The 72,089-nt window shown below is 38.0% G+C and overlaps 2 protein-coding genes across 2 annotated transcripts; both read left to right on the forward strand.

Annotated features, from left to right (window-relative positions):
• Nucleotides 1–17,167: 17,167 nt before the first annotated feature.
• LOC5574259 lies at nt 17,168–21,989 on the forward strand. The gene is made up of 3 exons (XM_001655026.2): nt 17,168–17,543; nt 20,962–21,290; nt 21,351–21,989. Exons 1-3 carry the CDS (start codon nt 17,523–17,525, stop codon nt 21,808–21,810), a joined length of 810 nt encoding a protein of 269 aa, XP_001655076.1. The 5' UTR covers nt 17,168–17,522; the 3' UTR covers nt 21,811–21,989.
• Nucleotides 21,990–27,002: 5,013 nt separating this feature from the next.
• Nucleotides 27,003–44,747, forward strand: LOC5574261. The gene is made up of 3 exons (XM_001655027.2): nt 27,003–27,397; nt 43,661–43,989; nt 44,050–44,747. The coding sequence occupies exons 1-3, from the start codon at nt 27,377–27,379 to the stop codon at nt 44,552–44,554; spliced, it is 855 nt and encodes a 284-aa protein (XP_001655077.2). The 5' UTR covers nt 27,003–27,376; the 3' UTR covers nt 44,555–44,747.
• Nucleotides 44,748–72,089: the final 27,342 nt, after the last annotated feature.

Raw genomic sequence — 72,089 nt, forward strand, 5'->3', positions numbered from 1 at the left:
TCAGCTAGCACCAGCTGGGATTGCTGACGAAGGGGCCTCCACCTGCCCCGAACAACCAGAGGCTCGTACTAACCCAGTAGACCGGCGCTACGACAGCAGCGCTACCAGGATGTTCTCCCCGCGGCCACTTAATCGCTGTAAGGGTCGATTTCGACCGTAGGGCACCGGTATGACCTACGTAGCCGACTGCGAACCCTTGGACCACCTGTTGTTTAGCGTCTGCACTAGCCACTCCTCGAGTCCACTCGCCACCTCCTTTGCAGTTCCGAGACGATGTGGGTGATAGCCGATGAAACGGCATTCCAGCCAAACTCGTCTTCACACATCCTCTGGACCAAATTGTCCGGAGTCGTGTCCCGACCGCATGTGGCTAACATGCGGTCACGCATTGTGCGGAAACGCGGGCACACGAACAAAACGTGTTCCGCCGTTTCCTCTAAACCTGCACAAACTGGACATTCGGGAGAACCCGCATGACCGAAACGGTGTAGATACTGTCTAAAGCAACCATGGCCCGAAAGGACCTGTGTCAGGTGGAATGTTAGTTCCCCATGGCGCCTATTGACCCAGATATCTAACCTCGGAATCAACCTGTGAGTCCACACTCCCTTGGTGGAACTGTCCCACGCACGCTGCCATTTGACCATGGAGGCCAGTCTGGCAGTCCTGCGTATGCCTCTTGTGCCGCGCATTTCGAAGCACTCTATGTCTTCCATGATAAGGATACCAATAGGCACCATACGGGTGATGACGCAGAGTGCATCGTGTGACACGGTACGGTACGCGCTCGCAACCCTCAGGCACATTAGCCTATAAGTACTCTCTAGCTTGCTACGGTAGCTCTTGGTACTTAAGGCCGTGCCCCAAGCCGGGCCACCATACCTCAGTATGGACGAGGCGACACTGGCCAGAAGCTTTCGCTTGCTGGCGTACACCGCAGAGCTATTGGACATCATCCGGGACAGTGCCACAATAGCTGTGGAGGCTCTCTTGCAGGCATAATCGACGTGGCTACCGAAGGTAAGCTTATCGTCGATCATCACCCTCAAGTGTTTGACGGAGCGCTTCGAAGTGATCGTGCAGTCGCCTACACTGATCACCGCTTGCTGCACCGACTTTCGGTTGTTGACAACAACCGCCTCAGTTTTGTGGTGAGCCAATTCCAGTTTCCTGGAGCTCATCCACTCCTCCACAATTGCGATCGAGTGGGCTGCAGTCAATTCCACTTCTTCGATCGATTCACCGTAGACCTCCAGCGTAATATCGTCGGCAAAGCCAACTATGACCACACCCGCCGGGAATTTTAATCTCAACACCTCGTCGTACATGACATTCCATAACACCGGGCCCAGGATGGAACCTTGCGGGACTCCTGAGGTTATGTGAAAGCACTTCCGACCCACCTCTGTGTCATAGACTAATACCCGATTCTGGAAGTAACTTCCGAGAATCTTGTACAGGTACTCGGGTATCCCCAGACGCAGGAGCGCATCGGCAATAGCCGCCCAACTGGCACTATTAAATGCGTTCCTTACATCCAGAGTCACTACTGCGCAGTAGCGAATCCCCCTCCTCTTACGCTGGAGTGCTATCTCAGCGGTTTTCTTAACCGTCAGAATAGCGTCTACGGTGGACTTCCCTTTCCGGAAGCCGAACTGGTAGCTTGAGAGACCATTTACACTCTCAGTGTACCTCAACAGTCTGTTGAGGATGATCTTCTCGAGCACCTTCCCCGCCGTGTCAATCAAGCATATTGGTCTATACGCCGACGGGTCACCGGGTGGTTTTTCCGCCTTTGGCAATAGTACCAGGCTCTGCCTCTTCCACGCATCTGGAAATACCCCCTCGTCCAGGCATATCTGCATAGCAGATCTGAACATACCGGGAGCCTCCAAGATTGCGACTTTGAGGGCCAGGTTTGGAACTCCGTCCGGACCTGGTGCCTTCCCCATGCTTAGGGATTTTGCAATCCCTACAAGTTCCTCATCGGTTACTCTATCCTCATCGCCAGCCCCAATCCCCGGCTGTCCTACAAAAGGAGGCCATGGGCTAGGGTTGTGGCGCGGAAAGAGCCCCTCGATGATCCCCTCCAGCATCTGTGGAGATTGCTCCGTAAGAGCAATTGCACCTCTTGTCTTCGCCATAACGATCCTGTAGGCATCACCCCACGGGTTCGCGTTGGCACTCTGACAGAGTCTCTCAAAGCAGGCCTTTTTGCTTGCCCTTATCTCGGACTTCAGCGCGACTTTGGCAGCGGTGAACACCGCCCGTCGTTCTTCACGCTCCTGCTCCTGTATGTATGTATGTATGTAGATAGCCACCATCCTTGCTTGAGTCTTGCTCTGCTTGCGGCTCCACTCAACAGTAAGGTCAAATTTCATTATCGATCTGCATTCAACATACCATTGTATGAAGGGCCAACAAAAGGTTGGCGGGTTACGCGAAACCCGCGGGAAAAGGAGAATCTCCTTCCAACAGTATGATCCAACAGATTGAATATTGAAATTTGCAGTGCTTGTCGAGCTTTCCACGGGATGGTTTTTTAGAAGAAGGGCGCGTCAAATCTTTTACAACTGTTGGAGAGAAAAGTATTAGTCGCGAACAGTGAATCAATTGTCACCTAACACGCAGCAACAAAGACATTGTCACCTCCTATTCTTGTTGCAACAATTTTATCCCGCAACATGAGTTTATCGTCACTTGAACAGAATATGACAAAGATCGATCACCACGTGCGCAGCGATTTTCTGGGCTCCGCATTGCAATTTTCGAGAACTTTCTCTGTGTTGGTAAACATTGACACATTATCAAGCAGCATCCATAAAACAAATTTGGTTTTGTGTTAACTGATTATTCGCGAGTTGAAAAGGTTGGAACAATGTTGCGCTCTGTGATTGTCATGACAATTTTGCTTTTGATTATGTCCTTATCCGCAACAGTTGCGACAAACGGTTGTGAGCGAGCTTGCTTTGTTGTTTGTTTTTCACCTTTTTTGTGATAATTTGATTCACTGGTCGCGAACGATTAATATTTTTCTTCCTGACTCCGATTGGCACTCCACTTCATTGTCCAGTTGTAACTTCAATGATGCCCTGATGCTCCCTCCCTTCCCAATATATGGTTCATATAAAGCAATATGATGTAATTTGATACAACATAATATAATATAATGAAGAATATAAAGTAATAAATTATAATACACTATAATATACACAGCCAATTCAGATTACCGACCCCAGTAAAATTTTACTGGATTTTGGAACTACGGATTTTTCGGTATTTTTTACGATTACCGAAAAAACCCAGTAAACCAAGATATGTTTTGATTGATGGGAATTACTGACTTAGTCAGTAAAATTGCAGAGCGTTTTTACTGGCTTTCCAGTTTCCCATGCTTCATGCTTTGCTTCTCCGGATACTGTTTTTTTCAGAAATCAATACAAATTAAAACCCAATCGACATGGACATGGCCATCGGGTTGTGCTACTTTTCCCCGAATGTCGTTTTACCGAACGCCAGTTTCCCGAATGCCAGTTCCCCGAATATCCCGTTTCCCCGAATAACCCACTTCCCCGAAAAGTTTTTGGAACTTATAATTGTCATATATTTATACATTTCAGGGTTGTGAACGTACTGGTCATCTAATATGCACTCTTCTTTATTTTGTTGGCGGTTCTTACGAGTCTTACCGTCCTCAGCATTTTTGGCAACATGTGTATAGCCCCGAAAATGACCAAATACCTCCTTCTTTTGATTGCTTATCGTTCTTTCTATTCACCACATTGCCACTGAAAACTATTCCAGCACCTATTTGAACTGTTCCACTTTTCGGGGAAACGGGTCATTCGGGGAAATGGCATTCGGGGAAACGGGCCATTCGGGGAACTGGCATTCGGGGAAACGACATTCGGGAAAACGACATTCGGGGAAAAGTAGCACAATCGGCCATCGACATGCATTTTTTCGTGAGAATATACATCTACGGAATGCTCATATCTTAGTGGTAGTAATCGAAAAAAGTGTGACAAAATCATTATTTGGTTGGTTTGCAAACAAGAGGCAAATTCAATGATGCAGATGAATTCACCTTTTGTATGGAAACCAACCGAATTTACCAACTTAAGCAGTTAAATCGTGCTGAGCCTTTTTGGTTGCTTAAAATGGTTGAGTTTCTCATTAAATTCCGACTACTTACCACTAGAAATTGCAAAATAGGTGCAGGAAAAGTTTGGTTGCAATAGCCGTGTCTCCCGGCGCCGGACGATTCTACAGCAGGAGATTTTCCTTTGACACATTCCCGCATGCACATCAGTTTGTTTTGATTTGATTTTGACGACAAGTCAGTAAAAAACATCAACTACTGAATAGCCGGTAATTGTTTTTACTGATTTTTCAGCCTGTTCGGTAATGTTGCAAAATTGGGTCTGACAGCTACCGTAGTTCAGTAAAAAGTAAAAATTATTACTGTACGTCAGAAGTTTTCAATCAAAAAGCTGAAAGTTCGGTATTTTTTATGATAAAAAGATAACATGTAAAGAATTGTTATATCGTCAAAAAAGAATCTCCAATTGCAATAATATAAGCGAGACTCTTGAGCACATGCTTTTTGAATGTAGAAAAATACGAATATTATGGCAGTACACACTAGCAAACATTCGCAGAATAGATACAAGAAACTTTAAAAATATAAGCAATGTAAATTTGCAATTTCCTGAGTTAAGTTTTCTGAATAGTACTAAACGAGAAGAAACTATGTGTCTTTTGTCAAAATATCTACTATACATAATAGAAAAAAAAACTGAAGACAGAAGTTTAGATCATTATAAATTTAGTATAAGGTTGTAATGTAAACATGTTAATGCAATAAAACAAGTTTTTTTTTAACAAAAATAAGGATTGTAAGTGGATTTTTTTTTATTTGTATTGGCTCACCAGGGCAACTGTCGGTTCCTAGAGTATGTGTCAGTTTTGACTTAGAGACAGAGATTAATTCCTTATCTCTCTTTCGGTACAGGAAGTAAAAAAGGCGACCCTCATACAATTATCCAGGTTTGAACCACTTATGGATCAGTGCGACTTGTCCAATGCTAGTATTTCTCGCTACATATCTGGCCGGCACAAGAGCAGCTACTAAGCCGGATTAGAAGATTGTATGTGTAATTCCCAAAAGGTGCTTAAAATTCGCGTAGTGGCAGAAGTTTCCAGCAGTGTTCTTATCATGCAATAGTTCCTGCTGTGCTATATAGTGTCAACCATGGCCCGGACAACAATCCGATCACATTCAAATTGATCAACGGCGAACTGATGACCAATCGATGATAAACGCAGAACAAAGACTCCAGCCGGATGATGATGTCGTGCTGCCTGGTGCGAATTAGAAAGATATTATTTTCAGATAACCCAGACACAGCACTAAAATGTGAAATATCAAATCGTTACCGGGAAATTATCGTTCTCTAGCTGCTAGCACTCCTCTCCAAAATTCCAGACCAATGAGTGTGCTAATTCGTCCAAAACATCTTCGGAAAAAAACTTAACTTTGTTTACACTTTGTCGCCAATCCACTGTTTTGCGACTGCGTCATCGTCTTTCTTTCCCTCGGATCCGGTAAATTCCGGATTTCCCAGTTCCGTAAAAGGCGCGATTGTTATTGTTTTTTGGCAACAGGGAAAAAATAATAACACAAAAATCGGCGCCACGGTGACATTATTTTGTAACCCACGCCGTTTTCGTGGTCTTCACCGGATTCCAATCCAATTATATGCTTTTATCAGAAAATGTTTTCTTCAGTTTTGCCATTTCCCCGGCTGTTTGTTTACAGCTTTCCGAGCGCGATTTTTGCGCGGATTTTGAGATGCGATCGAGTTTTACCATGGTTGCCATACGAAGCATCTTATGTTGGGGTAGGAATTGGAGGAGACGGCGCATAATGGTCAGAAATATTAAGTTTGGCCAAAACTAGTTTTATCGCCCTAATTGAATAAATATCTAATATTAATATGCTATTAGGTGTTATTTCATTGTTTCAGTAGGGACCATTCACGTAATACGTAACTCGTTTTCAAACCGCACATTCAAAAAATGGAATCTTATAAAAATGCCATTTAAGTTGATTGAAAGCACAAATTTTGTTTGTATTTGATCGAATTTGATCAAAATTTGAATGAAGAGTGTACAAAAGCATTTTAAATGAATTTTGTATAAAAAACGGCACGGCAACATATATGTAAAATAATCAAGTTTTCAGATGGAGTTCAAATTTAAGGCGATATTTCTACTTTTTAACAGTTTTCAAACATTTCTGTTGTTTCCAAAAGCGTGCATATTTCAAGGATGTGTTATTCTACGCAACCATGCCTCTATATAATAGCTTCCTTTTCTTCTGATACACCATATTGATTGAAACATGGTTTCTAAACTTTTCTACGGTGTCCGGTATTGGGTGCTGTCCGGCACTGGGAGATCTCTCCCTATTGAAAAATCTTAAAATCATTTTCGGTAGTTATGACCTCTTCTTTGTATGAAGCTCGACCATTGTTCGGCGGTTGGAACTTTCGATGGTGATCACGTTCAGGCTTTGTGATGTGTTATTGCTCAGGTTCAGGTTCAGGTGTGCGAACGAGTGAAAGACAAAAAAACTGGAATTCTGAGGGGAGGAACCCCTTTTCGGTGGGCCATTTCCGTATGACGTCGTTACGATTGTCGTTATTGCATGCGATGGTAATCCGGTAGCAGAGCAGCATCCGTGCCAATATACAAGAAAATATGAAGTTTCATACGACATTGACATCAATATTTCAGCAGTCACATTCTAAAATCGTCCAATAGAGATTAGATAGATCAATAGAGTATGGTTATTAGCATCGAGTTTCAAATGGAATAGTTTATCTTTTCCTTGTTTGATTCTCAGTTAGGCTATGCGTGAGGGGGCGGTTTCAAAATGTGTCAATTTTCATAGAGCGGTGTTTGCTAAAATTTATTGTTTCATTTTGATAATTTACTTTCCGCGTTACGGAGCCCAAGTAGCTGTTTCAGTGAATGCATAGGTTACAGAAAGATCTTGCTTAGACGAAGAGTATCTCAATGCTTGCCACACAAAAAGAGATCTATTGGTAAAAAAATCCTCAAGTAAATACTGTACAAGCCCTCATAAAACACAAAGAGACTAAATCGCAGTTGGGATGTAACGCCGGTAGACAAAATTTGTTAATGGTATGTTATACTTGAAAGTCATGTAATAACTAATCAATAGCAAAATATACTACCATGGTAAAATTTGTTATTTCTGCAAAATTTAGCATTTTTATCTAAACATTAAATATGTTATTAAAGAATAACAAACATCGCCATCACAGTAAAATAAGTCATTATTTTGATATCTGACAACTTCTTTTTTAATAATTCATGAGAACAAACCAATATCAAATTTTGCCATAATAGCTCATTTTACTATTCGTATGATAGGGTCAGTGTTCCCTTAGTGGACAGTCCCCTATAGTCGAACTAGTGGCTTTTTACGGCCGTTTTGCTATGAGTCTTTTCAAAATATTTTTTGACATGAAGATCAGGAGCTATTTATCTAAGTACCATTGATACACAGCTTGATTTTGTTCAAAAAATGATCGAAATAATTAGTTTTGCTTAAAATTTGAGCTCCCTTGCGCCTATAGCTAAAGTATTGTTCCTATAGTAGCACTACTGAGAGAAACTTTTTTTTATTATACGAAATAATCAATGAATTAAGTACTTTTTTACATCAAACGAAAGCTTTTGATCTAAACTTTCAAGGAAAAATATATAAGCTTTGTAAAAATACGGTTTTGATTAGTATTTTGCCAACGCCGTGATGCTAGTGCTACTATAGGAACAGAAATTAGAAATAGTGCTACTATAGGCACATGTATTCCTATAGTGGCACAAGCGATAATAAATGCAAACATATGAGTTTTCGCAGTTTTCATATTTTTCCCACAAAACCAAGATAAAAAGCTTTCAGATGATGTAAAAATAATGACGCTATCGTTATTTTTCGATTTTATACGAATATTTGTTCTTAGTTATGCGGCTATTGGTACATCGACCCTATTCAATGAAGATTTAAAAAAGATTTTCAGGAAAGTAGAATGTTTATTTTTCAATCATGATAAATTTTGTTATTCTTTTGCAATTCTTCTCTACCCGGGTTTCTTCAGTTCTTAAAGATTGTTTTCACTACATTACAGAGTAAAACACAAATATCAGAAGAAAAATTATTATACAGTCGACTCTCCACATCTCGATGTTCTACATCTCGATATCTCTCCCTATGTCGATGATTTCATAATGCATACATGCATACATTTTCACTATCCATATCTCGATATCCTCCTTATCTCGATATCTCCATATCTCGATGTGTTTCTGTTCATTTTTCGTTCTCAATTTTCTCTCCGTATGTCGATATGACCAATATCGAAGGTTACTAGACCAACATTTTGGGATTCAAAACAAATAAGGAGCGCGAAATGACGTTTGTTTGTGTATTACTTTCTTGGCAACGGAGTGTTTTTCAATCTAGTATTCATCAAAAATTTCTTCTTTGTCTCGATCTCTCCCTATCTCGATGGTCCCTTCGATATCGAGATGTGGAGAGGCGACTGTAGATCGATCCTACAATACGTTTGACCCACAAAGCAAGTAGAGGCCACGATTAAAGCTTTTAATATAATTATTTTTACAGATTAACTTTCCTGGGGATATGACTGTGATGATTGTGTTCTAGGCTATGGCTTTTAGTCTGTTATGTTCAAAAGCGGATTAAATGTTCCCTTCCAACGCTGGATGAAAACAAAAAATACGTTTTTGAGCATAAAAAAATGAAAGCCATAACCTACACACTTGGAAAAAACTACCGACTTCGGTGATTCATTTACCGAAATCTCAACAGCTGAACGGTCGGTAATGAGTTCGGTAAACGAATAAATTACCGATCAATCAGTAATTTGGATCAGAAGAACCAACTGTCAAAATTGCTGATCAATCGGTAAACTTTACCGAAGCAAACAAGCCTGCAATGTAATTCAAATTACCGAAAATCTGTAATTTTCAAACCAATATTGAACCCTGGAATTACCGAAAAACTGTAATTTTCAAGCCACCATTAATTTTGTGATTTTTAAGACATATATTGGATATAAATAAAGACATGTTATACTCCTTATATAGTCGAATGTTTATTTGACATTTTAAGAAACGTTTTAATGAATTCAGTTCGCATTTAAAACAAGCGCCATGGTACTGATTGTACGCGTTCACTGCAAACCATTTTGCATCGGTCGTAGTCAATGTGTTGGTCAAACAAAAAGAAATTTTTGTCGTCAAATCGACACATAGAAAACGGGAAGCACTGAACGAATATGTCAAATGCAGTTTTTAAGTCGCCTCCGACAGGAATATCTACCGAACCCTAGGATCCATCGGTAACATCCGGAAAATGCACACGAGCTACTAGCAGTGGGATGCTTTCTTCGTTCTGATGATAGTTGTCTTCGGTCTAAAATATATTACTATTAATACAGAGCATATTGGAGTTCAGATCGGTTATACCTGTACCCATCTCACGAAGCGAGCCATTAGATTGTTCAGAGCAGCATCTTCTTCTAAACTGTTTGGAACCACACGAAGGATTTTTGAAACTAACAATGGCGATTTTCCCACGACAAGATTCACAGCCGCGAATTTGACAGTTCGTGCTGCTACATCACCGAGTTCGGTGATGCAGGGCTGTGTTTACCGAACAGTCAGCTTTATATTTACCGTATTCGTCAAATCTTGATAGAATCACTGACTGTCAGCAATTTTATTTACAGTTTTCGGTGAATATACTGTTATTCACCGATACATTTGTATTTTATTTTTTCACCGATTCAAATCGGTGAAAAAAGTTACCGAACTCAGAAGGTCTGTTTTAGTGTGCATGCTGCACCTACCGATGTTGCTGTGGCTGATAGACGTCAGTCACTCACGTTGGCAGGTGGCCGACGGCAGCGGATCATGCGGACGAGGGAGATGAATATGTATGTGATACGCTGCTACCATGTCTGCACAAGGATGGAAACGGACATGTCTGGCAGATCAGGGATGCTGGAGATGTTCAACGAGCGATTCCCTCGCTTTGCGCATCAGCTTGACTTGAACACATGGCGGTTTATGGTCAAAAGGTCGAAAGACAAAACGTCTAAAGGACAAAAGGTCGAAAGGACAAAAGGTCGGAAATGATTTGTCCGGTGGGAAATTTTCCCTTCTTTGAAAAAAGATTTTCGACCTTTTGTCCCTTCTTTTTTGTTCTTCGACCTTTTGTCCTTTCGACCTTTTGTCTTTCGACCTTCTGTCCTTTCGACCTTTTGTCCCTCGACCTTTTGTCATAGATTCGCGAGTGAGAGTCGTGATTCACCTGCACCTATTGCTCCAGGACCGACAGCAGATATGCAACGATCGCAATTACGAGACGAACTAGCGCTCCATATGGGCACAACATTTACGCAGTTTCGTGGGACAGACCCTATGTCCCGGCATCGGATACCAAAGCTGCAGTATTCCTATCGGCTGAACCTAAAGAATCTGCAGTTTATCGTGTATTCAGCTGCAGTAGCTGTAGTTACGGCGTTGGGATTGCGAACGCGCCCGCAAGGAAAAGCTGGCACACGACCCAATGTACAAAAACCCGCATGGATGCGACGCTTTGAGAGCCGGATCGACACACTGCGGTCAAAGCAGGGGAATCGATCAACGAGGCTAGTTCGTCATGTTGCTGAAATTGTTAGGCCCGCAGAGCTCCGAGATCTCAGAGAAGTCGACATCATTGAGATCCTTGACACCCATGTACAGCGGTTGAGTGCGTTATGGAGAATGTTCGAAGCGGAATGAACAAAACCGGATGTTCAACATAAACGAGAGGGAGTTCTACAACCGCATCTGAAATGACAAGGTCGACTTTGGCGAGGGACTTCCAGATATTGGCGACGGGCCAATTTGTGGTAGAACCCCACCTAACACAACGGCGATGAGATGTGGTTAGCAGATGAAGAGAAAATGTGATGGAATGTGAATGGAATTGGAAACATGGTCGCGGTCGTGGTAACCTTCAGGATATACGTGATTTTGTGCACATATTTTTGTATGAAAAACTCAAAGCGATCCATGGGTGGATGGCGGAATGCTTCAATACGGTACTAGAAGACCCCACGATGCTACCGTAGTTCATCACCAGGGGTGTCACATTTCTTCTGCCAATGAACCAAAACACAGCTGACCATGCGAAGTACAGACCAATAACGTGCCTTTCAAGTCTGTACAAAGTGCTATTGTCGGTAATAGTGAGGAGGGTGCAAGCCCATTGCGACGCCAACAACGCGATGACCGAGGAACAGAGAGGGTGTCGCAGAAACACGCAAGGCTGCAAAGATCAGGTCATCGTAGATGCAGTCATTGTAGGGCAAGCAACCCAAAAGCAAAGGAACCTGAGTATGGCGTACATCGACTACAAAAAGGCATACGACTCAGTAGCGCACTCGTTCCTTCTCAAGGTACTGCAGTTGTATAAGGTAGACGGGAACGTCATCAGGCTGATGCTGCAATACGTGATGGGGATGTGGAGCACATCCCTACACATTATCGACGGTACAGCTGTGTTACGGTCCAGGACTCTCACCATCAGGAGGGGGATTTTTTAAGGCGATACCTTTAGTCTGCTGTGGTTTTGCCTGTCCCTGAACCCACTCAGCAAAGCACTCAACTAATGCAACTATGGCTACCAACTGAAAAGTGGGGAAAGGAGTACAAAAATTACGACCTGAAGCTATTTGCGGAATCAGTACAAAGGCTGCATCAGCTGTTGCAGCTAGTTACGACATTCAGTAACGACATCCGGATGGAGTTTGGTATTGACAAAGTCCGGTCAATTCATCTACGTCGGGGTCAAGTAATGGATGCCAGCTGTTTCCACGTCAACGAGCAGGAGAAGATTCGGAATATGGTTGAAGGCGAAACATATAAATACCTCGGATACCTGCAACTTAGAGGTATTCACCACACGATGATCAAGAAGGAGCTGCAGGGAAAGTTCTTGTCTCGTGTCAACTGTATTTTGAAGAGCTTTCTGTCTGCCAGTAACAAGGTGAAGGCGATCTACATGTTCGCTGTGTCCCTGTTGACGTATAGTTTCGTGGTGGTAAAGTGGACAAAGATTGACTTGGAGGCGGGAGAACGAGCAGTACGAGTGGCGTTCACCAAGCATCAAATGCGCCACCCAAAATCGTCCATTGAGAGAGTCACCCTGCCACGTGCAGCAGGAGGAAGAGGCGTCACCGATATCTAGGCACTATGTGTCTCCCATATCCAGCAGCTGCGGGCAGATTTCGTAGAAAGCCAGAACCGCCACCGAATTCACCGCACTGTACGCGAAGCTGACCACGGTTTCAGCGCCCTGCATCTGGCGCAGGAGGTTTACCAGCTGAACTGCGACATCAAAACCGTCGATGAGATGATATAGGAGAAGGTTTCGACCGTGATTGTTTTAAATTATTATTGTTTTATGGCTATATCGGTCATGCGACTCAAAGGTAAAGGGAGTCTATAGAAGTAAATGATGGAAACGAATAGGTGCATAGGCGTCGCTCCCTTGCGACGCCTATGCACCTATTCGTTTCCATCATTTACTTCTATAGACTCCCTTTAGCTTTGAGTCGCATGACCGATATAGCCATAAAACAATAATGATGATAGCGACGTGGAAGCAAAAGGAGTTGCATGGAACGCACCCCCCATCAACTGGAGCTCGAGCACATCGATAAGAAGGGCATCATACACGTCGGTGGTGCGGGGTGACCTATTCTCAGAAACAGAAGGTTTCGTGGTAGCCATCCAGGACCGGGTAATTGTAATGAAAAACTATCGGCACTACATATTGCACGTAGACGTGGAGGACCGCTGTAGGAAGTGCAATTCAGTAGGAGAGACTATCGAGCATGTCGTTGCCGGCTGTTCAGTACTAGCTGGATCAGCCTACCTCGATCGTCACAACAAAGTTGCCAAGATTGTGCACCAACCACGGTGCTCCCCTGACAGTTATTATCAGAAAAAAATCTCCATCAAATCTGTGCTCTCAAGTCGTTTTCTATAGGTTAGCTGCATGTCTGGGAAAGATTTCAAAAAAATCGTAGGGCCCGTTTGGAAGTTACGCCCTTTCGATGGTATAAGTCCACAAAGGGAAATCTGTGATATATCAACGGACTTCTATTGGCCGTGATTATCAGAAAAAATAAACCATGAAAATTTGGGGCCCAGATAGCCGTAGCGATAAACGCGCAGCTATTCAGCATGACCATGCTAAGGGTCGTGGGTTCGAATCCCGCTGGTCACGTGAAGGAAATTTTCTCGATTCCCAGGGCATAGAGTATCTTCGTACCTGCCACACGATATACACATGCAAAAATGGTCAATCGGCAAAGAAAGCTCTCAGTTAATAACTGTGGAAGTGTTCATAAGAACACTTATCTGAGAAGCAGGCTTTGTCCCAGTTGGGACGTAACGCCAGAAAGAAGAAGAAGAAGAACGGTCAGGGGAGCACCGTGCCAACAGCTTGCTTTTAAGCACAACTTGGTGGATCGATTTTTGCCCTACTACAAGTACCTGCCTGACCCGGTTCTGGAAAAAAGTTGCATAAAGCTGTACTGGGATCGCGAGATCATAACAGACGTCGTTATCCATGCCAACCGTCCCGACATTGTAGTCTACGACACTCATCGACATCGCTGTTTAGCTGGACCACAATGTTCAATCAACGTTCTCTAACAAGATTGCGAAGTACCACGACTTGGCGGAGAAGTTGATGCAGATGTGGCACCTAGAGGACGTCCGTATAGTTCCGGTAGTCCTTTCAGCGATCGGAAATCTCTCCTAAGGTCCCTAGGCGAGCTGGAATTGAAGAAGACCCTACACAGCATTCAAAAAGCGGTGATTCTTGGAACCTGCAGTATAGTGAGACGGTTCCTGAACCACCACAACTGAGAAGCTCATCCAGCAGACTCATTAGGATAAGTAAACCGATGAATGAGATCCACAGAACCTAATTCCCTTTGGCATACATATTGCCCGGGGTAGGTAAAAGTTTCCAGCTTTCAGAGTTTTATATTTTTTTTGAAAAGTTGATATCTCCATAAAAAATATTGAAAATTGGTTGAGCTGTTTAAAAGTTATGATTTTTTGAAATAGTAATCTAATGCACTGAGACCTACAGTGTGTGCCGATAAAAAAATACTGATTTTTAAATTTCAAAAAAATATATCTCAAAAACTAAAAAACATACATCGCTGACAGTAAACGTTAAATTTTCTGAACTCTCAAGAAATAATAAGAACAGCAATAGCCCCTTTGACCCCAAGGCCTTCAAGACACGAAAAAACTGATTTTTTTTTCAAGTAAAAAACAATTTTTGTTAAATTTTATTTTATTTTCTTGAAAATTCAAAATCTTTAGCTTTTATTTTGTCCAAGAAAATATAAAATCGGTCAAACGGTTAAAAAGTTATAATTTCTGAACAATTAAACATTTTGCAAATTCGCGAATTTCTGGTACCTTTTTTTGGAAATGGTCACCCTAATTAAAAAATCCAAAAACACGTGTATTTTTATTTCGAGTAAGGAACAAATTTTCATGGAATTCGGTGACCCACAAGATCGGTTTTTCATGGAATGGTTATATACCTATTTTATTTCGCCATCACTAAGAATAACTTTTGAATAGTTCGACATTATGAATGTTGGCGAACCATAGGGTTGAGTTTTTTTTAATAATCACAAATCTTTATTTTTCCTTTATCCTTTACCTTTTCTTTATGATTCGTCACGTCACTTTAAGTGTCGGCATACACACTTATTCTTATTGAATATTATTTTATTATACATAGCTTCCTTTTCTTATCATTACTAAAAATAAACTGTGAATGGTTCGGCATTTTGTTTTTTGACGTTCTTTATTACTGTTTTATTTTAAACTAGTTTTAAGGAAAAGTCTTATTTTTCCTCCTTATCCATGGATCGCATCACCGACCAAAGATGAATCCCAAATCTTTTTCCTCCCTCACTAATAAACAACACAGATGCAGATGTAGTCAAGAAGCAACAATCATTACACTCTAACACTCCTTGCTCATCTCAAATGACTGTAATGACTTGACCGGCGCCGTTTTTTGATCGATAAAATGAGTTCTGCTAAAATTGCACTTCGGGAAATAGCGGAAACTCCATCCTTTATTCATTTGGATCGTAGTGCTATTCTTATCAGTTCCGGCCAATCACGAACTATGAAACATTGACATGTACAGTCAGTGTATGCTATGATATGCTATGCAATGAAAAATGTTCGATAATTGTTGAATTAATCATGATTCATTAGGCTGAGCAACCGGATTCATTCTACTTAGGATGAAACACCACATCTTCTTCTTCTTTCTGGCGTTACGTCCCCACTGGGACAGAGCCTGCTTCTCAGCTTAGTGTTCTAATGAGCTTTTCCACAGTTATTAACTGAGAGCTTACTATGCCAATGACCATTTTTGCATGCGCATATCGTGTGGCAGGTACGAAGATACTCTATGCCCTGGGAAGTCAAGAAAATTTCCAACCCGAAAAGATCCTCAACCGGTGGGATTCGAACCCACGACCCTCAGCTTGGTCTTGCTGAATAGCTGCGCGTTTACCGCTACGGCTATCTGGGCCACACCACATGTCTGTTTTAAAATTTTCATCACGGAAAGATTGAGATAATTAGATATCATCTCAAAAGTATTTTGTTGCAACTTACCACAACCAAACAATCCATGTGGTCGTGCCTAGAATGAGCGTTGATTATCGTTGAAGGAAGGAGGGCACCATTTGCTTACGATTTCAAATGATGACTACGTTTATGTTGGAATAGATGCATTTCTCAATTTTCAAAGCAAAAATACTTGGAATCTGAATTTAAAAGTATATAAATCGGCTTATATTTAAAGTATAGGTGATCCCGGGGAAAACCCAATTTACTATGTACTCCTTCCCATCTTCCACAGAGTGCGTTTAGTAGTGGGTTGTGTTTTCGTATCGATGTATCCCTACCAAGGCAAAAGTCATGATCTTGTTCTAAGATGCTAATAGCGGAGGGAGGCAGCGCGGAGAATTGCTTGGTTAGCACGGGACCGAAAAACAAAAACAAACCCCTCCCTGTGCCACCTCTCCCAGAGCGTTTCCACTTATCAAGATCGATACGATCATTCCTGCGTTTGGTGCCGGTCCTGCTGTCGTCATCGTCTCGAAATGGTTAACCCTCTCATTGCCAAATTTTTATTTTCAGACTAAATATGATTTTTTTATTATATTAAAATGATCCAATTTTTATTCGCTAATTTAGGAATTATGGAACCTTCCTTAGCTGAGTGGTTTGAGTCCACGGATACAAAGCAAAACCACGCTGAAGATGTCTGGGTTCGATTCCCGGTCGGTCCAGGGTCTTTTTGTAATAGAAATTTACTTGACTACCCTGGGCATAGAGTATCAGCGTACCTACCACACGTACCTGCCTTTATACGAATTCAAAAATGGCATCTTTGGCAAGGAAAGCTCTCAGTAAATAACTGTGGAATTGCTCAATGAACACTAAGCTGAGAAGCAGGCTCTGACTCAGTGAGGACATCATTCCAAGAAGAAGAAGTGGGTGGTTGATCGATGTTGGAAAATTGTTATATGTTTAAGCTCTTCTATTGCACATCGAATACAACCCAGGAATTTGCAACTTATAAATTATTATAATTTATTCGACAAAATCAAATTGTTTCAAAAGTCATAAAACTTTCCCGATATGCGGGTTATGGCCCAAGGTTTAGTCAAAAATAAAATCATTCTGTTTTCCGAGCTACGAAAAGATCCACAAATTTCCAAAGGAAACACCGTCCAAATTCGGGGTTGGGCATATAAGGGTTAAAGAGAGAGACAAACATTCGCAGCAGCGCAAAACTCATCCGTTTTCGGGAAAGATGCGGTTTTACGAATTCTTCTTTTTCGGATTCTCGATTCCTTCCGTTACCCCGGGCCGGGTTGGCAGGCGTCGTTTGTCCGGTTGGGGCGCTGATAGCGTTTAAATAAGAGCGACTGCAGCTAGCGAGTGCATAGTCGTTAACTACCAGGCAAACGGTGCACAAGCATTGGTATTAAAAGAATATCATATCGAAGAACGAAATTGAAGTGAAGAAATTGGATCGAGTCTTTTTCGAAATAATCGATCAAAGTGCTCTTCAGGTATTCAAGTCAAAAACGAGAAAGTGTTGGAAAGTGTAGAAAAGTGAAGTGCTCTTATTTTATTGCAAACAGTTAATTTGAAATACTTTTTCGTTATTGTGTATTTGTACAAAAGTAAATAACGGATCGATACAGTTTGACAAAAGTGAATAAAATTGCTCAAGAGGAACAATAGCAAAAATTATTATTTTTGAAGTAATTCGAGTGGTAAAAATGAATCGTTTTATTGCAGCGGTAAGTTAATTCATAGTGCGAAGTTTTATTGAGTTGAAATAAATTTTCCTTTGAATTTTATCTAAAGTTCTTCGAAATGAAGTGTGGTTCAAAATATTGCATACGTTGAACACAGTTGTTAGTATTTTCAATACTTTTGTCAGTTTCAATTCAAATCAAATTTATCCCATATCTTTTACAGAGGTAGTTTCGTTTTGTAAAATTTATACATATGGCAATTTCCTGGAATGCGTTCAAGGAATTTCCCAATATACCTGAGAGTTTGACCTGTTTTCTATCATATGAGCATTCAAATTTATTACAATGTATTGTGGTTATTACCACTGGTGAAAATTATTGGGCTTATTCTACGAGTGGCGTGAGGTGAGAATTTTCGGTCTCGTGACAATACTCGTCTCGAGTGATTGACAATACTTACATAACCCTAGGAAAATCATAACCATTGTTTGATAGAATAGACAATAAAATTATTCGATACAAGCAACAACTTGGTATAAACTAGCGATTCAAAATTTTGAAATAGCATTTAAGATTCCTTTATTGCCGAAGGAATAATATAATAACCATAAAAAAAGTCAAATCAATTTCTAAATGCTTAGTTTGTATATTCCATTGGAATTGTTTTGGCTAGTTAGTCCTAATATTTATTGTACAATATTTTGCTTTATTTTTTCATTATTTTATTTCTTAATGCTTATTTTTTATTGCTCATTATTTGAATACAGAAGTATCGATTGATTTTTATTGCTAGCCTTCAATTTATCATTGCTTATTTTCAAGGATTTATCAGTAGTTTTATTTAGTAGAATAATAAAAAAAAACTATAAAAGTTGAAAAGAAATAAATACCGCATAAGAGACCTTAGGGTGGTTATACATATCATTTTTGATTTACTACGGTTTTCCGATTCTACGTTTAACACCCCACCCTCTTAATTTGAACTCATTTGGGTGAAAACTGAGACTGTAGAATTAAGGGCTTGTTGTTTAAAAAAGTTTGTATATTGTACTGTTTGTAAGTAAATAACTATTGGAAAATCAAGTAATTCATTCAATCGAATATAATATTTTTCCATGTGTCCTTGAGGGCGATAAGGAAGCTCATATTACTTGATACGTTTACCAGCGACAACATTGTGGAAGATTATTTTCAAATAGAACATCTCAGTAATTAGTTATCAATTTCTTTCCAAACGGAGAGCCTGCTCATATAGATGATTCACTTCCGTTCAACAATTGGTGAATTACCCTATTCAAAATTTTACTTTCTTCCAAACATAAGCTGTTCTTTAGAATTTGCAGCGTAGCAAATCATAGGTTCGACAAGATTGATGTTTATTTACTTCGGGCAGCCTTGGTTTAAAAGTTGTGATTCGCTAAAATGCTCATTTTAAAAAAGAAGGTGAAATTTGTGTTTCATCACACTCAAACAATTGATTAAAATCTCCCACACTTTTCACAGTGTTTTCGAGAGCGATCACAAAAAAAAAATGTTTGGAGTTACTAACCTGATTGGTTTCTTAACTGAAGGCGTTCCATAATATGTTTGTCACATTTTACCAGTTTTTAAATGCAAACACGTAGTTATTGTTGTGAGTTGTGTTGTAAAATCTCACTACCAAATCACTTCTTCTTCACGCACCGTGTTGTTGTTTGCGGGCGTTTTTGTGTCTGTTCTAAACTAAAAAACTGTTCTAATCTAAAAAACTTGAGAAACTACCGCCGTGCGGGGTGACATTGGGCCTAGGGGGTGACTTTGACCGCCTCTTTCGATGAATCTCATGGCTAGTTGGAACGCCAAAAAACTAATCTATGACCATCTATTGGCTATTTATAACGTATTCTTGAAGCTTGACACATTGTTTTCATTATTCTGGCATTAGTTTGCTGTAAAAATATTGGCCCAAAGTCACCCTTATGGACCAATGTCACCCCGCACGACGGTACTTGAAACACTATAATTCTTCTGGCATCGTGCTACTGGGAGCAAAAAATCAATTAAATTCATCGATTTATGCTGAAAAAAAAAAAACCCGGAACGCGAATTCACTGAGCCAACATTGTCTATGAATGGGATGTGCAGCTTTCGTTGATTGAGTTTGTAATTAAAACTGTTTGGATATTCATACGCTTGCTTCAACCACGTTTTTTACAATTTCAAAACACTCGAAAGATGTACACAATGTCACAAGTGTTGCTAAACATTTTTATGCCTGAGAAAAACTATGGGACACAATTTAACTGCAAGAATGAATATAAGATATCATACACTACAATTGACCGTACAGTTCAAATGTATAGGCCTTTTCACAAGACATTTATAAGGTTTAATCACCGCATGATTTTATTATTATGAAAATTTATTAGCTTTTTTCCGGTGAATAACAATATTTATACTATACCTATTACTCTTTTTCACTCTGACTATAGGTATTGTTATTCACCGAAAAAAGCCAATAAATTTTCATAATAACACTTTTCACAAGACGTTTAAAATCAGCTGATTCGGAAGCTGTTTGACAGTTTTCCTTCGGAATTGACAGCCCCGTGTATGCACCGCTCTTCGGCAGATGTAAACAAATGCATACACGGAGCTGTCACATGAAAAGGCCTATACTGATAGCAACTTTTCCAATCCGTGAGAAGCGAGAGAAGAGAGGAGAAAACTACCAAAAAAATGTCAACAAAGCACGCATGGTGTGAAAAATGCTTATAATTTTGGCCATGAAGTATGTTTCCACTACAAAATAAAATAAATTGTGATTTTGAGTTTCTATGGAAGTGTTGATGAATTCATATCGACAATAATACTTTGTATGGAACGTGTACAAGTTATACCGCATACTAAATTCTGTGGATGGAGGTTTACATAGAACATGCTGATTAATTTTTGACCGGCGCAAATAACATTGTGCTCCGCTTGTTGGGTGGCTCGAGAGGGTGACAACATTATGTTTACGTACTCAATGGACTTTCACCTTAATAGATTGCTACAGTATTTGAAGTGAAAGTCTCATACTTGATTAGAATTCGGACCTAAATGACATTTAAAACATTTCTCGCGGAACATTACTAAAGGACCTATGTACAAATGAGAGATTCTCTCCTCTCTTGTTCTCTTTCGATTATAACAGTGGAATACTGAAGATTTTGGGAAGTTTTTCACTATAGATCGAAAGTCAATTTCCTTGACTAGCGTTTCATACAAAAAACACAACAGAAGAGGTTAATGTGACTCAGTTATTAATGAAAGAGAAAGTAAACAAAGAGAGCCTCTCAATGTTAGATAGGTCCTTTAGTAATGTTCCGCGAGATTTGTTTTGAATTAAGTTTAAAATCTAAACAACACCATTTTTTGCCCCACCTTACTCTATTTACACTTAAACTCTTAATCGATTTTTCTTGATTTTCCATTACAGTTGGCCTTCCTCGCAGTGGTGCAAGCCCTATCAATCGACGATCGCACCCTGGATGTCAACATCAACGTTGAAAAGAACTCCAACTCCTACTTCCACAGCAAACTCAACGAAGGATCCTTCCAGTATGGGCTGGATGTGGAGAAACCGGTGGACCATCACTTCCAGCACAAGGTCAAAGGCCCGGACGGTGTCACGTACGGATGCTACGGATTTGTAGATCCCGATGGCAAACCGCACCTGACCCACTACGTTTCCGACGTTAAGGGATACCGAGTGCTCGCACCAGAATCCGCCACCAAGATCTACATAGGCCGGTTGGAAAAGAGCATGTAAGTTCACTTTCAAACGGTCCGAAACTCTCATGACCTAACGCCATTCCCATCTTTCAGAGATAACATCTACCAGGCATCGCAAGCGAAGGACGTCCAATGGAAGGACCTATTCTTCCCACCGGCTTGCAGGACTTTGTACGCCGACCTGTTGAAGAACTCACCTACGACTGCTCGCCCCGCAACTCCACGGCCAACTCCCGTACGTACCACTCCAGCACCAATTCCGTTCGAACCAGATTTCGGAGGCAGCAACGTACACGAGTCTATCGTTCCTCATGACAACGCGCCCTGTTCGCAAGTCTGCACTGACCTCAAATCAGAACTGCAAGAAATCAAATCCAAGCTGAAGACCCTTATCGACAGTTTGGCACAGAACGAGAGCAAACAGAAGTTCACTGGCAGCGCCGGTGGAAATCAAACGTATGCCTACTTCCCGGTAATGTTGAGCAATAGTGTTCCTGGAGGAGCCACACCCGGACAGATTGCCATGCCGGCATTCCAGTGTGGACGGCAGTAAGCTGTGAAATTACCGTAAATCTCTGAAGGTTGTGATGCAATTCAGGAGAAGTGCAATGTACATATATTATAATAGGATACTAGATTAGGGTTGGATGAATGGACCCAATTGAATGACTGGTTAGGCTAGATTTATAGGTTTAATAATTTAATTGAATAAAGACCTTTTCAATAAATATATATGTTAAATTCATTTACTTAGTTACACCCAAACAGATAAAACTGAATCAACCATTTCACGCCACAATACTCGATTCGTGGCCGCATCTCTCCATTCTCGCTTTGCACTTTATCCGCTCAGTCCAACCTTCGCTGCCTCGCGTTTCAGGCGGATGTACAGGTCGGTCACCTTTTCAAATGTTCAGCCGACAATGTCCAGGCAACGGCAATACATGGCTTTTCAACTGGATACCTACAAATCATTCCCGTGAGCTTTTGGATTTTAAGTTTCTACAAAAGAGGGAAGGGAAGTATGACATTACATAGTTTAAACATGTAATATATGAAAAATATGGATTTCTTCAAGTCGAGTCTAATCGAAATACGCCTACCTGTCTACGGATACCAACTCTAGTGGCATTAAATGGTGAAGTACTAAAATCGTGTTTTCATTTCGCAATAGCATCTCTCTCTCTTTGATATACACATGTTTACGACGATGTCTGATACATCCGAAGGAGATAATAATTAATCATCGAGCTGTTTAGTGGAATACCTACACAGTTCGAACGAAACGTGTAAATTTCTGAGACATATAATGCACATAATTGGAGCGTGGAGTATCATGGATATTTACATGATATGTCATGTAAACTTCAATTATATGTGATGTAATCCAGCAGGATCCTCTGTGGTTACATGACATGTAACACATTTTTACATGATTTCAGACTTAAATTTACATGACGTCATGTTTACATCGAATAAATGAAGTTTACATGACGTGTAATCTTCATAATTTTTAACTGTGTATAAGTAGATGAAAAACCGAATTTAGTGCTATACCATTTAATTCCACTAGAGTTTGTATCTTTTGACAGATACACGTATTTCAACGTCGAGTCGAAGTCGAGTCTAGTACATGACACTGAAGACGGCCTTACAGTTGAGGTCGAAATACACGTAGCTGTCAAAAAATACAAACTCTAATTGAATTTAATGGTAAAGTAATAAATTCGGTTTTTCATCTAATTATCCGAAGGGGGTGTAGACTGCGAAATGATGATGCCATGTGCTTTAGAGTAATCTAGTTCAGTTCGCCTACGAGCGTCGGGGTCTCTCAAGGGGCTCCACAGCTTGTAGGTTGGAGCACCCATTTTGCGAATAGGGTGGGTTTGATCCCCACTAGAGTTTTCAATCCCGGGAAATCATTTTCTGTTTTGCGGAATTCCCGTATTTCCCAGGAATTTCGATTAAAAAACAAATGACCGTCCATATTCAAATAACAACCATATCACAATTTACTTTACCAACCAATGCCCTCACTAGATCACTAGTTATTTTTGATGTTTTACGGAATCAAATAGTTAGCATTCGCATAAGCTTTAGCATTAAGCATTTCGCACAAAATCGTAGGTGGTACAGTCCTAGACCATTGTTGCCTCCAGGGCTGCCTACTTCCCGTCCGTTACCAAAGTTTGAAATTTGGGACTAACTTCTAACTCTTAGACAAGATTGACGCATCCTCCAATAATCGAGAGCTGTCCTGGCCACGTCCTTGCGAAAGCTGCTGAATGGGAAAGGATGATTCACTCTACGACCTCTCATAAGTGTTACGGGATGTTGGATACGTTCGGTAGACGTTCTGGCCGACAAATGGTCAATATTTACGCATTTCGCTGCTGATCAGAACAAACTCACCAAATTCCTTTTTTGCAATTCCTCTGCAATCCGTCGCTTCTCTAATAATGAACAATAGCGTGAGCCGTAACTTTGAATCAACACGCTTAACACACAAAGGAGATAAAAAACGAGTTGCGCGAAACGAACTCAATTGTTGGAGCCACCACAGAGTGGCCAAATTAGGAATACACACTTAAACAGACCTCATAGTTCGAACTCATAGTTCGGTAAACGAAATCACCGAAACCGATCTGTAATTCATAAAAATACTGATGTTTCGGTAAATGACCTGCTTTTGACAGTGCGTCATAAACAAAGTTTTACTGAATTTCGGTAAGCTGTGGTAAACATTTACCGAACATTTTGTAAACCTACGATAATTCATGTAGAATAATCCTATATGAATGTTCTTTTTCTTGTTAAAACTGGAGATAATCGCTGGTCCGAAGCTACAGATTTTCGGTAACGCTTACCGAATATTCAGTAATTTTGATAGTTGCCACCCCAAACACAAATTACGGACCGTTCGGTAATCTTTTCATTTACCGAACGGGTTACAGATAGATCAGCTGTTGAAATTTCGGTAGGTAAATAGATTACCGACTTCGGTGATTTGTTCTAATTGTGTACCTTGACCGAATTAGATGTTTGGGAGTTGAAATCATAAGGAAATTAACTGTTTTTCTTATGTTTAGAATCAATTCAGACGAGTAAATGAAAGTAGCTCTATCATGTGAATGTGATTTATTGAACACAAAAGGTTCCATGCTAATTGGCTATGTAAAACAAGGGTGGAGGGCGGTTGTCAACTGGGAGTAAAATTGAAAAGCCGCCAACCTAAGTCCAGAACCAGTTTTAAGGCTTAACGCGGAAAAGTAAAAACCATTCTTTGCAAAATTACAGATAATCAATGCGCTTGAAAGAAATTGTTTGCAAGCAGTTATTTGCTACGTGCTACTGCAGTGCGCTGTTGGCAATTTAATCAGAAAATTATGCTGAATTCCCAAAATAGACATATGCAAGAAAATTGATTTCGCCTTCACCATTGTTTGGTCGTTATTTTGTATGGTTGTTTACATTTTAGAACCAGCGACACGTTGAGGTACCAATAAAGAGCCGCCAGTGCCACCCTGGATGTAAAACGGTGTATAATTGACCATATATTTTCAAACAAAAACCATCGAATAATCTACTTCTAATTCATTCTAACCAAATTAATGAAAAAACCGTTTTCCATATTTTGCGAGTTACGTCAATTTAAAATAATATTCGAGGTTTTCATAATCAAATAGTTGTTGATAAAATGGATATCTCTTTGAAGATATGTTTTTTTTTCTAAAAAGATTATATTTATAGAATAAATGATTTTTCGAGTGATTTTTTCCATGAATTATAAAGGCTCATAAAGTTTTTATGGATGTACCAGTCACAATTTTCAATATGGGCATGAGATTGTTTAAGAAAGTTGGAAAAAATACCAAGTTATTTGGTAACATTGGTAAACATAACCGCCTAACAGTTACATTCAGATTATACATTGGTCTCATAATATACCGTTTTGATTCATATTTATTTATTTATTTATTTATTTATTTATTTATTTATTTATTATTTATTTATTTATTTATTTATTTATTTATTTATTTATTTATTTATTTATTTATTTATTTATTTATTTATTTATTTATTTATTTATTTATTTATTTATTTATTTATTTATTTATTTATTTATTTATTTATTTATTTATTTATTTATTTATTTATTTATTTATTTATTTATTTATTTATTTATTTATTTATTTATTTATTTATTTATTATTTATTTATTTATTTATTTATTTATTTATTTATTTATTTATTTATTTATTTATTTATTTATTTATTTATTTATTTATTTATTTATTTATTTATTTATTTATTTATTTATTTATTTATTTATTTATTTATTTATTTATTTATTTATTTATTTATTTATTTATTTATTTATTTATTTATTTATTTATTTATTTATTTATTTATTTATTTATTTATTTATTTATTTATTTATTTATTAATTTATTTATTTATTTATTAATTTATTTATTTATTTATTTATTTATTTATTTATTTATTTATTAGGTATTCTGTTTATCGGACTTTGTAGTCTACATAAATTTAACTGGTTAAACTTACAAAATTAAATACAATCACAATTAGACATCATATCACAATACATCTCATCACAAAACATTACAAAAAATGTCTGATATTACGGACAGCTTCCAATTTCGGACACTTGCTTGGTATGGGAAACATTTCACACGAAATGTTTCAATTTTAGCTGTTCAAAAGTTCTCATTTTCGAGGCTTATTTTAATAAGCATTTTAAAAAAAAGTATGAAATTTCTAATGCCCAGTTTCCTTAGGGACCGTCCATAAATGACGTAGCATTTTAGGGGGGAGAGGGAGTCTACGACTTTGCTACGAACCATGTATTAGGTATGGGGAAAAAGGCTACGATGGGGGAGGGGGGTGTCGAAAATTGGTCAAAAAATACTACGACGGTCCTTTATGCGTCTGTTTAGTGGGTTGACGTTTTCAATTGATGATTTGTATTTTCTATTTATGGTTTACATGAGCTGTCCTGAATTCGAAACAAAGTGTCCGGAATATGAGGCAGAAATAAGGAAGCGTCCAGAATAAGAATAATGAAAAGTCCACACATTTTTATTTATTTAAAATTATTCATTGGACGGAATAAACATCTTCACTTACCATTTGAAAGTTAAGGGTTTTAAAGGCTCGATAACGCGGAACAATCATACAGAATGATTTATTTTTTATGCTGCTAATATGAATCAAAACGGTAGTAGTAATGAAATCTCTATCAGATTCATTTTATGTCTGTTCACCAAATAAGCGATGTAAGCTGTACGAAATTCCAGCTCAAATAATTATTGTTGATCTCACGGTATTTTATAAAAATGTTAGTTTCTTCCCATACTGGCAAATCTGGAATAAGTACTTGTGATAAACCATCAACCAACGCAATTCATGTTGGATTTATATTCTGTCTAGGCAGAATCTGATGAAAGTTTGGCGCGCGATCAAAAACAAAAACAAGCTATTAACCCTGCCCGATCACTGTTCGAGTTGTCTCAAGCCGTCACTATGCCGGGCCTATCGCTGTCGTCATCGTCGAAAGAGCGATAGAGAAATCTGTCGCAGCAGCTCACCGAACTCATCCGCATTCGATCAAGATGCGGTTTTCCGAAATCTTCTTTTTGATTCTCGATTCCTTCCGATACCGACCGGATTGGATTGGGTTTTGTCCGGTAGGGGTTGTTAAGTTTAAATAAGAGCGATCGCGGCTATCAAACGCATAGTCGTTAACTGTCAGGCAAACGGGGTGCGCGAGCATTTGTTTCAAAAAATCTCCAAACGAGAATCAAACCCGAAGTGAAGAAATTGGATCGAGCCCGCTAGGGAGAGATCGATCAAATTGCTCCTTGGTTGTTTCAGTCGTATAGCGGAAGATAGACGAACGTGTTAGGTGACGTGGAAAAAGCGGAAATAGTAGTGAGAAGTGCATTCGAAAATCTTCCCTAGAGTGGGTTAAGAGTTGCCAGAGTGAAAAGAGAAAATAAAACAATAAAAGGTTTAAAGGATTCTTTTCGAGTGATTCTAGTCTGAAATCTAGGACTTTGTGATTATTACAATAAAAAAAGTGGTTGTGCAAGAAGAAAATGCATCGTTTCATCGCAGTGGTGAGTAATCATTAGAGAGCGATTTCGTTTTATAGTCGAAATTATAAAGTGACAAATTATTGCCATATAAGGTTATTTGCCCATTATTGTGGTTGTCCCTATTATTGTAGTATAAGAATAACATCCTCATCATTAAACTCTATTACCTAAAGATCCAATTGTTGGTAATAAAAGCCTATAATATTCCCAAACTACATCAAATAAATAATTTCAAAATTAAATGATTTTGATGGTTTGAAGAACAGTTTTGAAAGTGCCTCAAAAAGAATCTACCATGACACCACAGTTATGGATCAAGTAGTGTGGAGTACAACCTAAAAAATTCATTAAACGACATGGAAAACGTAAAATTGTAGTTTAAAAGCACGAATTGAATCATTTCAAATTGGAACTTCGGTTAGTAAACTGTTTTGAGTGTGATAATTACATAGGATTGCATTAAAATTAAAAATTGTATCAGTTTCTGAAAACCATATTATGGATCAATTTTCATATTATGGATCAAATTGTGACATATTACGGATCAGTGCGCAAAATCAAGAGATTTTCAACTCAATGCATATGTGTCACATATTACTGCAAAATATACCAATGTTAGAGCTGGAAACAAGGGTAAAATGCCATTTTTGTTGTGATACTGCATAGTAGTAACTGAGGCATGTACTGTTTTTGCTCTACACTAAGTTTTGCACCCATATTGGTCTATTTAAAATGAAATTACCAAACCTTGATTTTTTATTAGTTTTATCCTTAGTGCTATTGTCTGAAAATGTCGAATCCAATGCTTAAAATGGCAGAAATCTACATTCTTTGGAAGTGATCCATAACCGTGGTAAACAATCATTTCCTGGTCCATATTATGGATCACTAGTTAGAAGTGCTAATATTCGGTATTTAGAATCAACAATCAAAAAAAAATGTTTGCCAAAGATGAATTCATACTGAATCTAAGCGAGTGAGCAGTATTTATAATATAACACATGAATTTTATCACCTGTGGAAGCTTATGAATGCTGACGGCACTTCTTACGGAAAACGACCATATAATGATAGCTGTGTGGTACCAACTAAACATTTGTCAAATACACCGTTATTTAGCGGTTGAGTGTTGTGCTTAATTGTAATGTTAGTAATGGTAGAAAACAAATAGTATAACATGGGAAAAATATGTTTTACGTCTACGTTTATGTTTTGAGCGAGTTATCCGATGTTGAACGCCAAAGTGATCCGTCACTGTGGGTGATCCGTAACTGTGTGGGCATAGTATATTTTATGCCGGTCCCTCTATCTACGGCACAATTGTTATATGCGTTAATTTTTAAGTATAGAACCATAACAATTAAATGTAGCATACATTTCAGTTCATAGCGGATGTAGTTTAATGATAATTTAAGTGCAGCAGTGATGCATCTGGGGCCTTCCTTAGCCAAGTGGTTAGAGTCCACGGCTACAAAGCAAAGCCATGCTGAAGGTGTCTGGGTTCGAATCCCGGTCGGTCCAGGATCTTTTCGCAATGGAAATTTCTTTAACTTCCCTGGGCATAGAGTATCATCGTACCTGCCACACGATATACGAATGCGGAAATGGCAACTTTGGCAAAGAAAGCTCTCAGTTAATAACTGTGGAAGTGCTCATAAGAGCAGGCTCTGTCCCAGTGAGGACGTTAATGCCAAAAAGAAGAAGAAGTGATGCATTGATACATTTTGAATATGGCGTTTATTACCAGACTGCTTTTGAAATTTGTTGAATTGAAGCAATGTCGCGTAAACATGATGGATATGTAGTCGATCACGTGCATTTTTGTAATGCTTGTGGTTACTTCAGAAGATTTAGTACATCTTGTTTAGCAGTTTGAGTTCGTTTCAATAAATATTGGAGGGTAAGTTTACGGAAAAAAATGTTAAAAATTCGTGAAATGGTTTTAGCCGTTTATATTCTGTTTGCGGCAAATTTATTTGAAATAATTTCCCAATAGGGTAATAGAACTCCCAAAGTGTTTTCTACAATTTCCGCAGCGTGGCTTTTTCATATGCATGGAGGGGATCCTAAGAGGTTTGCGCAAAGTCATAGTTCTCAAATCAAATACAATATCTTTACAGATGCTACAAATAAGGTAACCAAGAGTTAGCCCGTGTCCACTAGACTGATGCAAATTTTGAAGTTTTTGCTCCCCTATGCTTAAACGATGTCAATTATGATGAAAATGATCCTCCCAAAATTTGAAGTGATTCGGAAGAAATTTGGTTGTGCACACGCCATTTAAAGTTTATATGGAGATTAATATGGAAAACGCCAATCTTTTGTGTTCAGTCCTCTAACACGTCATCATAATATTTTAGGTAAAAGTGAACACACTCATCCTATGTGAAAACTTCCCAGCTACAACTTTGCCGAAGATCACATTTCGATGGGACGTAAGGATAATTTGTTATTATTGATAACAAAGTCCAAATCGTGCTGAGATGATCATTCAATTACTTTCAGAGCAACACTGCTTTTTTGCTGTAGAACATAGTAGCCTGGATTACTTTGATCTATGCTTCCCGCCAGGAGCACCGCTGTTGCCTGCCGAACAGTTGGTGAAGCATGCTACATGCAAACCAACTTTATGATGATGAATAACAATTTATCGTGAGGTCCAATCAAAAAGTGGTCTTTGGCAAATTTGTAGCTGGGAAGTTTTCACATACGATGAGTGTGTTCACTTTTACCTAAAATATTATGATGACGTGTTAGAGGGCTGAACACAAAAGATTGGCGTTTTCCATAGTAATCTCCATATAAACTTCAAATGGCGTGTGCACAGTCAAATTTCTTCCGAATCACTTCAAACTTTGGGAGGATGCTATTTACCATAATTAAAATCGTTTAAGCATAGGGGAGCAAACATTTCTAAATTTGCATCACTCTAGTGTCCACCCAACAAACGGAAAAAACTTCCAAATGCTGCCTTTTTGTCAATTTCCTTCGATTTAGCTCCAATGAAATCGTCTTGATATCTAGTTGCTTGATAACTATGGACGGCGGTGCCGTGTTATTTATGTGACCATGGAAACTAATGAATTCGGCACCGCTCAAACGTCAAATTAGTGAACTCGTGCATCGGTCCATTGGTAGTTTTGGAAATGTTCGCCGATTTGGATTTATTCCGGTGGGTACTGGTTCAGATCGGGTAAAAATGAACCTCATTTACTTTCTCGTGAATGTTGACTAATTGGTATATATCTGTATTCACTCTACTTGTTCTTATAGTTTGAGCTACGAATGTTATGTGAGATTTAAATTCAACGGTTTGATCGGATTTGATATTGAAAATGATTTTAGTTTATTATCGGATCTTCTGGAAATCGGTACCAAATATCTCAATTATGATTATCTTCCAAACTGTCATATTTGTGCGCCTAATTTCAAAAGTTTCAAAAGATTACTCAGTCATAGTCAAGTAGACTCATTCAAATAATATTGGTCACCTAGATGACAGGTCCAGTTAATTTCCTGTGAACATGGTTTTTCCAAAACGGGGAAATTCCGAGCTCAGGAATTATTGTCGATTATTTTTGGATTTCTTGGTGATCAATACCTTCTAAATAGTTTGTCCTCGTTTGTCCTAAGGTTGGTTTTGTGGACGATGAAGCTTGACACCCAAATTTCTCAAGTTTAACCCCTCTACCGGCAGCTTCATTTTTTACCGCAAGAAAAAAAAATCAAATCGCGATAACTTTTTTGTTTCTCGGTATTTTTGCACCATTTTCTCACAAGTTCCCAAAAAACTCTTCTAGTTTGAGGATCCGTGTCGATATTGATCATTGGTCATCTGGATCCAGAGATATCCCGAAATTCCTTGGGGGACCGACGCTTAATCATAACCCACGAATATATCTTAGGCTACAGATTTTTCAACGTATTCAGATGTTCACTCTTTGGAACATTCCATTAATGAGAGTATGTTGTGAAAATATGAAGCAATTTGGAGCAGCCGTCTTTGAGTAATGAGCATTTATGTTGCTGGTACCAAGCTGACCAAATAAAGATCTTGAAAACTACAAAAAACCTCATATCGTAATTTTCAGAGATCTCTAAGAATTCTCAACCAATTTGTATGATTTTTTCAGAGTAGCTCCTTATTACATAGCATTGTATAGCACACATTTTACTTTTTCGATAAGTTGACGTAAAACAAAATGCCCGCCTTAGACATTTTGTATGGAAAATGTCGGTCCCCCAAGGAACATTGGAATATCTTTAAAACCTGATCACCAATCATCAATATCGACACGGATCCTCAAACTAGAAGAGTTTTTTGAGAACTTGTGAAAAAATGGTGCAAAAATACCGAGAAACAAAAAAGTTATCGCGATTTGATTTTTTTTCTTGCGGTAAAAAAAGAAGCTGCCGGTAGAGGGGTTAAAAGGAAAATTAAATTGACCTATCTGGGACCGTCGGTTCTCAAAAAGCTGGACATCCAGACGATTCCATTGGAGCTAAAAGAAAGGAAATCTATCAAAAATTGATGAAATGTCAGCATTTCGAACGTTTTAACCGTTTGCTGGGCGGATACGGGTTAAAAGGGCTTCCTGAGCATCCCCGAAGGTTTCAAAAAGCTCCCAGGTTCCTAAAGGTTTTAAAGCTTTTTGGAAACCCCTGAATATTTCGTGAACACTTTTAAGCATCATTAAAAATTCCCTAAAAAATCATGAACAGCACTTAAGAACCTTCTGAAAATTCTGAAAACCTCTTGAGAACTGCAGGGAACTCCTGGAATAGTCTTGAGAACCACTGGAAAGGCGTTGGACATCCAAGAAACATTTCGAAAGTCACTTTCTAAAAAATCCTTGAAAATCCCTTCGAACTTCCGAAAACATCTTTCAAGTCTTTGGAAACCTGTTAAAATCTCAAGAATCTCTTGAAACTCCTTGAAATTTCTAGGTAATATTGGGAATCTTTCGAAAATCTTATAGGAAGCTCTGATAATCCATTCAAGACTTCTGGAAACCTCTTGAGCTCTTGAGAAATTCTTAAAAATCACTGGGGACAACTTCGAGAACTTATGAAAACGATTTTAAGATTTGCAACAGCTTCGGTACTCAAGGAGGCAGTACGTTTGAGTTTCATACGCGCACGCGAGCATTCAGCTTTTGGGAGCTACTCCGTGTTTCGCAAAATGATACAAATGTTAACATTGATGTTGTTTTTACACGTCCTTTTCCCCTTTGCTTTGGAAACGTCTTTCATGTGTTTCAATTTTGCTGAAATATCCATTGCTGTGGATATAAAGACACTCTCAAAATCGAATACCTTCAGGTGCGTGAGATTTTGAATCTCACTTACAATTTCAACCTTATCCAGATTTATAAAACCGTTAATAGCTGCTGCAAGCAGTCTCGCTTTCTGGTTGGGATCAAGTGATTTGACGTTTGATTTGGGTCGTTTATATTGAACGGACCCAAGCTAAACGTCATATCGTTTGATCCCTACCAGGAAGCAAGCTTTTTTTGTGACAATACTAGGAACCCCCGTTGTTTTGACAGTACACGTTTTTAAGTGACACGAGAGACCGTTTTATTTTCTTTATCTTTTGTCTCACTCTAACAACTATCATCAAAACTTTGTTTTCTGACACGAATGCACCCTAGTGTAAAGTGTCATTGATAAAAAAAAAAAAAAGTCAAAACTTTGCAGTAGCAAATCTCTAGTTTTAGTGAACCGATTAAACTCAAAATTTGTTGGGTTGTGTACTACATACAGTATCGGACATATAAAATGCACCAAAGCAGTTTTCCCATACCAAATGGTCAACATCAGAGAGCTATATCTTCGCTGTTTCTCAACCGATTTTTTTCATTTTTTCTGAGATGAACTACAAATTTCTTCAATTTTCTAAAACTATTGTATAAGTTGTTTGAAAACTATTGATTCAAAAGTTACAGATAGGTTGAATTTTGACATAAAAAATGCACCAAGACATCAAGTGATGTAGCAGAAAAACTACGCGTCGTAGCATCTTGGTGTCTTCTGCGCATTTGTTCATTGCGTGATAAGAATCAAATACGCTGAAGACACCTAAAGGATACAACGCATAGTTTGTCTGATACATTACTTTTCGTCTTGGTGCATTTTTTATGTCAAAATTGAATCTATCTGTAACTTTTAAACCAATAGTTTTCACACAACTTTTTCAATAGTTATCGAAAATTGAGGTAATTTGTAGTTTGTCACAGAAAAAATGAGAAAAAATGGTTGAGCAACAGCGGAGATATAGCTCTCTGAAGTTGACCATTTTGTATGGGAAAACGACTTTGGTGCAGTTTATATGTCCGGTACTGTATATATAATTATAGTGATACATTTTTCGCATCGATATATTGAGTGGTACTTGAGATTTGCTCCTTTAAATGGAGAGGGTGATTAAAACACCGTCCCGTGTTACCTTAATTTGAACCACTTCAATCTGCTCATTGTTCAAATTAAAAATGGTTCAAACGTCAGTGAACTCGTAGAACGGAATAGAGCAAAATGGAACTCTGTGAAACGGAACGCAGAATCAATACAAAACAGCCAAACAGGTAACAGGAAAAGGGGATTTCTTTTGTGCGTAGGAGGCCCATGGCAAGGGATGACTTCTAGCGTAGTTAACATTTTCGGGTAAATGGAATAGAGAGTGTCATCATATAGCGATTTTTTTTTAATGTTTATGATACGTAATCGAACAAGCGTTGCAATGAATAACTGATTGCCTGCTAAGAGGCTTGCATGAGTCTTCAACTGTTTGCTTTACTTCCAAAACCATTGTTTCAATTTTTTGTCCCATTATTGGTTAATTTAACGATATAAAAAGTTCATAATTAAGCCATAACAAACATTTAACATAGCAATTGTCTTTATTTTCACAGTTGTCACAACTGACAGTGGGTGATATTCATTTATCGCCCGAGACATCCTGGCTATGAAGAACACCGTGAATTGATATATGGTTGACTATGGCCGAGCTTTACTGTCGATTTGATGGTTATACAATTAATGTGTCCGTCAAAACCATAATAAATCATACTTTGCTCGGTTACTCGTGAATAAACGTTCCCGAGCTTGTTGCTACTTCTTTTGACAAGTTCTCCCGAGCAGACGTGTGCGAACTTAGTCACACCTAGCCAGTTCGCGAGTCTGTGATGTTTGTTATGCGTTGGTATTAGAGATGGGCAAAACGGCTCATTCTAGTGAACGGATCCGATCCGAATCACTCATTATAATGAACCGGATCTTTTGAACGGTTCAGTGGCTCAACGGCTCGCAAAGGAAGAGCGAACTGAACCGAGCGAATGGAAAAAAAGAGCGGTTCACTCCCTGTTGCGCGACATACGTCGTATCTATAGCGTGTTTCGCTCTCGCATTCTTTTTAAATTCCTCACCATAAACTCACGATACATTCATCCGATTTCCCCTACACGAACCAAACACGCTAAGCCTGCTCAACGCAGCCCATGTGTTAAAATTACACAGAATGAGGCAACCAATGCAGGACTCTCTGGCTGAGTGAAAATTCTGTGTAAGTCGCACTCATGCTATGTGTAACCGATGTGTTGGTCATTGGCTGTGCGCAGATTGATGGAAAAGGAACTGTCAGTCATCTCCCGCGCGGCAGCAAACAGTTGGCCGTTGGTAAGATGGGGAGTTTTCAGGGATTTTTTCCAGCGAAAAGCCGGAAGATGGTCGCAAATGAGAAAGTTTTTTCCCCATTTGCTTCCGCTTCGGCTATTCGAATGAAAAAATCTCTGAAAAACTTTAAAATCGGAATGTTTTTTTTACTGTTTTCAGAAGCAAAACAAACATGGAAACGAATTCCGCATTCCAAGCGTTCCTCCTCTGTGCGCATTTCAGTCATTCGGTTTGTTTACTACCGTTTGCACAAAACTGTGTACAGCCCCCTTTGCACAAAATCTGTGCTGCATGAAGAGTGGCCAATTTTGTTTACTCGGCACACATTTTTGAGCGGATGAAGTTTAGCGTGTATAATAAAACCGAGAAACGAACGAAGAAGACCACGTGATTATTGAGCTGAAATCGAATTCAGGTTAACTTCTGCGTTCATGAGTTCTCTCATGGCGTAGTGGTAACGCGCCCCAACTAGAGATCGGGGAGTCATGAGTTCGATTCTCACTGAGAAGACGTGTAACTTTTTCGCAAATCTTCACATCAATTTGTCCATCTAATCCAATTGCAAATTATATGTAATGTTTAGCTTTTCGGTAGTTGCTAAACTTCCACTCGGCTGGTTGGCCGTTATCCACGATTCATAATTAAAAACAAGCATATTTTATTGTTTAATAATGGACGAATAAACATTTCAGTCATGACATCTATATGCTTGCCAAAGCAATAAAGCAACTAAGGTTGATTAATACTTGTAACTGAAATTTAGCATTAATTTGCAGTTATGATGGTTGCCATCACACTTCTTCAGCAATAAATCGACGATATACAGACAGCTATGTTTAAGAAACTTTGAACAAAGACTTTTAGATGTAGAGCAACGACTAGTGGTTGAACGGTTGAATAAAATTTGTTGAAGCTAACTGTGTGTCATTCATTTAAGTAAAAACATTAATGTTTTGATTTCAATAAACCTATTGATCTCCCATTTGTTGCGTGATTTTCCACTGCAAAACCACCGCGTTGATGCGCTGTGAATGGAAAGTGAAATGTTTCGTAACAAAGCACGAGCAAGTGAGTATTAAACCAATGAACAAAATTCTCGGTTTGGAACCTTCCCAATATGGTAAAAAAGACATTAGATCATTGCAGTGCCAAGTTGAATAACGATGTTGTAAACAATTATCAATGTTAAACATTGGATGAGTTTGTTATTATATATGCCGCATATTGAACTAAAACTTCTTATTTGGCAACAGAATCTATTTTTCAATTAATGAAAATGTTATTGGACAATCAAAATTTCGACGAAGTATATTTTCATCGAACGTTGTTTAAACTTTTATTCGAATGGTTTTGAAAATAACATAGGAGTGAGGAACTAAAGCGTTGTTTACAATTTACGCAACGTTTATTCGTCACTTTGTATAACTTTTAATCTTATTCAACTGCCACGGCTGCTGTGAAACACTAGTTCAGCATACATATTTATTAGCCGCCTTTAATTGTTTCTTGGGCAGTCTTCTAATACACTGCCAGTGCTTGAAACAGTCCTGGAATTAGGATCAAACTAAGAGTTCCCAAAATCTCTCAAAAATTTTAAAGGTTCCACTGCGAAACCGTATGTTCCACTGGAATTTCACATGATAGAATTTCTGAAATACTTCATAAATTCTTAGTTACGGCTTATCGTCGACTATGATCACTCTGAGAATTGCTAAACTCCGTTGGAATCCCGCAGAAAATGTGCAAGATTCCGCTAATATGTATCTTCGGTTCCCATTAGTCATACACAGGATTCAGCTGGGCGCTTCACTAGTTCGCTAGGAATTCCCAGATTCGGCTAGTGGTAAGCTTTAGGTTATATTTTGGCAAACACAGGATTTGGCTGATAATTTCTACATTTCACTGGAATCCCACAATAATTCTCAAGAATCCTCAAGGACATTCTAGGAATCCGCTAGAAATCCTTAGATACCATTGCAAACTTGAAAATATCTTGTAAAATTACGTCATAATACACCGACATACTCAAACGAGCTTTTTGATGTAAATATAAGTGAAATGATTTTCCATTACATTGAACTTAATTTTGTTGGACTCACAAATGTTTTCAGTCTCCTTAATCTCAATCCACTAAAAATTCTCAAGCTTCCAATGCAAATCTTCAACAGTTCATTGTAATCTGAAAGGTAATCTAACGACATCTTCAAAAGCACTCAAAAATATGATATTTCACCCTAGAATATCACTAGGAATCCCCTTTTTATTGCTGTGAATTTGAACTTATTACGTTTCATTAGATTTGTATGCGTTGTTTTGGCATTCTGAGAACTATCCAATGTTTTAGCAATTGTATGGTGTTTATGCGGCTCGCACAACCCCCCCGCGAAGTGACAGATAACGCAATTTTCACGTACCTACTTGCAACGTAAACAATGGAGCCATCCACCGCTGCCGCCACGATTTTTCACTATGGCAGCTCGGAACTTTGTTTCGTTGTTGACGGATGCAAAACAACGAAAGGAATGAAATGAAATAAGGGCGAGTCTGATATTTTTGTTTTCCAATGAAAATAAATTTAATAAAATCACCAAGTTTAAGCACCAATTGAACTTCAGAGCGCACCAATTCGTTCGGTGAAAAGATTAAATGACCTGTTAGTGCTTTGTTTTGCGGGAAAGTAATCCATTAGAAATTACTCACAATACAGGCTAACTGATTTTGTGGATCGCTTTTATGCCCTCAAGAGAAATATTGTGGGCCTCGCTGCCGGGCGGTTAGTGTCGTCAGGCATTTAAGCACTTTGACACAAGCAATTTTGACACTTTAGTGGGTCACGCTTTTCAATGCTCTCCAAGTGTCAAAATTCTTGGACTGAGTAAATTTAGTGCACCGATGGATAAGTCCATATCAAGCGACCCATGTGAAACGTCAGATCACTAGATCTATTTTTTATAAAAGTGGGCTGGTGATATTAGCGCTCGTAAAAAGCTGGATTGTTTATCCAATAAACTTATCTGATTGAAACATAGACATCTGGGGTTGACTATTAGAAAACAAGTGTTCAAATCCGCAAAAAAAAATGTACTGCTAATCAAAAGCTGGATATGATCTCAGATTGATTTCAAGCTTATAACTACAGTCAATTTCCCAAAATATAATGATCATCGTAAATATTTAAGGGATGATTCAAATTTTACGTAACGAAGAAATTTGCCAATTTAAACCCCCTCCCTCCCTGAAGTAACAGATTTTGTATGGAAAATTTAAATTTATTATATGGACTGTAACGCTACAAAGGACCCTTTCCCTCCCTTTGTTGTGCCACGTAATATTTGAACGATCCCTAACAAATTTGTCTTGCTATGAATTGCCAAGTGGTCAATAAATAACTTCGTAAACAAAGGATCGGTTACTATAAGCAACTTACAGCATGCGGACCACATCACACCACTATTCAAAACTCGCTCGTGGGCCATACAAAATCTTCCCGATGGCCGTACAAATCCTTTTAGAGAATCGAAATTTGGCAATCACTCATTTATAATTATATTACGAATGCCAAACAAAAATTGTAAAACTTTTTTTTATGTCCATCAAGCATAATTCTAGTTTACGCCCTATTTTGAGCACACTCCGTGATTTCATTGAGTTTGACAGTACCACGGACCAAAATTTTTCGGTACACTGACGTTGTACTGCAGCTGTCATGATGCTCCCGGGTTGGGCTCGCAGTTCTGAACAGGAACCTTGAACACCACTGATCTAGTCAAAACCTACTTTATTGGAGGCAGCACGCCCATAATTTTGAGTGAAGTGAATTTTCTGAATTTACAAAAATGACGTTTTCACAGTTTTTACAGCAAAAGTTGCCTTTCGAATGCCGCAAAAAGAAAAAAATTGTCGAACCATATCCTTGAGTTGTGGGCATCTAAGGATTTCATAGTTTTTCACATAAATTTGCTTATAACTTCAAAACTACAACAACAACAAACTTGCAATGTTCAGCAACAATGTGTATCTTTATTTCCTCTCCAAGTTTTCTCAAGACGGCATTCACGTAAAGTGAAAACAAAAAGTATAAGGTGAAAACAAATAGCCTAAGGTAGAACTTACAGAATCAATCCACTTCGCTCAAATGAAGAGTTAGATTCAACAAAGTTGTTCATAATAACGGTTTCTAAAAGAGTGCAGCCACAAATTTCTTCCAACAAAAAAAAATTGATTCAAAATTCAAACTTAACCCCCCACAAACGAATGTTGGGAACGATTTCTAGGCAACTGCCATGAATCGTTTCCCCTTTCTGTATCTATATAAATTAAAAATAAAATGGTGTTCGTATGTCACGAGTTGGCTTGAGAACGGAATATCGGATTTTTTTTTCCATAGTTACCGGAAGTGTTCCGACATGTTTGTGTGTATAAAACACGTTTGTGTGTACAAAACACGAATAAACGGAACTGTCATTTAATGTGGGACGATTCAAGGCATTCTTCAACAGCCTACTTGATGACAAGACGAAGTTTGCTGGGACCACTAGTGAGATAAAATTTAATAAAAATAAGTAAGCGATATATAGGATAGGTATACCAGTTATGGACATAGTAGTTCCATATTTCGCCATACGAGATTACGGGAATGTCTTCATATTTTAAAAGGTTTTAGTAGAGGTAAGTTTTCAGATATATATTGATGTTTAAACATTCAAAAAGATTTTATACATAATAGTTTTCGAAATTTCACGTATGGCTAAATAGGTAACCACTATGGCCATAACTGGTACACTTTCCCTAGGTCTTTACAACTACAACGTATGGTAAAAGAGTGGAATGAACCCATGACCTTCTGTCAACAAAGCAGAAGTGATGGCCATTAGACTACCAACCTTGTTTGGCTTTATATATAATCTAACGTGGATTTACTATGATTTTTTCTCTCATTTTTTTATAGTCCACCTTATTTGCTGAAACTTCTTTCAAAATACCATTTCAATGAAATGGAAGTGTTTGGAATATGATTCATGTAGAATTTGAGACAAAACGGTACAAGTGTGGAATTTTATTCAATTCGGTATCGAATTCCATTTCCGAAATAGTCACTAATGGCGTAAGAGTTATAGTGACGACTTCCTTCGGAAGGGAAGTAATGCCGTTGGTCCCGAGATGAACTAGCCCAGGGCTTAAAATTTTGTTAATATCGATAAAAAAATATCTGAAACCAGAATACCTGATCCTAGGAAAAGATCCCCTATTTTATTCCTTGGAGTAGAATATTAAAAATAACAGATGTTAACATGTTCCTTTGCCAACCAAGTTCTTTGCAAAACGTTTAGTCGTTATCGAATTTATAACGATGAGAACAACAGATCGTTATGCCTACAAACTGCACTGGATTGGGATATCGATCAATTAATTAATCAAATTTGATTACTGCATGAACCAAACACGCCGAGTGTATTTGAAAGATATGATGGAATATTCAAACAGAACCGGCGTTGACGTAGAATAACAAAATCTGAGAATTCAGACTCAGAACCAGAATGATATTAAAATAAGGGGCTGTCCATAAATGACGTAGCATTTTTTTCACTGATTTTTCAAACCCCCCTCCCCCCTCGTAGCATTTCGTCACAAATGCTGATACCCCCCTTGGAAAATACGTAGCATATCAAGCAAACCTCCCCCCTTCTTATCATTTTTTTATTTGTTTTTCTTAGCAATTGGGTTAAAACAAAAAAAATGGAATATGCTACGCCCACTAGCTAGGACCTCTCCCTCCCCCTCGTCACACATCGTCACAATTTTGTGAAGACCCCCCTCCCCCCTAAAAAGCTACGTCATTTATGGACGACCCCTAAGAAGGAAAGCAGTTTAATTAAATTAAAGGTTGTACACAGAAAATCAAGCATGTGCTGGAATAAGGGCGTAAGTCGCATGATCGATTTCTCTTCATCGACCCTCTCTTCTGTGAATAAAGGTGACAAAATGCAAGTTTGTCAGCATTTTTTCACTTCAGACCGCTTGGCAGCAATGCAATCTTGCGTCCTGAGGTGAAAAAATGCTGACATACTTGCATCTTGTCACCTTTATTTACAGAAGAGAGGATCGACGAAGAGAAATCGATCATGCGACTTACGCCCTTATTCAAGCACACGCTTGAAATGGAAAAAAAAACAGTTCATCCAGTTAAAAGCATATTTCCCCCAAACACCCATCTGCTTCCCAGTGGGTCGACATTCAGTTTATCACACCCAATTAGCGCTTTCGATAATTGCTCAATCGAAAATCAATCGACCTGTACCTGTATGTCTATTCCGTTGAAACCAAGCGCACAAAATCTTCGTTTCGCCATGCTTAACCCATAAAACCTCCCCACAGTGGTCCAAACCCGTGGTAAAAATTACGCATTATTAATATTTTACAAGGTTTGATCATGACAAGGGTTGAGGAACATGTTTTAGGGAAGCAGACCTCGTGGGGTCTCGTGTCGCGTTTCTGTGAGTGGAGTAGACCCTATTTTGGGCAAAGTCATCATATTTTGAACATGTACACCTTCATGGTCTACACATGGAGAAAAACATTTTTTGTTGAAAGCTTCGTATGTGTTCTGAATCATCTGATATTGTGTATACCCAAATGTTTACTTTGTTTTCCAACTAAAAACATGTTTGGAAATTTGATTTTTGTCAACTTTTTGGAAAGCTATACCTCTGCGTGCTCCGCTTCCGCAAGGTCGTAAAACAGACCTCAAGCGTGTGCTAGAATAAGGGCGTAAGTCGCATGATCGATTTCTCTTCGTCGATCCTCTCTTCCGTTAATAAAGGTGACAAGGCGCAAATTTGTCAGCATTTTTTCACTTCAGGACGCAAGATTGCATCGCTACCTAGCGTCCTGAAGTGGAAAAAGACTAACAAACCCGCATCTTGTCACCTTTATTAACAAAAGAGAGGATCGATGAAGAGAAATCGATCATGCGACTTACGCCCTTATTCTAGCACACGCTTGACCTTTCGTTTGGACACACCCTCGTCCTGTGTGTTGTGAGTTGGTGTCACAGAGAGCAACGTGTTTCACGTCTTCATTGGATAATGTTCGATGATGGAACCGATCGATCGGTGATTAACACTTCCCGATTATCGATTGTGGCGCCAGCGGAGAATTTCGACTGGTCACGGCATCTGTTGTATAAGTGGTAAAACATTGTTGAAGTTTCACCAAGATTCCGATAGGTGGCTCAAATTCTGGTTTTAGCGTGGACCACTGGACCAGCAACATCAAAAGGCGGATGTTTTTCGAGCAAACATTCTTTGTTATGACAATACGATCCACATAGTCTTCGATCGCATATACATTATGCAATCAAACATTTGTTATGTTGATTCTTTGATTAGCATTTTAATTGGGGAGCGATCGCCCACGGTTAGCGCTTCTCATCTGTTCCAAATCAATTTGTTTCTGGACATAGTCTGAAAGTCTGTTCTCACTAATGTGATTTCGTAACATGACGAGTCTATGTAAGAATTTTTATCGATCAATATGTCGTAAATTAGAAGTTTCGCCATTGAGCTTTATGATCTTATCAGAATATAAACATTCTCCGATATTTTGGAATTATACTGCCAATCACATCTGGTCGTATTTTACCCAACTGACGTAGGCGTTCAATCGAGACCGTGTTTTTGTATTCATTTCACAGGAATCCGGGACAATTTGCATTCTTCCTGCTCTCGAATACCTGTGGTGTGACTCATAAGGTGTATCAGTGCGAAAGTTCTAACCAATACTTAACTTCATTTGACCAATTTATTGGAACTCCTCTCATCGTGACAACATGTCTACTTGAAGGTTTCAAATAAAGAGCTTTTGGTTTATGTGGGAATATTATTAGTTGAGTTTTGGAAGTGTTAGGAGAAATCTTCCATTTTTGCAAATATGAAGAAAAAATATCAAAACTTTTTTTGCAATCTACTACAGATGACACGCAGGCTTCGTCCTTCGGTGTAGAGGCCTGTATCACCCGCAAATAAAGATTTTTGACATCCCTGAGGTAACTCAGGTAAGTCAAATGTGAAAATATTGTATAACAATACTGCCTTGATGAACACCAGCTGTTACAGAAAGGGTTTCAGACTTGGAGTTCTGATAATTAACCTGAAGTGTGCGATTTAACAGATAACTTTGAATTATTCTAACAATGTAGGCTTCATGCCAAACACTGTCGAATGCTTTTTCTATGTCTAGAGGAGCAAGACCAGTAGAATAGCCTTCAGAGTTGTTGGAACAAATCAAATTGGTTACACGTAAAAGTTGATGAGTGGTAGAGTGCCCATGGCGGTATCCGAACTGTTCATTGGAAAAATTGAATTTTCATTGATGTGGACTATCATTCTGTTCAAAATAACCTTTTCAAAAAGATAACTGATGGAGGAAAGCAAACTGACATTCAGAGATTCATCCTTGCTTTTGTTCGTGGTTTCGGATCCTTGGATCAATATGTATAAAACTAATAGCTTGGAGCACTGTTTTATTGAAACATCTATAACCAGAAATAATATTGGTACGCCCTCTATAGTTCCGCTTGTGCTAATCGATTGTTCATTTTATTTATTCTTTTAGTTGGCGCTAGTCGCAGTGGTTCAAGCCCTATCGATCGACGATCGCACCGTGGATGTCAACATCAACCTCGAGAAGAACTCCAACACCTACTTCCAAAGCAAACTTAAGGAGGGATCTTTCCAGTATGGATTGGATGTGGTGGAACCGATTGACCATCACTTCCAGCACAAGGTCAAAGGCCCGGACGGCGTCACGTACGGATGTTACGGATTCGTAGATCCCGATGGCAAGCCTCATTTGACGCACTACGTCTCGGACGTGAAGGGTTATCGAGTGGTTCCACCAAATTCGGCCACCAAGATCTACATCTCCCGGTTGGAAACAAGCATGTAAGTTATTCGATGGAACTATGGTAACTTTCATAATATAATCTCATTCGCATATTCCAGAGACAACATCTACAAAGCATCCCAAGAAAAGAGCGTCCCGTGGAAGGATCTGTTCTTCCCACCGGCATGCAGAACTCTGTACGATGACTTGGTGAAGAATGCCGCAGTGACTCAACGTCCCACGACGGCTCGTCCCACAACTCCCAGATCTACAACTCCCCGTCCCACAACTCCACGTTCAACGATTCGTGCCACAACTCCTAGTACCACTCCAGCTCCCGTTTCGTTCGAACCTGAATTCGGAGGCAGCAACGTGCACGAGTCCTTCGTCCCCCACAATGCCGGCGCAGCCTGTTCCCAAGCTTTCGATGAGCTCAAGGGGGAACTGCAGGAAATCAAGTCCAAGCTGAAGAGCCTTATCGACAGTCTGGCACGAAAGGCAGCCGCCGAAGACACAATAAAGTCTTCTGGAAATGCATCCTACGCGTACTTCCCGGTTATGTTGAGTAACAATCTTCCGGAAGGAGTCCCGTTCGGACAGGCATTCCAGTGTGGGCGACAATAGGCAGGCTGTGAAATCGACTTCAAGAAGCTTTACAGGTTTCGATGAGAGGCAGTTTGAGTGCAATGTACATAATTTTGAATAGGGTACTAGGTGTAGGTTGAATGAGTGGGAAACTGAATGAATGCTTAGGTTAACTATGTAAATTAGTTCGAAGTATGAATTAAGAAATAAATGTCAAAACTAATCAATCTCACTTGTTGGTATTTTTATTCAAACCGTTGTCGTATGCTAACGGGGACTGTTTTAAAACTGCATAATGAAGTATTGTTACATGATGCTCTTGGTAAGAATATAAATATTAGAAAAAGTTTTCTGTTTCCCGGGATTCCCGTATTTCCCGGGAATCTCATATTTCCTGGAAAATTTAATTTCTTTAAAGAATTGGCCATCTTTATTGAAACAAAAACAATTAACTTTTCAGAAGTAAATGAAAACCGAATTTAGTACTTTGCGCCATTAAATTCTTCTACGGTTTGTATCCTTAGACAAAAAGGGTAAATTGCCAATTATTGCACGGTTATGATGAAACAGTTTGGAATCAACTTCTAAGATTGCACTAAAACTTCAAAGGGACAAATCTTGCGAAGAAAGCATCCCACAACAGTGCACTTTTTATTTTGGCTTTGTGCACTAGCAGAAAGCTTAAAATAAGAAGCTCAGGAACATTTGCCAACTATTCCTCCAGTTTTGTGCCTTTGAAAACGTGAGTAGATGGAGAAGTCGGCCATTGTGCCGGCCATCTTTGCATTCCGAGATGTTTCACCTTAAGGAACCAACGTCAGTAATTTGGCTTTCAAATATGTCAGAATCATTTAAACTTAAACTGAATTTCGCTCAAAACCAGCAAATGTATTCGGCAATCAGGTTTCTCATCGATAATTGTGCTTTTTAATTGATTTGATTGACTTTTTCCACATTCTAGAACCCTTGCAAAAACCCAATTATTGCTCACTTCGAAAACACCCGCATCCTATTATTGCACACTTTGAGCCCAATTATTGCACACATTTTTAATTTTGCTTTGTGCGTGGAGTTGACTCGCTAGTATAATTGAAGACGTCGTGATATAAAATTCCAAACAATAAATTTCACGAATTATAACGAGTTTGCATGATAATTCGATGAAATAGAGTAAGGTGGGGCAAAAGTTCGACCTTAGTGGTATAATCAAAGTTTCCAGGAAAACAATAGCGGTTGAAACAAAACAAATACCATACAATGAACCTTCAACATATTGGCTATCATTTTGCTGAACAAACTTGTGTCAAAATACTTACCCATTTTTAGTTATAACAATTTCAAAATTGATTATCTTAAACGAACCTTTGCCCCACCGGTGGGGCAAGAGTTCGAATCTAGTGTGGGGCAAAAGTTCGCTGGCTAAAATACAAAACATCGATACTTTTATGACAGGCATACTTTACATCAGCCGTTAACTTAAGTTTGCCGAAAAATACATACTAAATTTTCATCGAAAAATGACCCAAAACAGGGTTAATTGTAATATACTAATAGCAGTTTTTCGCAAAACTAAGTGGAAATATAAAATTTTGGTGACATTTTTAGCACGATCTGACAAATTTTGCTAAATTTGAAGATAATTAGTGGATTTTAGGTAATTTGCGAATTTTTCCGTGAGTTTATTCATGGGTCGAACTTTTGCCCCGCTGATTCGAACTTTTGCCCCACTATGGGCTAAAAATTGTTTTCAAGCATTTATGCAAAAACTAATACACTTCAAAGCATCCTTATGATAAGCCTAAAAACGCCCTTACATAAAATATTGAAAACGATTACAATATTCACGTCGAAAAACAACAAATAGCCATAACATTTCCAAATCTCAATCGACTTTTATGGTATTTGGAGTGAAAGTCTCATACTTGAATAGCATTCGATCCACCATGAAATTAATAAGTTTTGTTTTGAATTGAGCTAGAAATGTTAAAAAGAAACTCTTGCCCCATTCGAACTTTTGCCCCACTTTACTCTAATGATTTTATCAAAGCGAAAGCCAGTAGGAGTACAAAACTGAATTTTGTTCTGTCAGTTTTGTTTATATTCTGTAAAAATGAGCATTGCATACCTCGCGGCGTTTACTCCATAGCCAATGAATTAGGCTATAGCTGCTCGCGGTGCTCCAATTATTGAACGCTTAAGGTGAAACTCCTTTGAATCCACTAATAACTGGATAAAAGTAGTGGTTCACAAAAAATATTCTTCTATTTGTTGGTAATAGTGAAATTATAATTGATAAGACGTTGTTGCCAGTAATCGCCACTTCAATTTGAGTCTTTTCCCCTTCGACTAAATAAGATTGCTTGATGTCGTACGTAACCATCAACGTACTGACAGCCCTGCAAGCGAGCAGCCGGCGTAAATTTAGAAAAATAAAAAAAGCGAAATGATGTGGTCAAGTGATTGTTTTTGCACGGTTTGGTGAAATTTTAAGTTGTTTTCATCAGAAATCAACCAGTAATTGTTTTTTAATGAATAAGTAGTGAAAGTAAATTGTGTTGTAAATTCTACGTTTAGCGAAAGTGGTAAAATTCGGTGAAAAGTGTACTTCGTTCGCAGGCTGATATGTGTAAACATTTGTAGCAAAGTTAAACGTCCGTGTTGAAAATTAGCACGGTTTATGAAATTTCCACCAGCTACTAGTGTTAAAACTATGGAAATTGTAAGGTAATAGTGTTCTGATGTCTCGTTAGCAATTTGGGAAAGGACTTAGTGTAGGTAAGTGAAATATTTTGAGAAATAATTTGGACTTCCTGAAATGTGTTTGTATATGTAAGGAAGCTATCTTCACTGCCATGACAGGGATTCCTTCCTATATGTCCTTAACTATTTACAAAGAAAAACTAGGTGTTTCTAATAAGTTCACCTCGCATTACGAAACCATAACATTAATCTCCATTTTCGTCCAGAAAATAAAAATGATATCCATTGAGATTGGATTTCGGTAGAAGCTATTTTATTGCGGGAAATATTTGGCTCATGACGTTACAATTTGCGTGCTACTTGAGTTGTGCTGCACACGTTAGTTTAATTACGCTTTAAATACATGATTTTGAACTTTTAAATGAAAAACAAACTGCTGGTAGCTGGAATGCAGTATTCATTAGTGTTTAGCATTGATATTAGGGTTTCAATGCATTGCATCGGTGCAATATTACTCGGATATTGCCAACTGTGCAATAATTGGGTGGTGTGCAATAATTGGCAATCTACCATACACCATACACGACCTCAACTTTAAAACTTCAGTCGTCGCGCTGTTGTATTTTGTACAACAGTGGTAAAAAAATCTCGTCCATCGTACACAGCATCAGCGTGGTGGTTCTGACTGCGGCATACCGCGCGACGACTGAAAGGTTAAAGCCGTATTTAGTGTTGTGTACTAGACTCGACTTCGACAAAATCACGATTTCAAATGAGATCGAAATACGCGTATCTGTCAAATCATATGAAGTCTAGTTGGAATTAAACGGTATAGTAGTAAACAAGGTTTTTATTTACTAATAGGTATTCAACTAAACACTTCGAAGATTATATTTAAAAATTATTTTCCATGTCATACCACCCGATGCCCTCGCTAGATCACTTGATATAAATCAATGTTTGTTTGTTGTTTTAGCTAATCAAATAGTTATTAATAAATGCAAATCTTTTCAACACTCATTTCCAGAAAGATTATATGCAATACACGAGATCAATGCAATGACATTTTACGAGATCTAAATTATGAATGCAGGTCTTATTAAGTTATTTATGGATTCAGTTGAAAGTAAAAATCAAAATTTCAATACATTTTTAGGAAGTTTCCCTTTATCACTAAGGAATAATCCTAGGGGGTGCCCCGTGGAATTATACAATTTTACTTTTCTGGGCCAGTCTAATAGTTAGTCTTAATGGGAAATCAATGCAAACCACTTTTATAGGCAGAGCTGTGAGAAACTAAAATTCTCATAACCTCACGATTGAAATTTTTCATGCGTGAGTTTGTCGTTCACGCAACTCAGCAGTCAACAAATCATGGATAAGTTGGCTCATCAGTTTTACTCATTGTCTCATAATTCCACAGTTAACTCACACAAAATAATGATTTCTCGTTAGTTCAGTAGAATAATAGTAATCCTTTCTAAAGTAAACAACAACATTCGGTTTTTGAAAGGATTTATGACGGATTGAGTGGATTTGCACGAAAAACTCTAGCATGAGATTTTCGTTCCAGATAACTAATAAGTTTGCTCTCGCCGGCGAGTTCATTGATTGAGATTTGAGTATGAGTCTGTCAACACTGATTATAGTGCAAGAGGTTAAATACTACTGTTACTGAAACCAGTTCAAATAAAAGAGGAAGTTATTTTTCGAAAGATTCAATGATTTTATTACTTTGAGAATATTTTTCACGTGAAAAATCTAAAAAAGCTTTTAAATGACGTATTCAGATACAGGTCGGACTCGATTATCCGGAGTATCGATTTTTTTTTCACTCCGGATAATCGAATCCTCCGGATAATCAAATCACTAAGAAAAAAATTGAAATCTTCGATAAAAGAACTTAAATATTATCTGTTTTTGTTGTTATCATATAAAATGTGGTGGCGTAGCCAGAAATTATTTCTAGGAACAGTAGGGGTCTTTACAAGAAAAAAATGTTTAGACCAGCATACACAAAAAACACTTTTTCAAACCCCCATGTTCTTAAATACGTTCAGAACTGCAAAACCATTCATGTTGTTCATTGCAATACCAAATTATCTCAGATTTATACATAAAAATTGAAAAACAAGAACATCAAAAATCAAATTCCGGATAATCGAGTCTAAAATTCCGGATAATCGAATCCCGGATAATCGAAACCCCGGATAATCGAGTCTCCGGATAATCGAGTCCGACCTGTATATAAATTGAGCTTTTATTGTGCAATTTTTTATTCCAAAACTCGTTATTATTGCCTTTTTCACATTCACAGATGGCCGAGCAGATTTTTTAGTATATGATTTTTTTTCAATCTGTGTTTTACCTACGAGTCCAATCAAAAAAAAAATCAATGGCTTCGGTGTATTTAATGAAAACATACTCAACTTTAGATAACCAATATAACCTTGCACGGAATTTTTTGAAACAAAAGCTTCAAATCATATTGAATCGAAAATTGAATTGAATTGAATTAAACACCAATTTAGATGTTGTTGTTCTTGCGAATTTAATAAGCCAGTTTTTTGTCTTTTTGGTCGTTTTTTAACCACTAAAAATATCAAAACTGAGAGCAGAAAAGTGTTCCCATGAAATCAAATAGAAAATGTTTTATGATGTCAGTGAAAAACTGTTTCTGCTATCATTGAGAGCAAAAAGTCGGGTTGTTGATCCATACGCAGAAGGTCATGTGTTCAATCCCAGGCCCGTCCCTTTCCTCGTACTTTGTAGGTGTATATATTACTTGCTTCTGTCTTCCACTCTCAATACATCACAGTTGATTTATCACAGTTCATAGCATTTACTAGAGCCCGAAACGGACCAAAATAAACCGTCTCCATACGTTTCCTTTCTTCCATCATCATAGCACGCCTCTTCTTACGCCTGATACATAGACAGTCTGCTAACCAACCTCTCTGCCATAAAAAACGATTGTGCTACTTTTCCCCGAATGGCGGTTCCCCGAATGTCGTTTCCCCGAATGTCGTTTCCCCGAACGCCCAATTCCCAGAATATCCCATTTCCCGGAATATCCCATTTCCCCGAATAACCCACTTCCCCGACAAGTTTTTGGAACTCATATTTGTCATAACTTTATACATTTCAGGGTGGTGGCCGTACTGGTCATCTTATATGCACCCTTCTCTATTTGATTGGCGGTTCTTACCAGTTCTAACGTCCTCAGCATTTTTGGCAACATGTGCATAACCAAGAATGACCAAATACCTCCTTCTTTTGATCGCTTATCGTTCTTTCAATTTACCATTCTGCCACTGAAAACTATTTAAGCACCTGTTTGAACTGCTCCACTTTTCGGAGAAACGGGTGATTCAGGGAAATGGCATTCGGGAAACCGGGTCATTCAGGAAAATTGGCGTTCGGGGAACCGACATTCGGGGAAAAGTAGCACAATCATAAAAAATATACCAGCCCTTACACCTGCCCGCATGCACTGGCGTTGACGCAGTAGTATTACGGTCTACTGTGGGAGCCAGTTGAATGCATAATCAATTCCTTCCCCTTCCCCTCATTGGTCTATATTCTGACGTGGCAGGTGCCACGCCTTAAAATAGAAGATCACCAGTTCTTATAACACTCATGGTGTATGTTATTCTCAAGCAATCATCTGGTTGGTTCCTTGTGTAAGTGCAGCTGATCTGGCGATACTGGAGTAGCAACCACGGGCGGCCTATCAAGCTCGAGCTCATTAAGAGCAAATAGAGCACTTATTGAGATATTCATATTTTTGGTTGATATCGAAACGAGTCTGCAACAAGAAAAATATATTATTTTTTATATTATCATACCTTCCATAACTATATGACTTGATCTTAAAATCTATTTGAACATGATTTGAACGACTTCCTTCAGAATTTTATCAGAAATTGATACATAAATTTTCTCGAAAATGCTTCGGTAATACATCTAGGTATTTCTTGAGGAGTTCCTTACGGAAATATTCTAGAAATTCTTTTGGAAAATTTTCCAAAAATTTCATAATGTTTTTTTTTGTGTCCCTCGCAATATGTTGATAAATTTCCTTTGCATGTTTTAGATGTATTCATAGATAATTGATAATAAATCCTGAAATAAGTATCACAAGAAGTCCTGAAAAAAAATCCTGTTTGAATTTTTGGAGGAATCCTGATAAAAAGATTTTTAAAAACTGTTTTAGGCAAATTAGTTTGAAAAATCCCTGAGGCAATCATGATGAATTTTCGCTTTAAGCAATACTTGGGATTAATCGTATCCTAAAATAAAATCTTTAAAAAAATTTTGAACGAGCTCTTGAAGGAGTTTGAACTTATGCAATTTTTTAAGTCGAAGGTTGCATTTCATTGAGGATTTGCAAAGAAAATGGCAAGAAATAGAATATTTGGAGACATCCTTGCAAGAGCTTATTAAATTAATCATTAATGATGAGCTGCCTAACACAGAACACTTATGTTGTTACGGCTTTTATGGCACTTCATGCGTATTTCCCAACAGCACAGTATCTTCAATGTCAACTCTATAGCAATATTTAATAACCAGACATATTTACAGGAATTTATTACACGATACAACACTTATGATGGCTCGAGACCTAGTGAATACAGTCAGATATGCCCCAGTGGTCAATCGTTCTTTATAAAAGCCGAAGCTGTCCGAGATTCTTATTATATAGCAGTGCAGACCAAAAGGATTATCCTATCCATTGATAATGAGTTATGCCACTTTCCGACAACAATGTTAAATATTGTTATATTTGATATCAAACTTTGTATCATACTTTGTTTTTGTTTTGTCATTGTTAACTAAACAGTTTTATACAACTATCATTTTTTTGGGGCCCAGATAGCCGTAGCGGTAAACGCGCAGCTATTCAGCAAGATCAAGCTGAGGGTTGTGGGTTCGAATCCCACCGGTCGAGGATCTTTTCGGGATGGAAATTTTCTCGACTTCCGTGGGCATAGAGTATCTTCGTACCTGCCACACTAGGGTGGGGCTTATTTCCAAAAATCTTCCGTAGTCAGGATTTACAAGATTTACAGGATTTACAGGATTTACAGGATTTACGGTCCCAAAATAACATCCTGTGAAAAAATGAGAATTTTTGGTGAAGGTTTAGAGGTGGCGCAAAGGGCGTATGTGCAGTTTTACCATTTTAGTGAACTCTGAAAAATTTTGGTATGCTTTTCAGCTTGTTTTGGTGATTTTAGGACCCTTAAGGGCAAAAAATCACCTCAAAATGGCGATATCTCCACTCCTTTAGATGATATTTGACGAAATATATTTTATGCATGCGATTTTTGGCCCTTGAATAGGTTACGCTGGCTGATTAATATGAACCCGAATAAGCATATGAATAGCTGGGGAGAATTCCTATGCTAGTAGAATGGAACAAAGAGCAAAGAAGAATGAGAGAAAGAACAAAGAACACAGAAGAATGTAAGGTGGGGTGGGTTAAACAGGTGGGAGGGTGGTAATCTAGAAAACGATGATTATATTTATTGACTTCATTTTTTTCATTTTTTTTCTCGGAGATGGGATCCCAGATCCACAGCGTGAAAGGTGTGTGTTCTAACCACTACACCAGGTCCGACCCCATGACTTATATATAATATTACCTACTTCAGAAATATTTCGAGCAATTTTTCTTCAAGTAGGGGAAGAGCACCAATTTTTTAACCATCTCTAGTTTTCGACCAATTGTATACGATTTTATTGGAACTTATTGCAACTTTATTGGACTTTATGGAAAAATTTCAATAACGGCTAAAATGTCCTTTATTTCATGCGAAATTTCATCATTATTCTCCTGGTTGATATAGATAAATGCACGTCACTTTACTGCTTTAGTTCAATAATCCTTTTGTTGTTTTTTTTCTGAATGATGATATATCGAAAGGGACCGTTCCAACATTTACATCCTGGAAATTCAGCCTCACGCAGTATCTATTAAATTCATAACTAATTTATATAATTATTTATATATACATAGGACATCCTGTGAAAATTCCTTCATGTAGCTCTGTCCTAAAAAATATGTTTCAGAACTGTGACGACTTAATTTTGATTTTATTTGAGAGGTTTTCAACCTGAAGTACTTTATCTCTTGCACCCTATAGAAGCTCGTGCACCAATTTGAATTTTGACTACCGATTTTTTTGCTTCTGCTGTTGTTTATAAACATAGATTTCAAATACAGATGTAGAACGATGTATTGAACTTCATCTGCATTTTCGTTTGTCCGAAGTTATGTTGAAGGTGTTGTGGCGAAAGTGAAGTATTGGAACCCCAAACGCAATTAATTGCTGAAATGGCATCATAATCCAGAAATTCCTGTGGAAATTCTAACAAGAAGTGTTATTGCTGGAAAGCAAAAATCGTTTATGGATTTACCTAATAAGGATATATCGTGTGGGATCAAAATCCGAACACCTAAGAAATGAATCTAAACCCTTCCACTTCATGTTAAACTCCTTCTATTTGTATGAAGTGTACGGATTTTGAGCCTGTATGGATTTGGGCCCCTCAGTAATTTCTTTCAGATTATTAAAGCAATTGCTGGAGTTATATCAAACGGACATTCTAAAATACTAAATGAGTGTTAAACTTGCATATAATCACATCTCATACATCCAACCGAGATATTTTCACGGCTCCATAGTTGATTCTAATATAATATCGTCAGTTACACCCTCCCCCTTGTTTAACCCACCCCACCTTACATTCTTCTGTGTTCTTTGTTCTTTCTATCATTCTTCTTTGCTCTTTGTTCCATTCTACAAGCATAGGAATCCTCCCCAGCTATTCTAATTCGGGTTCATATTAATCAGTCATTGTAACCTATTCAAGGGCCAAAAATCACATGCATAAAATATATTTCGTCAAATATCATCTAAAGGAGTAGAGATATCGCAATTTTGAGGTGATTTTTTGCCCTTAAGGGTCCTAAAATCTCCAAAACAAGCTGAAAAGCATACCAAAATTTTTCAGAGTTCACTAAAATGGGAAAACTGCACATACGCCCTTTGCGCCACCTCTAAACCTTCACCAAAAATTCTCATTTTTTCACAGGATGTTATTTTGGGACCGATGATCATTTTCCACTTTGTAAATCCTGACTACGAAAGATTTTTGGAAATAAGCCCCACCCTACTGCCACACGATATACGCATGCAAAAATGGTCATTGGCATAGTAAGCTCTCAGTTAATAACTGTGGAAGTGCTCATAAGAACACTAAGCTGAGACGCAGGCTCTGTCCCAGTGGGGACGTAACGCCAGAAAGAAGAAGAAGAAGATCAAGTCATTGAAATATTACCAGGAGTATTTTCCAAAGAAGTACCAGGCAAATCTTATATTGATTTATAAAAAAAATTACAGAGAAACTTAAAAGTAAATTGGAGTACCTTGTACCTTTTAATTCCGCCCTTAATACTTATCTTTGACAGATACGCGTTTTTCGACTAGCACTTGCAGTCTTCTTCAGTGTCAGTTACTCGTACGTAGAAGACTGCATGTGGTAGTTGAAACACGCGTATCTGTCAAAGAAAAACATTAAGGGCGGAATAAAAAGGTACAAGGTACTCCAATCTACTTTTTAGTTTCTCTATTGAGATTCTGCTCAGAGGATTCGAATACGCTAAAAAAAGAAACATCTACAGTTTCCCTGAATCAATCCACAGACGAATTTAGAGTGTATATTTGTTAAAAAATGGAATGAATCACTAGTTGTAATCTTAGAAAAATACAAGTTGTAATAATAATGTTTAGTGGAATACCTATAAGTAGTCGAAAAACCTAATTTGTTGCGTGGATAACTTTTTCATTATTCAGCTGTCATTCAATTGATTGTAGTGAAATTTGGTAGGTAATATGCTCAGGCTATGCCTCAGTCACAAATCGCAAATAAGCTTCATCCGATTGAAACCTAGTGACCTAGTGGGAGGAAAGAGGCTGTCAGCGTCTTATAGGAGACCAAACTATATTTTAAAATCATAATTTTTGACATGTATGAGTTTCCCATTAATACCAATAAAAATCCAGAAACAAAAAAAATGTTAGTAACGTTATTATAATTTCGATTTATTTGATGTGGTTCATTCTGATCTTGAATAATCTTATTTTAAATGGTTCATTCTAATCTAAATATATACGTTTATTTTTGCATATTGCAAGCTTCTCAATTTCAGGATAAAATTGAGACAATTCAGAATTCAAATGGAACCTTATTTATTTTTCTGATAAATACTTCGAAATCATATGGTTCAGACGACATTTAAAAACTATCACTGGACTGTACTTGCTATGTAGAATGCGATAATTGAATGCGATAATTTTTTTTTGAATACAACTAACTAACGAAAAAACTGGTATTTTATTTTCGATGATTGCTGATGATTCAATTATGGACTCTTGTGCATTAATAACTTTTATCTAATATAAATATTGATCCATTCATAGCATAGCATAACATAGCACAGACTGACTGTACATGTTAATGGTTGCTACTCCGTGATTGATCAAAACTGGTAAGAACTGCACTTTGATCCAAATGAATAAGGAGAGGAACTTTCCGTTTGCTCTCGAAGTGCATATTTTAGCAGTCCTCATATTATTGATCAACAAAAGCGTCGGGCAAGGAGTAGGAAAAAGATCTAGGAGTCAATTTTGGTCGGTGATGCCATCAATGGATGTTGGATGGATGATATTGGTAGAAGATTGAAAAAGTACGTTGGCATTCATGATTTCGTACTATTCTAAAGTTGTTAAAAGTAATGACGAAATAAGAAAAACATGTGTATATTAGAGCTTGTAGTGATGAATCATCCATAATTTTTTTGAAAATAACGTAAACGTGACGTTGCCATGCTAAAAAAGTGTTAACATAAGCATAAAACGAGCTCACCAGTTAGAAATCGATCCTTGACTGAAGATGAATATCTTTTTGCATTCGTACAACGCGAACCGGACACAACGGAATCAAAAACCACACACTTCACTTCATTTCAAAGAAATTTTCTAAAACACCATTTGTATCGTAAAACTGTATTAAATCCATATTAGCATTGTACTATGGCGAATACTTGAATATCTATTTTATATCAGTAGCCACTCAAATCACCTTGAAAGATAAACTCGAATATGGACACCTCTCTCAATGTTATTTTATCAATTTTCAAAATGTTTTCTTTTTTTTTAATGCCGTCAGAAGCAGCTTCTTTTGGAACTATTTCATCATTCTTAGCTCTTGTAGTTCTTTATATTATGGAAAGGTTCTATATTTATATTGTACGTAACAAATTGACAAAATGTGAGAAGAATCGATGAAGAAATTGAAAAAAAAAATGCAATAAAAGCGTAAAACTTGTTTGTGTTGGGCTGTAGAGCATTCATTGGTTAATTAAAGTGCTGAAGATACAAAACAGCTCTGGGTAATATTTCTCCTTCTTCCTAGCTTTTCGTGCTCACTGGAACATAGTCTGCTTCTCAGCTTATTGTTCAATGAGCACATGAGTTATTAACTGAGAGCTTTCTTTGCCAAAGTTGCCATTTACAGAGAGATTTGTTCCATTCTTATTCAGCAATAAAGTTTGTTGGGAAGCAGCCCTTGGAATCAAAAATATTCCCGTCTGACGGTATATCATCTTGATTGAATAATGATGTCTCTATTTTTGGACCATGTTCGGTATTGGATTTCCCCTATTTATTGACCATCTCACTAAGAGGGAAGTAAATATTTCAATGGAGGTACATACCGGAAACAAAATTGTGTAGAGTGAGACGTGCCATTGACGGTAAATTATCGTAGCTTCCAACACAATGAGTAAGCTCCATTATCGGATCACAGAGCGGAAGTCGCTTTATGCCAGACTTCAGAAAATCCTATGATTCATTCGATGAAGCTAAACTTTTGCTGCTTCTAGCGGCATCGAATAACCTGAAACCATTTTCGGGATTCGACACGGACCGAACATTATCGTGAAGCTAAGCATCCGCCAGTTTGTGATCGATTGCGTGCTAAACATTCTCTTATTAGGGTAGAAGTACCAATTATAGTTATGGTGCCATATATGGCAATAGTGGAAACATGTAGGATAATATTATTGCTCCTCTAAAATATAACGGTAAATACTTACAGACATGTTGAAACTATATAATTTTAATGATGAATAGGTCTTGATGAGTTTATTCGTGCAATACCCTTAGAATAATATCTCCCATGTATCTTTTTGGCAACAGCGTCACATCATTGTCTGGTGTATTGTAGATCTACATCTTCATTGATCTTGGGTGATACTTCTTTAGTGGCTTCGAACGTTTAAAGTGCAAGGAAAAATGAAATCAATAAATCGGAAACAATAAAAACACACAGCCTTTTTATTTTGCAAATAAAACAGCTGTGTGTTTTCATTTTTTTCGATTTGTCGATTTCAACGGCGAAAACTGCTTTTTCACTTTTGACATTTGCTTCATTTTTACTTGGGCCTTATGGTCGCCAGGTCTTCTTCCACTGCGTACAGTCAGCGTATTCGTGGCCTACTACGAAGTCGCCTACCTTTACCTGGTTTCCTGCTGAATATTATTTTCGCAATTCTTTCTTCCAACATTCGCGCTAAGTGGCCAGCTCACTGTAATCTGCCGTATTCCACACGATTAAAAATCGCATCTTTATACACCTGATAGGTTCAAGCGTATGCGCCACACACCATTTTCTAGTTTTCACCGAGTATTGTCCGCAGCACTTTACGCTCGAAAACACCGGAGGCTTTCCGGTCTGTCTCTCTTAACGTCCAAGCTTCGTGCCCGTAGAGAGCAAACAGACAAATCAATGTCTTATACAGGGTGAATTTTGCTTCCGTTCGCAAGTTGCATCTCCTTATCTCAATCCGTATAACGTCTCAAACGAGGTTGACACCTCGTCTGAAATCTGAACACTTGACTTCGAATCATCCAGCGTTACACGTATCAGCCTAATCGGCTTCACCGGAAAACCATGTTCAGACAGTATCTGCCACAGCTCTTTCTTTTCACTGAATCTTATGGCTCCTTGAAATCAATAGTCAGATTGTAAGTTTGGAAGTTATATTCCCAGATTTTATCTAAGATCACCCATAAAGTTAACATTTGACATTTGAGTTTTTAGAGTGCAAGTAATCGAGAGTCCATAATTGGTACACATTTATGTAGAATATCAGAAACACTATTGCCGTGATTAGTACAAAGATGAGGATTTTAAAACCAATTTTAAGAAGATTTCAATCAATTCGATACTAAAACTGTTTAATTCACTAATTTACTTATCTAGAGAAATAAATATCCGTTCAAGCTGAACGTGAACTTTGTGAACTTAATCGATTGGTCACTACCAGCGTGTGACCAATCGATTAAGCTTTCAGCTCGAACAGCTGTTTAGTTCTCTAGATTTGTGTTTTTGAAAATTTGAGGTTTGGCTTCGATGCATATTCATCTTAAACCTAGTGAATAATATTCACAAGACATGCTTAAGATATCGAAATGCGACTAAAATCTGACCTATTGCATACATGATTGGTACAACAACCCTATTGTGATTCTTTGAATCAACGAAAATGCTACGCTTCTGTTCGGACGCAAACGAAACACCACCATGTTGAGCAGTGGACAATAATCTTATAATCGTATTTTCTTTGAATTGTGATTCCTGTCCTCTTCCATTTCCGTCAGAAGATCTACTAGCAACATCCAATGGCTAAATTTAATGCATCTAGAAAGGCTTTGATTTGGTGGAGTAGCGAAACACTCTAAAATTATTATTAGATCATGGCCACCCATCAAAATAGAGAAAGCATCACGTAATTAAATCTTCTAATTGTAGCATGGAACCTTCCTTAGTTTGATGGTAAAGTCTGCGGCTACTAAACAAAACCATGCTGAAGGTATTTGGGTTCGATTTCTGGTCGATCCAGGATTTTCTTCAGTATGGAAATATCATTGACTTCTTTGGGCACAAAGTATATCATATTTGCCACACGCTGCACGAATAAAAACAATAGCAACTTCAACATATAAAGCTCTCAGTTTTTAAATGTGGAAGTGCTCTCTCAGAACACTGAGCTGAGAAGCAGACTCTGTCCCAGTTGGGACGTAACCCCAAGTAGAAGAATTCCAGTTTAAAGGGCACAATATATAGAAAGCAGACTTGCTTCCTTATAATTTTACAACATTATTGAAGTCTCATCGCCATCAGTATCAAATAAGTCTCTTAGTGGCAACAAAAGAAAGACTGAAATCCGATTTTCACAGACTTTTTGCCCAGCCGGCCATCACTATCTATCGTCGTCAGCTAGAGCTGTCGAAAGAGAACCGTCGTGCAAAATTTGCGGTGCTTCATGGTGTGTCAATCCTATCTTATATTTCCAATCAAAATTTTTTGAATGAGCCCATTCATTACTTGCTTCCGACCAACCACCATGAAGAAATAAGCTGACGTCCTTCTTTTTTTCTGACATAACGTTCCAACTGGGACCTCTGGGTTGCCATATTGAAATCTGATTTATTCCTTGCATTATCGGTATTTCTATATTTTGGAGCCAAATATCTGTATTTAAAATCTGTACCCCTACAAATTGCGATAGTTATGAGAATTACAGTGAACTCTCCCTAACTCGATATTGAAGGGACCATCGAGTTAGAGAAGTATCGAGTTATAGAACACAAAATCAGTGAAATTGCGATTCGAGGGACCATCGAGGTAGCCATGAAAAACAAATTTTACTATGGTTCTCGAACTCGATATCGCGATACGAAATATCGAGTAAGGGAGAGATAACTGTATATAAGAAATTTAAGGACATATCAATCATTCGTAACAACAATGCACAATTTTCACGTCTCAGCTTACATTTAAAAACTTTCAAAAATCTATATATATATATATATATATTTTTTTTTTTATTCGGCAGTACGTCCTCACTGGGACAGAGCATGCATCTCAGCTTAGTGTTCAATGAGCACTTCCACACTTATTAACTGTATGGTCCACGGAATTATAAGCGAACTCGATCTTTGGAATATGATAACCAAAATAATGTCTGGCCTACAGCGCAACTGACGAGAAGAGCAACGAAGTGAGACGCAGAGAGCAACGCTTGACGTTTGGACGTCGGGGCGCTGATGAACCGAAAGCCAAGCTCCCACCGAAAATGTCGGACTATCCTCGGCACTCGATAAGTCAGTCTGTTGATGAGAGGAGACCATCGGGCGCGATCGGAGTAGGCTAGACCCTCCGTCGGGGACTAGCTGAGTACTAAGACAAGACGTGTCAGGTCAAAGTACAAAAATGGAACCAATTGCCTGTCAAAAAAGACCACTTCTCATTGGTCGTTTTGGCAAAGGCCTACTTTCACATCGTTGAGTTGGATTGCAACAGGGCACTTTGTTTCTAGCCCGGCCGTGTTGCTAGTTCATAAATTAGAGTTTTCATCAAAAGTTTGGAAATTTTTCACAAAATCTTTTTGTTTCAAATCGGTTTAAATTCAATGTTAAATGTATCACATGAGATCTTACAACACTAAAATAAATAAAAAAATACTGAGTTGAGAGCAAAACAATGGAAATTATGTCAATTTTCTTTAAAAATATCGCATGTTTTGAAAATAAACCTGAATTTTGAAAGAGATAACACCCTTAATTGCACTAAACGGATAAAGCGTGTAAGAGACAACCAAATTATGAGTCTTGATATCTGAATTTGTTCACAAGATATGCTTGAAAAGAATACTAGCAGCACTGGCTTTTGCATCGTCAAGGTTATCGACTGAAAAACAACGGGGCAGTCTTAGTTGAGCTGTCACGTCCTGTCCTAGGCTGAGTAGATCGCGTAACAGCACCGGCAAATGATCGTCGGGGCGCCTGTGAACCGGAAGTTTCCTTCCACCGGAATCGTAGGATCGACCTCGGCATCTGCTCGGATAGCATCGGTTCGGAAGATCTTCCTCCGCCGGGGAAATCTTCGTTGGAGTAGGATAGATCCACCGTCGGGGGCTATTCTTAGTAGTGCGAGCGTATCACCGGCTAGAGTCGTCGGAACTCCAGTGAACCGGAAGTCACCTCTCAACTGGAATCGCAAGACCGACCTTGGCATCCAACCAGTCCGCCCGTAGAGCATGTCGAGGAGAAAAATGGAGTCAAGCGCACCAAGAAAACACAGCAGCATCCATCGAAAAATTCTCACATGGCCCAGGCGTGTGGTCGGCTCGAAAATGTGAGTGACGTTGAAGAGACAAATTGCAGCTAGATCGAATAGAGCAAGAAATGACGCAAAAGCGTAGAGGCATCAACAAGCCTTCTGCCTCCTGAAGTAATACCATGAGGTAGTTCCAGGAGGAAATCGGACTTGTAGCCCAAGCCAAAGGAAAGTGGCGTGGTACAGAGTTGTTTTCCCCTTTTTTTCTCTGTTATCGCAATCGAGACGTGCATCCGCAGTAGACCGTTAAGTGAGAACCACAGAGCCTTAACCCCATGTGCTCACCAGCCGGGTTAGGTGAAAGTTTCTAGCTTTGCTAGAAGTGTGAAAATTCTCTAAAAAAAAGTTATTAACTGAGAGCTTTCTTGGCCAAAGTTACCATTTTCACTTCCGTATATCGTGTGGCAGGTACGATGAAACTCTATGCTCATGGATGTCAAGGACATTTCCATTACGAAAAGATCCTGGACTGACCGGGATTTGAACCCAGACACCTTCAGTATGGCTTTGCTTTGTAGTCGCGAACTTTACTAGACATTCGATCACAAGCCACTCGGTAATAGTTTTACTGAACTATTCGATCAATTTTCCTTTACTTTTCTTCAAAGCCATTCAATCGTTTATCATTTGACAAAATGTACTTAAAGCCCTATCTTCACATTCGTGATGTAAAATTCCTCCTCTTTTTCACATCGGATATGATAACTAGAACGCCAAGAGCTAGAGTGCTGATTCGGCAAATTCTAAATGGAAAATTGGATCGAAATATGCTTTGATAGTGTGTACCGGAACGCGAAAAGTGACTCACACATACCGTTCCCAGTCGTATGGAAAAAAGGTTTCTGTTCGAATTGCTCTTGCTGTGTTGGCGCTCCGATAGATGAAGCTTTACGAAAGAATTTAATGTACAGCAGAGTAGACTGGTCCAACATGAAATGTGGTTATAGTAGTTTTTGCATTTATTCATCGTAATAGGCTGTTTTTTATCACGCCAATCTGTCATGAAACAGCTTACTTCCCTGCACTGAATTAAGTAGTGCGGTAATAGTCATTATGAAACTGAAACCAGTGATGTAATGATTCATTACGCAACACTTTCTCATAACACAACTTTTTTGAGTTGCGTAATTAAGAATAATTTTTCAGAAATTGTAAAATGATGGTCAATGTATTTCAATATAATTTCTGATAACCTCAAGCGGTCTTCTACCGAATTGCAAATTTTTTTTGCAATTTCTCTTCGTAATAGGCTGTTTTTCATCACGCTAATCTGTCATGAAACGGCCTACTTTCCTGCACTGCAGTATTCAGTGCGGGAATAGTCATTACGCAACTGAAACCAGTGATGTAATGATTAATTACGCAACACTTTCTCATTACGCAACTGTTTTGAGTTGCGTAATGCATCAAAACATTTTTTTTCAGAAATTGTAAAATAATTGTGAATGCATTCCGATATAATTTCTCATACCCTCAAGTGGTCTTCTACGAAATTGCGAAAAATGTTGTACGTAGCTCGTTGCAGAACTCGATTTTTACAGCACTCCTCGTAATTATTCAACTCGGCAAGCCTCGTATGTACGGCTCGTTTTGTAATAATTTTTATTCTGCAACTTGATTTCGTAAACTACTATTCCGCAACAAGTTGTAGAACAAGCACGAGTCGTGCATTTATTCAACGAGGCTTGCTTAGTTGAATAATCATAACATAATGCATTCACCTTCATTTCGCAACATTAGAAAGTTGTTGTATATAGATTCCATACGCTACTCAAAACAGTTGCGTAATAACTTTAAGGACACTGCATGATTCAGTGCACAGGAAAGTAGGCTGTTTCATAACAGATTGAAGTGATAAAAACAGCCTATTACGATGAGAAATTGCGAAAGAAAAACTTATCAACTCAGTGCACATCGTACCATTGTGCTATGCGTATACAAATTCCTTCTGCTTACGGAAATTTTAAGACTTCTTGAAGTAATAAAACAGTAGTTTGTGGGCTTCGTAGCCGTGCGGTTAGTGTCACCAGGCATTTAGCCGCATCGTGCTAGAAAGTGTGGGTTCGATTCCCGCCTCAGGCTGGTAAACTTTTCGTGAGAAATGTTTTCCGACTGTGCCACTGGGCGTTGCATGCTAGTCCGTTGTCTAGTGTGGTGCTTCCTTCAAAGGGCATAAATGCCCACTGGAAGCATTAACGTGACAGTAATTTTTAGTGCTACAAAAACAGTACCGTAAATTCGGGTGATATTAAGCACCATGTCATACGATTTCGTTTCGTCCTAATGCAGCAAGAATATCATTGCAACATGTAGTGAATGAACGTTGTTTGTCTTAACCATTATCGAAGGGTATGTTGTGAAGTTTTTTGCTTTAAAGAATGTATATTTCTATAAAAATTGTTTGAAATTTTTGAGAAACGGCTAGCTTGTAGGTTGGGGGTTGGCAATAAGGTCGCCTTATTACCTGCTCAAGAGACTCACAAAGGATATCATAGCTGAAGTGGGCGAAACATATGAGACTTGACGCACAAGCAAAGGGAAATAGCCCACACGGCAACGCGGATCTACTCAAATTTGAGTTGTTTCAACGCAAAACCGTAGTTGAGCCCAATAACCCAAATTTGGCTAAATCTCCAAGGCCTCCATTAGGTACTTTGCCTTTAAAGCCATAATAAAAATTTACTTAAATTTGGTTTGATTCAACGCAAAATTGAGTTCATTCAACCCAATCTTGAGAATAATGCATTTTACCCAAATTTGACTTATTGGGCCAAACTACCCCATTAGGTAGGTGCAGCTCTCTCTATTTTTGACAACATTGGTGGGGAAGAAAGAGAATACCGAGAGATTTTGGGTAAAGTCAACTCAAAAATTAGGTTATCTGTTTTTTCCGTGCATGAAATTAGAGAATTGGAAGAGGGGAACTTACGTATTCTCGGCAATCTAAGCAGCTGGACTTTGAAAAAGGCAATTATACACAACCATTAAGCACAAAAAGTAGCAGGAGACACCTGAAATACACTTGAGCACTCTTTATTCATTGGTTATTATACATAAAACACTATTTTGTTCTCTAAATCATCTGTTTTACCTCGCCAAAGTCACGAGGCACTTGTTCTTTTATCGGCAATGCAATTACTATTGTCGGCAACAAAAATGTTCACTTCGGTAATCCAAAACTGTGCAAAAACTAGCTTATGTATTGGTTACTTTTCGTACGTGTTGACAATGACTGAAATTAAACGTCACTCATTATGTCCTACTCGCTGAAAGGGCCATTGCAGAAAAATACAGACAACACTGAACACAGCGTTGCAGTTATAAAAACAGTAACAAAGAGTCATATTGAATGCAAAACGCCACTTAATGTGTGCAGACTAAGGCGCCGTCCACACATTACGTAACGCTGTAGCGGGGTGGGTAGTAAGCTGAAATGTTGCGGCTCATACATTTTTTTTTTCATACAAAGACCGTTACGGAGGGGAAGGGGGTGGAAAATTGAAAAGTTTAGCGTTACGTCATAAATGGACGCAGCCTAATTTCGTTTTCATTTATTTCATCGAGTATTTTTTGTATTAAGTCTCACTGTGGCAGCATTTCGGCTGTGAACATTGACATGCCATGGTTATAAACTTGCAGCAGGTGCGATTCTAACCAAGAACCAACCAACCAACAAAAAATGTGCAGCGGGACGTCATTGTTAATTGGTTCATAATATTGTGCTCTGTAAGGAAAATCCACGGAACGCAATTATTGGATAATTTGAATTTCAGAATTGCGTTTGAATTGCGCGTAATATTGTCTACGCGTTACTGCCACCGCTGGATGTTGATTTAAAATGAGCGCGCGAATATTAACCCTTTTATTCGCTCCTGATCCACACCATCCGTCCGCATTCAAACAACACGCATGACTTTTGTCGTTACGAAAGGAAAACATCACAAAAGATAAAAAAGATGGACACACCGTCCTCTGATTAGTGCCGACGACTGTAATTCACCACTTGGTACACACTGGTTTCACTTCTTGCGTACTATATACCATCAGGACCACTAGATCATTTTTTCACAAATTTGTTCGAGATGGATAGGAATGACGTCATCAAGTAGCTGTCAGTTTTCGGAATATATCACCTTCTCAATATAGTAACCGTGGTAATCCTTGAAATTATCTACAGCTACAGTCGAAATTCGTTCGTTGCATTATCTTTAAGTGGGCTACATTTCAATAGGGCTCCCGTTAGTTGGGCTATAGCCCACCTAAAACGAAGGCAAACGTCATTTTCTGACATAAGACGCAATTTATCAATGTTGGTAGCTCCGTTTTTTTTTGGTTTTATGTTATTTGACAGCTCGAAACTCAGCCCGATTAGTCAAAGTCTTGCACTAAGTGGGCTACAGGTTTGGTACAACGAACGAAGGTTGACTGTGCCATCAAATTATTAGATTCATAAAACTAGTAGTTTATTTTTAATGATTCATCGAAAAAAGCTTGAAAAAGGCCTTTTAAATTGTCACTTTTGAGGCTTCACAGATAATCTCGCTTTTAGGTTGACGAATACTATTTTAAAATCTCACATTCTTGTCCATCATATCATCCATCATATTCGAAAGCTCTAGAAAACTTGAAAGGAACACGATTCTCTTGATTTGTTCTTATTGCGTAACGCAGTGAACTGGACTATAGAAATTCATATATTTTGCCTTGGAACGATTATTGCAATACGAAAACTGTATGTATCGTTTTAGCATCACCCCACATTAAGGCGTCGATAGAAAAGGGGAGTGCTCACGAGCCTATTGATCGCAAGGTTCTTGGTTCGATTCCACGATGCCGCGAAAACTATTGTTGTTTTCAAAATTCGGTTTTATAACGTGAATTTATGAATTTCAATCCGATGTCTTATGGCGAAATTTCATAAGGGGTTCCTATGTTTATCGATAGTTCACTTTCCTGAGTGTTGTTTGTTTGGCCAAATGTCAACCCCTCGAGGGGGTGAGTTTGGGCCAATTTTCGTACGTTTCCTATTTAGAGGAAAATGATCAAATTTCAATCATTTGTTCAGCATTGGCAAAGTATTCTCTTATTTAGCCGAACATATCATGCAAATTGCGAAAGTTGTTTAGAAATAAATGAGGACTTACACATTTTTAGCCAAATCTCACCCCCAACGACGGTACTTGCACAGTTGTTTTTAAATTTCTTTAAATGCGAAAGGTAAATAGTTTCACCGTGAATTGAACTATTTGCTGAATGGTTCGATATGGTTGTGGTCTGTAAAGGTTGCTGCTCTTGAATGCTCTATCGCCATGTTATTACCGAGAGAGTGAATGGTAACATTAAAAAAAATCCGGTTGCGATGTTTCACGATTTTTTGTTGGTTTATGATTAGCACTCTCCGAATCTTGTTCGATTGGCTTATTCGGATCAAAATCCAAACTTTACAATTAAAATTTATTTGCGTTCATATTATTCTCAGTGTATGAGAAAATCAGAATAGACCCTTTGCAAATCAATTCACTTATGACTTGACACATAAACATCATCCTCTGCTTCGCGACTACGAAGCTGCTGATGTTTTTTTTCGGTTTTCTGTGAGAAAAACAAGGAGAGATGTTTTTTGCTTTTTTTTCACGTACACGATGACAGTTCCTTACGAGGTTTTCCGTTGGTGCGAGTGCTTTGTGGAATCTCTTTTTGCTTCGTAGTCGCAAATTGGGGCCTTTTGGGTAGTCGGAGCTCCGGATGACATACCTGGCAGCTGCTGTGTCCTGGAGCGTTTAACACGCCGCTACCAACTTCTGCGGCGCTTCCGACGACGGTCTTAGACTGGTTCACAGTTGGATGGATTGCACCCGACGCCGTGATAACTACGACCTCTCCTTGCCGGCTTTGCCGACCAATCTGGTTATGGCCGGTTAAGTTTTAATGAGCAATTTATTTAGCCGTGCCCATGCGTCGACAAACCGATTGTTAGCGTATACGGTAACAAATTCCAGAATATGTATGGTGTTTTATTGACAAACATCTAAACACTTCAAGTTCTAAGCTACAATTTAAACCCGTATTAATTTGCTCATTTTGTAGAAATAATTGAATGTCTGTTAGACATTGTGTAATCCCTTTGGAAATAGCCTACATTTAGGCGTTTTTCGTGTAATTCGTGGAACTTAATAATTCATAAATTTACCAGCTTTTTGCGCTTAGCTTGCCATAAATTGAGAATCACCCCCTTTTGAAATATCTTGTCTACACTATAATTTTTATAGTTTAATCAAAGCATGCTTTGTGATAATGATCATTTGTGTTGTTGATTATTGAATGTCACAATTTTAACCCGTTTTCTCACGTAATCAAAATAGGAAAAGAATATAATCTTTTGTCTATATATTTTAGCTTGGGAGCAGCTCCTGATGCTAATCAGGATAGCAAATTAAAGTGAATATATGAACATTTTACAGTCGTCGAATTACTTTTGGTGCTGCCATTAGCTAGAAGGCAAACCGTTAATTTCTGTTCAAAATTCCAAGCATTGTGAACGATTCAAAAGGATATAGATACCAATATCATTTGATAGAGTACTAGTTAGGGTAGGTGTACCAGTTATGGACATAGTGGTTCCCTATTTCGTCATACGGGATTACTTGAATGTTTTCACATTTTGAAAGATTTTGTGTGTTTTAGTGGCAAGATTTAAGATATATCTTAATGTTTAAACATTCAAAAAGATTTAAAATGTGAAAGTTATCGAAATTTCTCGTATGGCCAAATAGAGAACCACTATGGCCATAACTGGTACACTTTCCCTATATTTTTTTGTCATTCATTGTCTCCAGCATTACATTTTTTAGATTTTGTAGATGCTGGATGACTGGACCTACAGATTAAATTGGTCATTGCAAATTCTGAACATCCAATGAAGATTCATTGGATTTTTAGAATATGCGATGACCAATTTAATCTGTAAGTCCAGTCAGCCAGAATCTACCAAAAAATCCACAGCGCCTCAAGGGTTCAGTAGGTGATACAGGTCGGACTCGATTATCCGGGATTCGATTATCCGGAATTTGTTTTTTGATGTTCTCGTTTATCAATTTTGATGCATAAATCTTAGATAATTTGGTATTGCAATATACAATATGAATGATTTTGCAGTTTAGAACATATTTAAGAAAAGGGGGGTTTGACAAAGTGATTTTTTGTATACGCTGGTCAACATTATTTTTTTCTTGTAAAGACAATTTGGGATTCGGGAGACCCCTAGGTACTGTTCCTAGAAAAAAATTCTGGCTACGCCACCGCATCACATAAATAAAATAACGAAAAAAGATAATATTTAAGTTCTTTTATCAGAGATTTCAATTTTTTCCTAGTGATTCGATTAACCGGAGGATTCGATTATCCTGAGTGAAAAAAATCGATCCTCCGGATAATCGAGTCTGACCTGTACTAAGCAAAAAATGTTCATCAAATTTTATCGGTTTTGCACAGCGATCAACACAGATTTGTAATATTGTTAAGTTAAAAATAAGTTGTTGTCTGTTTTCACTAAGCTCGGTGTTGTATTTGATCATAGTTTAGTTTGCAGTCCGGCTTTTATGCTGGATCTTTTATCCATAACCTCTGTGTTATATATGATGAACACTAGACAATTTGTAGACTGCAATACCGTAAAATCGGGTGTAATTGATCAGAAGGGTGAAATTGATCATCGTATCACACGATTTTATTTATTCGTAATAGAGCACAAATATCAATGTAAGCTACAGTAAATGAACGTTGTTTGTTGTAACTATTGTCGAATTGTGTGTTGTGAAGTTTTTTGCGTTCAAGAATGTTTATTACTATGAAAATAATGTATAATTCCAAAATCATGCACGGTGCAATATTGACAAACACCTATGAACTTCAATTTGTAAGTAAGGATTTGAACATGGTATAAACCTGAAAGTTTGTGGGGATGCTTGAGATATATCTCCAAACCAGATTTCATCACCAAAACTTGTACCAATTAGCTCATATGGTTGAAATGATTGAATTTCTGTTAGATATCATTGGATTCCTTAGGAAATTGCATACATTTAGACGTTTTCCGCGTATTTCTTGAAATTTAACTTTTCGTTATTTAAATATTGCATTGTTAAGAATTTGACAAGCATATTCGGATTGAGGGAGCTCAAATTTATCATGTAGAGTTGTTTTGAAAACTAACAACAATGGCATTGACAAGTGATCAATTTCACCCCGAAATGAGATCCTCTGATTTTTTATTTTAGAGATATTTGTTAACACTAAAATGACATTTGTTAGAAAATTTCTATACATAAGTCGATGAGGCTCACCTTCGTACTTGTTTTCCTGCATTCAGTTGTTTGGCATTGTTAACATTATAGGAAACAGACTAGAAAAACCGTGAAAAATGATCAATTTCACCCAAAATTACGGTACACTGTAACCTCAATTTACGAACTAGATCGGGGGTGCGTAAATTGAGTTGGTGCGTAAATTGAATCAGTGCGTAAAACGAGGGAGCTCAGTTTGTAAAACGAGGTTTTGCCATTTGGAGTCTACTGGTGATAAGCTCCATCGAAGTTAATACGCCAATCGCGTATTAACTTCGATGGAGCTTACCACTATACTTCTATGAAATTAATTTATATTATTTAGAAAAAATGTGCTCTTTTAGTATCATTAACATATAATTAATACACTGGGTTCTTAATCAGGCTAGAATGTGTGCAAGTTAAGGTCTTCCAAGAACTCTTTGGAGTTTGGGCATATGATTCAACATTAGTTAACGGAGATCAATTTATCATTTCTATGTAGAAGAATGTCTCACAATACTGGACCCTAGATGATTGTTATATTTTTAAGAAGCATTTGTATTGTCAGATCCAAGTTTTGGTAACTATGTGAGTACAACAGATGTCCTAGTTCATCAAAAAATTTCCTAAAACATATACCTGTAATGTACTGGAATATTTAGCGATTCTTTGATGTTTTATTGATATGGCACAGGCCCCTAACCATCCATGTGAGCAATCGGTGTGTTGTGATAATTTGTGCAGATGTCCTAGGTCCTCCAAGAACTCCATTGAATATAAGCCTTGGGTTCTACGACCGAAATAAAATAATAGAGGTTAGTTTTCAAATACAACACACATTGGCGTAGCTAGGATTTTTTCCTGGAGGGGGCCTAGGGGGGGCCTCGAAAATTCTTGATTTACCGAAGAATAATTATGATTTTTGCAAATTTCGTAGTTTGGGAAAATTTGCGTTGATTTTATCTGTTTGTGTTTTTGTCTCATATCAGCTATTATCTCTGAATATCAGTAATGCTTGTAAATTACAATTTTCATTACGGAAAATTCGACACGAATGCCGCACGTATGGCAAAGTGTCCAAAATGAATATTAATAATAATAATAATAATAATAATAATAATTACGGAAAATATCAACTCTTTGTCTAAAGAAACTATATTTTACTATCTATCAAAAAATCCTCGGAATTTCGAATTTTGAAAATGTGATGAATAAGGTTCCAAGCGCTACTTTAGGATTTTCATAAGGAGCTTTCCTATACTGATGTTTAGAATCGCAGAATGAACACAAAAAATTCCCCAGATATTCTGGAGATTCTTCTGAAATTCTCCTTAAGTGTTCAATCTGCGATTCTTTGCAATTTGTTATGTCTGGATCATCCCCGCTATCATAAATTTAATTTTATTGACAATTTCATCGGCCTTTTCTGGTGAAATTAAAATGTAACATTTACCAAACGTTAACCGAATTCTTGTGAGTCGAAATTTTTTTCATTAGAACAATAATAAATACTTGAATGATTTTTTAAAGCATCTTTAGATGAATTCTTCGGGGAAGAAAACCAACGCATAATTCATCAATGTTGTGAAAAACTCAATTTCTCATAACTCACGCTTGAGATTTTTCATGCGTGAGTTGTCAATCACGCAACTCAGCAGTCAAAAAATCATGGATGATTTGGCTCACCTTTCTGACTCATTAACTCGTATTTCCACAATTTACTCACATACGGCAACAATTTCTTGTTAGTCTGGTAAAATTAAAGTAATCCTTTCTAACGTAAACAACAACATACGGGTTTCTCGAGTTTTAGACGGGTTTTGCGACTGAATCATTTTTTTACGGTTTAAATTGATTGAGTGAATTTGCTTCAAAAAACGAAACAGATCTCTAATGAGTTTGCTCTCACGGGAGAGCGTATTGATTGAGATTTGAGTGTGAGTCTATCAACACTGTAATTCATATGGAAAGTCCAAATTTTTTATTAAAATAAATAAATTGTAACAAATCTTCACGAAGTATTATTTAAGTACCTATTCGAAAAAAAAAATGAATTCATTTTGAGTGAAAAAAAAGAGACTCTTGAAAAAATCTTCCTAAGTATTCTTGAAGAAATATTCGCATTAGTTTATGGAGGAATAATGTAAGATTTTCTGTAATAGTTTAAGAAATAGCATCTTCTTATATTAAACAAATACATGTAGAGAAAAACATTGTGAATTTGAAATCTTGAAGATTTTAACTGAGTATGATTAGTAAATAGATGACTCAGGATTTTCGGGGTATAGTAGGTT

Source organism: Aedes aegypti, chromosome 3, assembly GCF_002204515.2.
Source record: "Aedes aegypti strain LVP_AGWG chromosome 3, AaegL5.0 Primary Assembly, whole genome shotgun sequence".
Lineage (NCBI taxonomy): Eukaryota > Metazoa > Arthropoda > Insecta > Diptera > Culicidae > Aedes > Aedes aegypti.

Bases quoted from the DNA above. Each gene is read 5' to 3' on its own strand.
- LOC5574261 (XM_001655027.2), top strand. From the start codon at position 27,377: ATGCATCGTTTCATCGCAGTG. The intron at 27,398-43,660 runs GTGAGTAATCAT...TTATTCTTTTAG, and splicing joins TGCATCGTTTCATCGCAGTG to TTGGCGCTAGTCGCAGTGGT. The intron at 43,990-44,049 runs GTAAGTTATTCG...CGCATATTCCAG, and splicing joins TCCCGGTTGGAAACAAGCAT to AGACAACATCTACAAAGCAT.
- LOC5574259 (XM_001655026.2), top strand. From the start codon at position 17,523: ATGAATCGTTTTATTGCAGCG. The intron at 17,544-20,961 runs GTAAGTTAATTC...TTTCCATTACAG, and splicing joins TGAATCGTTTTATTGCAGCG to TTGGCCTTCCTCGCAGTGGT. The intron at 21,291-21,350 runs GTAAGTTCACTT...CCCATCTTTCAG, and splicing joins GGCCGGTTGGAAAAGAGCAT to AGATAACATCTACCAGGCAT.